The sequence below is a fragment of the Vulpes lagopus genome, chromosome 6 (genome assembly GCF_018345385.1).
Source record: "Vulpes lagopus strain Blue_001 chromosome 6, ASM1834538v1, whole genome shotgun sequence".
Classification (NCBI taxonomy): domain Eukaryota; kingdom Metazoa; phylum Chordata; class Mammalia; order Carnivora; family Canidae; genus Vulpes; species Vulpes lagopus.
This window is the reverse complement of record NC_054829.1, coordinates 19,023,862-19,095,950: the sequence shown is the minus strand read 5'-3', so window position 1 is coordinate 19,095,950 and position 72,089 is coordinate 19,023,862. Positions and strand designations below refer to the sequence as shown.

Genomic DNA, 72,089 nt, shown 5'->3' with positions numbered 1-72,089 from the left:
TTCTTACATTTAAGCACAACTCTTTTATGCAGGTACTATGCTGTATCCAGGTTTGCAGTTTTAAGGATCTTCTATTGTAGAAGGATTGATATAATATCCAGAAATAATGGTTTTATAGGATGGCTTACATAGATACTTTTAAGGAAGTACAACCCTCCTTTGAAATCCTAAGATGGAGGAAGAAACAGTTGTTTCCAATTAGAGGTTGGAGTGACTGAACTGTGCCTTGAGTAATGAGAAACACAGAAATAAATTAAAATGAGAGCGAGGTTTCTACCAGCATTAGAGCACTGTGGGCAAGGATGGGGACACAAAAAATGCTGTGTATTTTGAGAATGGCCCATTACAAACTGAATTCAAAACGCATAGAAAAGAGCCAGTATAACACTATATTGAACACCTGAAACTAATGTAACATTTTTTTTCCACTGTACTCAAAAAGGGGGGGGGGAAGGGCAGGCCGGTGTAGTGCACCATGGCTAGGTCTACTGCAGACTTAGAAGAACATATCTATGTCATAGGAAAAATTTCTTACGGGATGGAATATCACATAAGAAGTTGGAGTGCCCTTTGCTCATCCTGACCATATACAAGGCTGAAAGCCCATGCTATGAACAGAGAATTTTTTATCCCCTTTGTCAGAGCTGCATTGAACACTATCTTCCAGTACAACTGAGGATTTCCGAAGGCCTGGTGCTCTCTATCTACTCATTTGTGTCTTTATCTAGTTAACTCTTTGCACTGCTTTCCTCCTGATTTACAGTAAACTAAAGTGAAAATAACTTCTATTTGGGTCAAGATCATCATTTTCACCAATCTTTGGTCTGACCTATTTTAATCAGTAGGTGAGAAATAAAGATAAAAAGATGCACATTAGACAGTGGTCCCTGATCTGGCCACATTTTCTACTCATTATAACTGCCAGCTTATTTCCTGTACTCTTATTTCTATCTGCTACATTTAAATCTCAATTCTTAAAACTCTTTTTCGGTTCTCTCTCCCCTCGTCACCCCCCCCCCCCGCCATGTACAACATCAAGCCTTTTAAATTTTTCAGAAGAGTAGTAACACAGGTATAAGTACACTTTTTATAGTAATGAAAATATGTGTATCTAATTTGTCCCCCTTCCTCAGGGTAAAAATTCCAGAGTTTGAGTTGGCCCTTCCCTTCTTTACTCAAAAGCAAATGGATACCTGGTATGGGAGTGGGAGTGGGGATTGGCCTTATTATTTTTTATTATTTTTATTTTTAAAAACATTTTATTTATTTATTCATGAGAGACACAGAAAGAGAGAGAGAGAGAGAGAGAGAGAGAGAGAGAGAGAGAGGCAGAGAGACACAGGCAGAGGGAGAAGAGGCTTCTCACAGGGAGGCTGATGTGGGACTGGATCCCCCAACTAGGAATCAAGCCCTGAGCCTAAGGCAGAAGCTCAACTGGGATCTACCCAGGCCTCCTGGGATTGGTTTTAAACAGGCATAAGAAAAGGCTTTGAAGTAAAGAAGAAAGGAGAAGGAGAAGCAGGAGAAGGAGGAGGAGGAGGAGGAGGAGAAGGAGGAGAAGGAGGAGAAAGAAAAAGAAAAAAAAACATTTTCAAGTGATGGAAATAGTCTAAAACTGAATTATGATTTTTGGATTGTTGGAGGAGGGTATGAGAGAATGTGACGGCCCGTTGACGCACACGCTGGGCCAGGGCCAGGGCCAGGGCCAGGGCCATTGGGGGCTCTGCCTCACCCTCAACAGCGATGTGCTATTGAGACCATCTGCACAATCTACGTGGGGGTAAAGTAAGGCCTTCATAAAACTCCTAAGATTCCAGAGGGAGTGTGGAGATCTGCTCGTCTTGCAGGTGCCCAACACAAGCCTCGTGTGTAAGTTTCCTTTCTTATTAAACCTGCCACTTAGCAATCTGGAGTGACCTGCCTCTCTTTCTCGTGTCTCCCCTCGCCCTTCGAGAAAGGGGCCAGTTTCAGATGTCACCGGGGAAGCTCTGAGTTTGCAAACCAGCAGTGCCGATGATTGCATAATTATAAATTTACTAAAAATCATTTAACTGGGGGAATTTTATAGTATGAAAATGGCTCTTCAATAAAGCTGTTAAATTTTTAAAATTTCAGGAGTCCTAAAGTCATCTGAACCATCAGTGCAATAGTAATTATTCTTTGTTTCTTCTAATCAGAATTCCTTGTGATCTAGCTAAATATTCCAGAATCCCCAAGGTGGAATGTAGCTTAGCTCTCCACAGTGTCCCTACAGACAAAATGAATAAATTCAAAGTGTAGGCCAAGCAGCACTGGATCGAGGCTATAGGATCTCAGGAAAACATGATACCATGTAAATTAGGTAATATTTACTTGATTCCTGTTGGCTGGGAGGATTTGTATAAATTAGAATGAAATATTCCTTATGAGGTCAGCTTGTCATAATGTATTCTTTGAGGGAAGATTTTTAAACCATAAATTTTAAACTATAAACTATAGATTTAATTTTTTTAAAAAAATGTCATCCATCAAGTGAAGTTTTCCGTCTTGGTTTTGTTTTGTTTCTAGTTTAGTTTTGGTCTGTTGTATTTTATGAGGAGTTTATCCATTTTGTCTTCATTTAAAAGTTTTCAGCAAAAACCTATTTATCATATTGCTCTTTCTTTAGTTGTTGATCGTAGTTTTATGCTTCATTTAAAAATTATTTTTGATATTGTTCCTTTGGATATTCTCTAGTTGTTCTTGGTGAATATTGCCCACAATTTTATTAATATATCAAAGAACCAACTTCAACTTCTACTGAATATCTCTTTATCCTTGTTTTTATGGTCTCTAATTTTTGCTTATTAGTTTTTCTTTCCTTCTACCTTTGAGTTTCTTTGGTATTAATTCTTTAATTTTGCTACTTTACTTTTCTTTAATTAAAAAAAATATTTTATTTACTTCTTTGAAAGAGAGAGAGCATGAGGGGGGTAGAGGCAGAGGGAGAGGGAGAAGCAGATTCCCCACTGAGCAGGGAACTTGATAAAGGGCTGGGATTTGAGGACCATGGAAACATGACCTGAGCCAAAGGCAGCCAAAGGTTTAATTAACTGACTGAGCTACCCAGGTGCCCCTCTACTTAACTTTTCTGTTCAAAACTTCCCTTTTTTTTTTTAAGGATTTTATTTATTTATTTGAGAGACAGCACGTGAGCTAGGGGCAGAGGAAGAAGCAGACTCCCTGCTGAGCAAGGAGCCCTATGTGGGGATCTCAGGATCCTGAGATCATGACCTGAGCTGAAGGCAGATGCTTAAAAGACTGAGCTACCCAGGCGCCCCTCAAAACATTCCTTTAAATACCATTTTAAGTGTATTCCCTAAGCTTTGTTATGGAGTGTAGGAACTGGAGATTAGTTCTGGATATTTTCAAATTTTCTGTATCATATGATCTTTGATTCTTGGTTATTAAAAATGTGATTGTTAATTTCCATTCTTATATTTGCGTTTTAAAATTAATATTCTTTTAATTGATATTTAACTGCACCATGGTAAGAGAAGATAGTTTGTGGGATACAGACTTCAGGCAAGTGAGATTTGCTTAATGGTATAGTAAATATTTTTGTGGTCGTGTTTTACAAATAGCACGTGTGTTTGAAGAGAAAATGTACTAATTATTGGATGCATGATATTATATATATACACATATGTATTATATGCATATATACAATATACATGTATTATATTATATATACATAATATGATACATACCTATGTATTATCCATATCCATATCCATTTAAAGGAAGCTTTTTTAAAAAAGAAATATTTTATTTATTTATTCATGAGAGACACACAGAGAGAGGCAGAGAGATAGGCAGAGGGAGAAGCAGGCTCCCTGTGGGAAGCCCAATGCGGGACTCGATCCCAGCACCCCAAGATCACACCCTGAGCTGAAGGCAGATGCTCAACTACTGAGCTACCCAGGTGCCCCTAAATGAAGGTTTTAAATTGTGTTGCTTGTATATTTACAAATTTACTGCCTGTTTGATCTATTGATAGTTGAGAGACAAATTTAGAAAAATTTCCCATACTTATAGATTTTCCCCTTTTTACCCATAATGCTATAGATTTTTCTGCTTCATGTATTTCGAGGTCTCTCAATTTTATGCATACAAGTTTAGAATTTATTTATTTGAGACATCTCTCTCTCTCTTTTTTTTCCCTTGGGGAGCCTACTTGAAGGTTTATCAATTTTGTTCATCTTTTCAAAGAATCAGCTCTTAGTTTCATTGATATTTTCTAGAGTCTTTCTGGTCTTTATTTCATTTATTTCCAATTTGATCTTTGTTATTTCCTTCTTCTTACTAACTTTGGGTTTCATTTGTTCTTCATTTTCCTAGTTCCTTGAGGTGTAAAGTTAGGTTTATTTGTGATTTTTCTTATTTCTTAATGTTGGTATTTACCTCTATGAACTTCCCTCTTGGAACTGCTTTTGCTGCATCCTCTAAATTTTCCATTTAAATTGTATTTCCTTTTTCATTTGTCTCAAGGTATTTTGTTCATTTTTCTTTTGATTTCTTCATTGATTATTGGGTGTTCAGTAGCATGTTATTTAACCTCCACATATTTGTAAATTTTCCATTTTATTTTCATGTAATGGATTTCTAGTTTTATACTACCTGGTTAGAAAAATGATTGATATGATTTCAATAAAAATATTAGGACTAGTTTTGTGGCTTAAATATGATCTACCCTGGGGAATGTTCCTTACGCACTTGAGAAGAACGTATATTCTGTTACTTTTGGATGGAATGTTGCATATATTCATTAAATCCATATCGTCTAAGGTTTCATCAAAAGCTGACATTTCTATATTGATTTGGTGTCTGAATGATTTATCCATTGATGTAAATGGAGCATTAAAGTCTCCTACTATTATTATTATTGTAGTGCTGTCTAGTTCAACCTTTTGATATGTTAACACTTTATATGTTTATGTGCTTCTATATTGGTCATATAAATCATTACAAATGTTATATCCTTTTGTTGGATTGACCTCTTTTTAAAATTTTTAAATTGAAATTTTATTTTTTTATTGAAGTTTGATTTGCCAACATATAGTATAACACCCAGTACTCATCCTAACAAGTGCCCTCCTCAGTGCCTGTCACCCAAGTTATCCCATCCCCCTGCCTGCCTCCCCTTCCACTACCCTTTGTTCATTTCCCAGAGTTAGGAGTCTCTCATGTTTTGTCACTCTCTTAATTATTATGTAATGCCTTTCTTTGTTTCTTATTAGTCTTCATTTTAAAGTCTATTTTGTCTCATATAAGTATAGCTATCCAAGCTTTCTTTTGGTTTCCACTTGCGTAGAATATCTTTTTCCATTCCTTCACTTTTAGTCCGTGTGGGTCCTTGTATCTGAAGTGAGTCTCTTGTAGGCAGCAAATAGATGAATCTTGTTTTTTAATCCATTCAGTCACTCTGTATCATAATTGGAGAATTTAGTCTGTTTACATTTAAAGTAATTATTGATAGGTATGTACTTATTCTCATTTTGTTAATTGTTTACTGGCCATTTATAGCTCCTCTCTGTTCCTTTCCTGTTATCTTGCTTCTTTTTTGGGGGGGTTTGATGACGTTCTTTAGTGGTATGTTTAGATTCCTTTCTCATTATCTTTTGTGTATCTATTATAGGCTTTTGCTTTGTGGTTACCATGAGGCTTATATATAACAATTTATATCTATAAGTCCATTTGAACTATAACAGCTTAAGTTTCAACACATTCTAAGTCTACATTTTTACTCTGCCTCATACACATACATTTTATGATTATAATATCAAATTTATATATTTGCATATCCCTTAACTAATTATTGTAGGTATAGTTATTTTTATCACTTTTGTATTTTAACCTTCATGCTAGTTTTATAAGTGATGTTAAGTGATGTTACATTGTGTTGTTTTTATTTGTAGATTCCAACGTTTTATCAGTTTTAGGCAATTCTCATCCTTTATTCAAATATGGATATGGCTTAACTCATATTTTCTTTTTTAGGTCTCTGATTTGGCATAGTTTAAATTTATTTCTATTCTCAACATCTCAAACTTTTATATTTTCCATTCTCTCATATCTCTGGGTAAATCTATTTTCTAATTCACTAATTATTATTTTGAATATACCTACTCTGCACATTGAGTTTTAATTTCAAATCATTATATTTTCAATAAAACTTTAGATTTTTCTGTAATATATGACTGGTTTTTAAAATTTCAATACATATGTCATAAATCATTAGACCCATATAGCCTAAATCTAATAATTTTAGTGTCTGAGTCCTCTAGCCATCTGAATCGGTAGTGTTTTTTTGTTTGTCTGTTTGTTTTGGCTGACTCTCTGTCATAATGTCTTATCTGGTTGTGCATTTAAGTTTGGTTGTGCTAGTTTAAACTGAAAATGCTGAGGGTCTAAATTGAGAATCTGTCCTTCAGAGAGGAATTATATTTGCTTTTGCTGGCAGCCAGAAGACACTACTGGCTTGTGATCACTGTAGCCCCCACTGATAACCTTAAACTTGGTAGTAGAATCACAGTTCACCCTCTACTTATGCTTGGCACAAGGCCTAGTATTTGGTGTCAATGTGTAATTCTTGGGCACCATTGGTTTGCATTACCTCCCCTGCTCCAGTTTGAGCCCAGAATTCTTTTTTTTTAAAGATTTTATTTATTTATTCATGAGAGACACAGAGAGGCAGAGCATAGGCAGAGGGAGAAGCCGGCTTCCTGTGGGAAGCCTGATACGGGACTCAATCCCAGGACCCCAGGATCACAAGCTGAGCCAAAGGCAGATGCTCAACCACTGAGCCACCCAGGTGCCCCTGAACTCAGAATTCTTAATCACTCTTAATCAATCAATCAATTAATATTAATATTAATTAAAATTAAAATATTAATTAATTAAGAGAGTCATTAAGAATTCTGAGTAATTAATTAACTGATTAATTAATTATTTTGTGATGAATATTTCTCTTCTTAGTAGGTGAGAAATAGTTTAAGTATATATCTTATTTAGGAGAGAAGTCTTTTAGAGTGTCTGTCCTGCTATGTTATAGGAAGTAACAGTGCTATACTTATGGAACTTAAATCACCTTAGAATTTAAATTCTGGCATATACATATATACATCTTTTTTGGAAGGGGGAGTTAAAAGCTTTGGGGTACAGAATGGCATATCGTGACATGATGACTCACATGAGTCTTTTAGATTTGTAGTAAGATGCGTGCTATTTGCAAATAACCTAAATAGCAGCAACAACCCCTTCTCCCTTTTGATATCTAGATTTTTTTTGTACCTATAAGCTCACTTTGACCACATGGCAATTAACAGTACATATTCTTAAAAGGCATTGAACTTTTGCTTTATGATTTCCAGGGGATTGGATTAAAATGCAAATATCATTTGTGGCCTGATTGAGGAGAACATATTGGATGATTTATTACAACTTGCTTTTTCTTTAATGAGAATGATAGGATAAACAGCTGGTTTTAATCAAAGATAGACAAACCTCAGAATCTTAGATATAGTTTATTGAATAATAAACTAGGGTATGGCACTTCCTGAAAAAGATCTACCATGAAAAGTTAAATTTCTTTTTTAGGAGTTGATAGTATGATTAAAGATGCTTTATGGAGTTCAAGTTTGAGTTTTACAAAGGGCTTAAGTATTTCCAATGATATAATTCCTATAATGAATTGAATGGATCTACATTTTTGGTTAAACTCTGGGATGTTAGTATATAGTATACTATATAGTATCTATATATAGATATGTATATATTAATTAATCATATGCTATTAATATACTTGCTGCCATGAGTGCTTAATCATTATCCTAGGAAAATGAAGGTAAAACTAAAAGGAATTGGGGAGCTGGACAACTCATCTAACTTCTCCCACTTTGGTTACTTATGCCTAAGCCAGCTCAATCACTGTACACCATGAAGAATGGAATTCAGGTAACTCAGTACTATCATTGTTGCATTAAGAAAGCTCTAGGGCATACTACACATCAGTCACCAAAAATGGAACTCCTGGGAACTGTAGCAGTAGAGTTGCAGCAATTATAGAGCCTTGAAGAAGAGTAAAAAACTGGAAAAGCTAGAAAAATCTAGATAAAATTTGCTGTTCCCTGATGCCATGTCTATCACTTCAGTAGCTCCTTGTTATGTTTCAAATACAATTTTAATATATAAAATATTTTGTTGTCATCAACTTTATCAATTGATGTTCATATCTCTCTGTCCTTGGAATAATATATGGAAAAAAATTAAATAAGTAATTAAATAAAATAATTTTAGAAAAATGCACCATTATTAATACATATTATTACTTTAATAATTTACTAAGCATTTTTCAAATTACTTGCAACTAGTAATATATTAAAGCCTAAATGGGTCAAACTGTGAATCATGATGATAATTTCTTACCTGTTCTTTATTAGAATCATCTCAACACTCTACATGATTTTTGGTATAATAGAGTTTAAATAAATATGCCTTTGTGTTTATGGTTATTGTTTTCCTACCAGAAGTACACCTTGGAGCAACCACTGAGAATGCTCCATCTGCTTTAACTAAACATTTTATACTCAAGGGTCTTACAACTGGTTAATCACTTTACTTATATATCAATGCAATATAATGCTCTTAATTGTTATGGCTCAGTATAAATAAAAAGAGAAAAGATTCACTAAATAAGATTAGTCTTGAATTAAAATAAAGGCAGTAAATACAGAATTAGCAATTAGTTCTTGGCATGTTGCTGGCTGAATTCTCAGTTACTAGAGTTTAAAAAGGCACTTAGACATCAGAAAAGAATCTCTTCTTGAGCCTAGTTTCTTAATAAACACAGTGGACTAAAACAGGGGCTCTTACCTCTTTTTCACTGGAACATTGTTAACTGATTATGTTCACATGAATGTAGAGCTAGCTGGACTGAGTCACGTGGATCCTTCATGTAGACCAATGATGGCTGATGTTTCAAAAGAACATTCTTAAATATTTGTTCAATATTGATTTAGAGGAAAGGCATGTGGGTAAATTACAGAGGAGGACGACTTTTGGTGACATGGCATCAGATTGCCAACCTGATTCACATGACAGGACCCCTGCTGTGAACCAGGTCTGTGCTTCTTAGAAGAGAGTTGGTGATCCTATTTTTCTATTTCACCATGATACCCAGTGGTCTCAGGAGCCTTCCTCAATGACTTATCAGAGTATTTCTTCTAAGCACATAGGTTTCCAGAAAGGAATTCTGGTTTATAAAATTTTTTCCATCTCATTATGTTTCTGGGTTTCGGGGAGTTTAGAAGCCCTGTAATGTTTGTGGAAATCTACTATTATGTGGAAATAATACTAGATTTGACCAGTTGACCAGTGTTCAATCAGGATCCATGTCAAATCAAATTAGATTTCCATATGCCTATATGCTTGATGGTCAACTTAGCACCCTCACCTTCCCTTCGTTTAAGATCTCCTAAGCCAGAATCTTCCTCCCTGTATAGTTCTGAATTATATTCTGTTCATAAGAGGTTCTTGAAAGGAAGGCAAGAGAGAGAAACTATTATTCTTTAAAAGATGGGGTAGTCAGCATTGTAAGTGGGTGGGAGGTATGAGGTATGAGAATCACCCACCTTTACTGTTGCACAGTAAGTGTTGATCGGAACCGATCAGAGTTTCTTGAGATTTGTAGTGGTTTCTGGGTATGCTTTTGAAAAACATCTGCTTTGATGCCATGATATGAGATCATTAGTGATTATTTTTTTATAGCTCTTTCTTATGGCTTTTCCAACAGCTATAGAAGCTTTTCATTGCTTGTATTAAATTCTTTCATAAGTGTTTCACTTCATATATTTCACTTACTCAGCCTCTGAGAGGCTGTGAAATTGCTTCTAAAAGGAGACTTTAGGCAGGATAATGGATGAAAAACTTATATACAGCTTCCATTTTCCACTAGTCAATGATTTTCCCACAGGGCATCACTTACGTCCACACTTTTGGGTAGCTCACGTGCCTCAATACCAATATTAACCCCAGTGGCAGGAGGTGAAGGGTGTGCAGTGTGCGTACAAGATGTAACCTCATCAGGGTGCCTTGCATGGATTTAGTCAATTTGAACACAGAGTTGGTCACAACAGTGGTGGTTAGAGTAGGTGAAGCAGCCAAAGAACTCAGAAGCAGATGAAGCTAAAAGAATCTGATGTGAAGTATTAAATTTTTGCCAGATGAGATTTGGGATCAGTTGGTCCTGGGTTCAAATCTTGGTTTATACTAGCCATACAACTAGTTGATTTTGCTTGTCCTGTTTGCATTTTCTCAATATTGTCAATCATAGAACAATAATGGTACATTAATGTAACATTGTGGGGATCTTTCTAAAGATCTAGTGCAGTAAAGTATATAGTGTGTTTAACATGGAATTTGACACATAATAATGCTGAGTAAATGCTTCCTGATGTGATAATTATTATTTGTGGCTTTCCAGGGGGTTTAGGAAGAAATATGGGTAGCCCAGTGGGATCTGCTGCTCTTGCATGTATGGCTTATCCTCATTAAGGTGCTTCCCCAACCCCTGTGGAGAACATTCAAAGACATAACAAATGCTTTTTTGTCTTCTCTCCTTTCTCTCAGGGATTGCTTGTTTGAAGGATATCACTTCTTGAAAAGTAGCCTTATACTTCCAAAGGGATGGTAGAAAGGATGAAAACATGATTAAGCCTTGAAAAATCATTTTTCTGGACAAGTTTCACCTTTACTGAGATATAATAGAAACTAAGTACTAGAAACCAAGATCTTATGAACAAAAGCTCGTGTTGTTGGTTACACAGGTTTTAATTCGAAAAGCCTATAAAATGATTTAATCATATAAGGGAAACCACTAGCTAAGAAGGAAGCAAAGTGATAAAAGACTATAAAGATCTACATAGAAGATATTAAAATTGAGAGAAACACACACTTTAATGATCTTTTTTTCTTTTTCATCTGTAAAATTAAATTTGGGAGTTGGTAATAGTTACAACGTCCTCAATTTAGTTGCTGATCATTAGCCATGGGTATTTCACACCAGAGATTTGGTATATTAAAGCAAATTGAAATTGCACTAATCAATTAGCTCTGTTATACATTGCCTCTACGTAGAGTGTTAAACTGCAATGGGAATCTATAAATGTAAAGGAAAGCTGTTTATTGAACAATGGTAGGTTAAAATTAAAATAAAGAAAACAAATATAAAACAAAGAGTCAAGATTTGTGGGGGAGGGGGTATTTAAGCTCCCAAAAGAAAAAAACAGTCAATTTTCTTCTTCATATGCAGGTGAAAGCACACTTCCCATCACTTTATCTTTGCTAACCCCCCTTTAGAAAAAGGAAGACACATCTTGAAGTTCTCGAGGCTCTGCTCACTTGGGAGCCTGATAATCATCCATCATATTCTGAACACCAAAACAAAGTCTTCTCAGAACAAATGGAAATTCTCTTCTCACTAAACTTTACTAACAACAATTTCCTTTCAGAGAATGTCAGTTTTAGTAAAATCTTTTGGCATTCCTAACTTGGCACTTTGCAGCATCTGATATATCTGTGAAATCTGGGTAAAATCTTCAAAATAAAATAAGAGATAATTCCCTCTCCTAAGATTGTACTTGTCTGATCATTTGATTATGTTTCTACAACAAGTTGCAGTTGGCTTCTGTTGTCCTAGGTATATTCAATACTATACTCTGGCTCACACAGGCTCTATCCATGACACTCTGTAATTTAAAAGAAAATCACTCAAATTAGTCACTTGATGTCACAAAGAAAAAGCAAATTGTTGATTGTCTATGTTCTAATTTTTCAGCTGGTTGCTTTGATTTCATTTATCGACAGTCATGGTGTTTCATCCACTAAGGTCACCAGCTTCTCTTGATATTGAAGAGTTATGATCCGACAGCATAATTAAGGAGGGGATATAAGATCCTCATTTGAAACAGTTGAAAACAGTTGAAAGTGCTGCTTCCACCCATAACTTTCATGTTTTGAAAGAAAGGTCAATCTTACTGCATTTCACTCATTACTAATTTAGAGATTCTGCAGAAAGATTGATGTGAAATAGAATGTTTAAGGACTTGCATTCCCTCATTTGCCTTGTCCTGGAGTAAAAGGTGTGTTGACTATTGATTCTAGAGCATGAGATTTCTCCTTTGGCAGCTAGACCAAAGGAGATATAGGGTGGTAACCTGTAAACCTCCTCCTACTTTATGCATCATTATACTTTTTATTTTCATCTTTCCTTTTTTTGCTTTTTGTTATATGAGATCTTGATATAATGTCCCATGATATCTGGAATATGTGCAGGTAAACTTCATTACCAGACATTCATCACCAGAAGTTCATATTACTAACTTATCATGAACACTAGACAAATTTTCTGATTACTTGCCTTCCATTCCAAGTACTGTCAATCTTTGTGCTTTCGGTTTAGTTTTTCTGCTCTTTCTTTCCTTCTCACTTCTCTCCTCTTCATAGAGTCCATGCTTTATCCTGCTTTTACTGCACGGTCCAAGTATGAAAGATAACCCTTCTTGATTCCATTTTAGAATGGTGACACCTTACTGAATCCTTGTTAGATGTTAGGTCTTTTCGATTCTTTAAAGTGGACAAACTACAAATTTGGTAGATTTTTAAAATGCTCATTCTTCTGTGAAGTGATTCTATAAGGTTTCCAGAGATCCTTTCTCCTGTCCTCCATTAATGGGAAGGTTTTAAATGTATTTGCCTTGATGTGGGTAAGTGTATCTCTTCTGGCTGATGATTTATTACTTTTCCTCAGACTCAAGACATTCTTTTGGCTGAGGATACCTTCCTAATTCAGACAACTCTCTTGGACAGAATCAAATAATTACTTGTCAGTTCTCTGACTATACCTGAAAATTCTAGGAATAGAGCCTACACCCGAATCCCTAACTTCTTGTTCTCCCCTATTTTATTTCCATTATCAGAGCAGCCAGGTAGCCATGTTCTCTCTCCCTTTAAGTTTCTCACAAATGGCTATTGTAGCTCTGTAATACATAGAAAATAGACAAAGCTTTCCAGGGCATACCACTGAAGACTCTTTCCTAGGCTTTGAGAAGTTATAGCCCTCTCAGCTTCCTCTCCATGGCTGGGGTAGAAGTCACAGAACCTTATCAGCTTTCCCAAAGAACTGTAAGTTCATCTGTTACCTTTTCAGAATCTTTAAAGTGTGGATGTGAATGTTCAGGAAAGGCTTGGAAGCTGGGTTTAGACAGCCCTAAGTAAAGCATCTGTATTGGATAAAATGCAACTCACTTGACTAGAACCTCCTCAAGGGCAGGGATTGTATCAGGTATCTCTTGCATTCCACCTCATAAGTTTTTGGCATTTATTTTCATTCCAGCCATGGATGTGGCCTTCAGGTACATGCAGCACGTGTAAACACATTCCAAATCTCTTACAGCTGGCCCTGGATTTTCCCTGCTACTTCCATAAGGGGATGCCTCTGGGAATCTGCTTAGCCATGTGGCACATGTAGAAGAGAGCTAAGTATCCATGGGACAACCTCAGTAACTGGTGATTAATTAGAATTGCTCTTCTGTATCGCAGGTGGACAATTCTGAGGTTCTCAGACATGGCTTCTGAGAAGATCCTCAGTGAAATGGTGCTCTAGTTGCTCACTGAGATAATCAGTTCAATGATGCAATTTTATTTATTTAGTTTTTTAAAGATTTTATTTATTTATTCATGAGAGACACAAAGAGAGAGAGGCTGAGACAGACGGAGAAGCAGGCCCCATGCAGGGAGACTGACATGGGACTCAATCCCAGGTCTCCAGGATAACGCCCTGGGCTGAAGGCAGCGCTAAACCGCTGAGCCACCTGTGCTGCCCAAAGATGCAATCTTAAATTCACTTTCTCTCCTCCATGTGTTGTTGCTTTCCTAGGTCCCTACTCCAGTTGCTTGGGTTTATGTCCCAAATTTGACTTCATGCATTCAAGCCCTTATCTCAGATCCTTTTGAGGGAAACCTGGGCCAAGACCATAATTTTTGTTTCTCTGTTTACTAGAGAATTCTGAACAATTACAGTAGTATCTGGAACACAGTAAGCACTCAACAAAATTTTGTGGAATAAATGACTTAATGATGTCCAGAGGGTGGAAAGGTAAGTGCCATTCTTCCAGACTGCAGGGCTTAGGAAAGTTTACTCCTCTGTGGGTTGTGCCACATCGTAAGACTGATCGTTATGAATAGGTACTGTCACTGTCTTTCTGATGTATTATCTGAAACATGCTGCATGGCTCTTCTCAAAAAGAGGGAGTTGCCTCTGTACTCTAACGTCAGAATCTACAGGAAAATAATGTTTTACCAGGTGAATTATAGCAGTCTAACATAGAGTCCAGCATGATGCATTGTTCTTTGCTCATAAATAATGCAAACAGGATAGCAGGCAAAGATAAAGGCCAGTGATTTATTCCACATAACCTTTATGTAAACCTCATAAATTGTGCACAGTGGTGTCTGGGAGTGTGACAATGGCTGTGGTACCAGATTGTGATGATAATGGCAAGCATTTCATGTATTGAGAACAAGAACTGAAGAGGACACTCCTCACTTCTCTTGTACGTTCTCTTACCAGGGGAAAAAAAATGGAGGAAACAGTAATATTTCCAGAATAAAGCAGAAGATAAGAATTAACAACAATAAAAATTGATATGATGAGGAGACAGTACTACAAAATCACATTATATAAGATATCATCAGGAATCAATTCATTTGCACAGGTTTTATTGTTTCTTACCTGCAATGCTAGAGAAATTAACCCCCCATGCGTGCGTGCACACACACACACACACACACATTTATTTATTGCGCAATATCCTAATGACATAGAAAACGCTTATTCACATCCACCAGAATAGCTTTCCGAGAGTGGGATTTAAAACCATTTTAGGATTATTTATTTTCCGTTATCTTTATTAGCAAAGACACACATTGGCAAGGAGTTTTGGATAAGTATGTGGGTTGTAATAATTCAGTCTTCACTCTTGCACTCACCATGGGAAGTCACAATATATAGTAAAAGCAAGGCTCAGAGAAATCATAAATGTCTTAGGAGGAGGAGAAACCTTAAAAATAATGGATTGTTAAATAATTTAAAGAAATAAAGCTGGGCAGCCCCTGTGCCTCAGTGGTTTAGCGCCGCCTACAGCCCAGGGCGTGATCCTGGAGACCCTGGATGGAGTCCGGCGTCGGGATCCCTGCATGGAGCCTGCTTCTCCCTTTGCCTGTGTCTCTGCCTCTCTCTTTCTCTCTCTCTCCTCTCTGTGTATTCTCATGAATAAATAAATAAAATCTTTAAAAAAAAGAAAAGAAATAAAGCTGAATGAGAACTAGAACATGAATGATTCTAAAAGAGAGTGGGTCAAAGAGAAGAACAAAAAACAAAAACAAGAGAAAACACTTGCCTAGCATTAGTTTGGCATAGGAGTGGACTCCACTCTTCAAGTCCTGAGATAACATTGTGCATAAAGTCATATGTCACTATGAAATAGATAGGACTTATTCCACTGAAGTCATTCGATCTTTCACCTCAACTCTGCTTTACAATTTCCTCCCATGAAAATTCCTTTTGTGTTCTTTGAGGCTCCAAAATCCTTGAAGAAATCAAAGGGGATCATAGAGATGCATCATAAAGCTTCATTAGCTAAGTAAGATACTATTGTTAGTTATTTCTGTCATCATTTGGCAAAGATTAACTTCTAAATGTAAAGAAGAGATGCTGTCACTTCTTCTAAATTAAAGGGCTGACAAGTAAGTAAAGCAACCACAAAAAGCACTGCAGTTTTATCTGTTGCATTGACCTTAAAAGATTGTTCACACAGTGAGCATTGAGTGTTTTGTTTTCCCCTTTGATTGGTACCTGGAATCAGGTTTTGCTTTAGGCATTTTACTCTAACAAACATTATTTTGCTAACTAATTAAAAGAAAATTTGACTGCACCATTTAGAATGGGAAGCGTCAATATTAGAAATTCAATTTATAGCATTGGTCTTGTGCAATTAGAAAACAGCTACACAGTAGCTACCATTGATATCAAAACACAAGTCTTAAAGAAGTACAGCTTCTTTTCACCAGTATAGTCCTTGGTGAAAAAGAGAGCATTGCCACAGACTTGAAACTTGACTCTCTTTTAAGCTGACTTTTTAAAGGTATGTGCCCAAACAGCTTAGATAATACTCCTTATAAGTATACTGCAACTTGCTTATGAAGGAAATTTCCCAAAAGGAAGTAACATTAAGGAGATGATTACTTTCTTGAGGAATGAGATGTGTAATGAAGACGTGTCAGCAAATTCAGGTCTTCTATGCTGTGCTACTTTGGCTAGTCATTAAAAGCTGTATCCAGTGTTCTTAGCAACCCCCAGATTCAAATGAATAAATCCTTCTATCAGCAAGGGTATTGTGTGCCTACGTTGTGCTTGTTCCTATGATAGTGATGTGGGAAATGGCTAGCTCATATAACATATAGTCTGGATTCCAAAGAGAACAAACTTCTAGTGAGAGAGTTAAGAAAAACACAAGTCATATAATAAATGACATTTAACTATATGTCTCATCTGGACTAATGAAATGTCACTTTCTCTTCAATCTCCCTTTCAACCAATTTTCAAACTTCAGTGTTATTATGAACAATATGTTTGTGTCCCTCTAAAATTCATATGTTGAAACCCTAACCCCCAAAAGGATAGTATTAAGAGGTGGGGCCTTTGGGAAGTAATTAGGTCAAGAAGGTAGAGCCCTCATGATGGCAGTAGTGCCCTCTCCTATAAGAAGAGATACATGAAGGAGAGAGAGAAAGAGAAAGAGACAGAACAAAGGAACTTACTTTCTCTCTCTCTGCCATGCTAGACTATAGCAACCTCGTCTGAAAATCAGGAAGGGGGCCTTTACCAGACACTGAATCTTCTGGTACCTTGATCTTGGACTTCCCAGTGTCCAGAACTGAGAATTAAATCTTTTTTGTTAAGCCACTCAGTATATGGTATCATGATATAACGGTCCAAACTTGATGTAGCAGTCCAAAGACAAGTATTGCTCTTTCTGTCTAAAAAAGAAAAAAAAAGAAAAAAGAAAAAAGAAAAGAAAAGGAAAAAGAAAAAGAAAACCACAACACTTTTTTTCTTAAATGTTTTTAATAACCCTAATTTTGAGGTAAATGATAATATTAATAATATATGATAAGGTAAATAATTAGGGTGAGAGGCTCACAGCCTTGTGTTGGGAGACAGCTCTCCATAGGTGTCTCATTTTTCTGCACATCTTGTGAGCAGACTATCTTTATTCCAAACTATCTTTCCAAGAATGTTTGTGGAATGAGCAGCATTGGAAAGTGGAAATAGGGGTTTCTCTTCAGAGCCAACAGAAGGTTTGTTTACTAAATAATGCAATAAAGATAATAACTTCCTTTGGAGGCAAAAGGCAGGCATCTTACTCTCCGGTATAAAAGACTGGAGTTCCGTAAATTTAGGGTTATGTAATGCAATTGGTAATGCAACCCATTAGGAGAGTAAATGCTACATAGCCCTCTTTGTGCTGTCCTATTGGGATTTAGGCCTGGGGAGGCAGTAAAAATGCTGATCCTGTAGCTACTGCTATTACTGTGAGTAATAAAGTCCTTGTTTTTGGCCCAGAGCTCTCATGTCTTAACCCACTAACCAAGAAACAGTGCCAGGCTAGCTTATTAGCTCAGACCCTTCACAGTTCCTTGTACCTTGCTCCTCTTACTTTTCTTTGTTTTTTTGTTTTGTTTTGTTTTTTATGTTTCATTTGATTGCCCATTTATCTGATGAATGAAAGGACAAAATAGATGAGTGGATTCCTGGAAGAAAGATCACTGGAGTAGCAGAAAAATTACTTTCCAAGAGGCTGTCTGTGACAGGGAGGAGAGAGGATTTGGAAACCAGAAGAATACAGAAGGACATCATTTGAAATGTTTAACACTTACATTTGGGATTTTCCTCAACGTGGCCCGGATTTCTGGTCTTCATTGTCATTATTTACATATGTGAATTCTCAATTGTTTTCAAACAGACTTGATTTTACCAAAACTAATTCTAAATATAACTTCATTATTTTCTAATTTGTCTTTTCTTCCCTGCATTTACTCCTTCCCTTTCCCCAGCCCCTTGACCACCTCTGAGTGTACCTGGATATGGGATCACACAAAAACCTACTAGGGGAGCCTAAGCTTAATTCTACCAGTCCCAAAATTCCAAGTACTTTTTTTGATGGGTCAAATACCTCACACAAGTGCCTGTTCTCTCTTTCCCCTTCCTTTTGGTGGCATTGAGTTTAAAGTGTTTACTGCAGGCTTCTCCTGGTGACGGAGGTATGAATCTGCAGGTTATTGATATCGGTACACTATCTCCTGGTCTTGCTTTCTTTGCTGTCTGGTGGCTAGTTTGGTCTTCTCTCTAAACTGATCCCTCTTAAATTAAGCTGGTCCTGTCAGGTCTTTTGCAGATGTTTTGCTGGCACACAGCTCTTGAGTCTGTGTCCTAGTCATAGCCATCAATCTGAGAGTCCCTACACAGTGGCAACCTCTACAGAACCCTCCATGTACTATCACAGTGTCCAGGATCTTCTGGGTTTCTGAACGCTGTACTCAGATGCCAGGGATGCCGGAGCTCATAGTCAAGTTATTTACTTGGCAGCTTTTGTCCCATCATGCTCATTCTGTGCCCTGAGCTTGTCCCATGTTATAGTCAGAGGAATAATTATCACCTCTGATCAATTTTGGTCTACCAAAACTCATCTGGACATTTAATGTTCTTTTTCTACCTAACAGGCAAACCATTTTCCATCCCCCAACCACATAACATGGAGAAAAGCCACAGCCTCTCTAAGAAAGGGAGATACACATACACACACATACATACACCAGTCCCCCCAAACTCTAGAAGTATGCCTTTTATATGTTAATGATTATTAAGGCTACTTAATTATTTTATCTTCTCGAAGTTTAACTTTCAAGACTATTACTTCATTTAAAAATTAATCTTTTGATATTAAAGCCCTGAAATACTCTTCCTGTGTTTCTGCCCTAAAAGTTTTAATTTTCCACTTCTGTGTCCCTCCATCCTCACTCAACCACTCAAAACAGAGAAGTAATCCCAAATGACTAAAGACAAAGCCTCGTGCATTAAAATAGAAAAAGAAAGATAATACATTTCACAAAGTATTTCTCTCATTATAATTGTTTCTGTTTCCAAATCTCCCTGCAATGGCCCCTCAATGCCTTCCTCATGCTCTTTCCATTAACCTGTGAGGCTTCAATCGGGTTATCTTAATCTACGCAACATCCACGCATCATTTTAAAATCTGAATTCAGTTTCACTGCTTCTAGGAAGACTTATTATCCAGCTTATGTTTCTTTTATGCATTCAGTGTCAAACCCTGTTGCCCTGTAGTTTCAAAATCATTTTCTTTAGAGTATTAAATTTATAAGGATGTGTTTTGGGATCCACCTACAGAGAAGACCTAGGTTTCCTATCCTCATGTCAACCATATCATTTCTAACTTTATTGGTTCTGAATTTGGTAAGTTATTTTATTTGTGAAAGTAAAATAGTTCAAGGGTAAAAAAAAAATTTAAAAATTCTGGATGATTTAATCATTCATTTAATAATTAACAATAAGTAACCTTAAAATGATTAAGTAATCTTTGCATCTAACATATTCCCTTAAGTTGTATGTGCTTATTTTTATGTTAATTATAGTTTCTTTGAAAACGGTGCCTATGTTTTACCCTTCTATGTTTCCTCTATACCTTTTAATTTGTACACAAACATACAAGTCGATAAGTATTTGTTGTTCTGATTAGCATTGCTATGATCAAATTCTACAGTGACTCAGGAAATACAAACTTTGGACTATTCATGCAGAGCCTTATCGATCAGATGGACTCCTTCTAGGCCTTTAAGGATGGATAAGGTTTGAAAAGATAACCAAGAAGGGGAGCAAATTTTATGAAGTGTGACACTCTGAAAAAAGGTTTTGGAGCTGGAAAAAAAAATCAGTGGTCTCAGCTTTTGCATTTTATAACTAGCACCTGGTTGAGCTTCATCCCAGAGTCTACATGAATATTCTTTTTTTAAAAAAAGATTTATTTATTTATTTATTTATTCATGAGAGCCATGGAGAGAGAGAGAGAAGCAGAGACATACGGCAGAGCAGGTGGCAGCAACGTGTCCGCCCGTGCCCTTGTGAGGCTGGCATGCAGGATGGCCGGCCAGCCCAGCCACATGCCCCATGGAGGGAGCCCGAACAACCTCTGCCACACCCCAGGGCCAGCACACACCCCTGACCCAGAGACACCCAAACACCTTGTCTTTTCGTGGCTCATTGGCCGACTTCCAGATAGAGAAGAAGGTAGGCCGAGGACAGTTCAGCGAGGTGTACAAGGCCACCTGCCTGCTGGATAGGCTCTAAGGAAGGTGCATATTTGAGATGATGGATGCCAAAGCCAGACAAAACTGCGTCAAGGAGATCGGCCTCCTGAAGCAACTGAACCATCCCAACATCATCAAGTTTTTGGACTGGTTTATTGAGGACAACGAGCTGAACATTGTACTGGAGCTGGCTGATGCGGGTGACCTCTCACAGATGATCAAGTACTTTAGGAAGCAGGAGCGGCTCATCCTGGAGAGGACGGTGTGGAAGCACTTTGCACAGCTGTGTAGCGCCGTGGAACACATGCACTCTCGCTGGGTGATGCACCAAGACATCAAGCCTGCCAACATGCTCATCACAGCCACAGGGGTCGTGAAGCTTGGCGACCTTGGCCTGGGTTGCTTCTTTTGCTCTGAGACCACCGCAGCCCACTCCCTAGTGGGGACACCTTACTACATGTCACCAGAGAGGATTCATGAGAACGGCTACAACTTCAAGTCTGACATCTGGTCTCTAGGCTGTTTGCTGTATGAGATGGCAGGTCTCCAGAGCCCCTTCTATGGAGATGAAATGAACCTCTTCTCCCTCTGCCAGAAGATCAAGCAATGTGACTACCCACCTCTCCCTGGAGAACTTTACTCTGAGAAGTTACGAGAACTGGTCGTATGTGCATCTACCCCGACCCCAACCAGGGTAAGCATGTCTCTATCTGAGGGCTGAACTGTCACCAAGTAGATGGATGACACTTAGAGACCGGACATCGGATATGTGCAGCAGGTTGCCAAACAGATGCACATGTGGACTTCAAGCACCTGAGCGTGGGCGCAGCAGGCCTTATCAGAGCCGCACCACTCCGCCTTACTGGAGTTTTCTTTCCAAAGTGGCTGCCTGGTAGCCTAGACCAACTAATACCAGAGGGTTCAGCAGGTTCCTGGAGGGGGCCAGGCTTTGACACAGATGCTGAAGGCAGAGCAGCTGGGAGGAGGGGCACCAGTCACATGTTAACTGGTGGTCACATTCGAAAGTCCTTTCTTTAAACTGTCTGTGGACAATCTCAGCTGGGTTGTTACCAAGGGTGGGTGGTTCAGCGAGCCACTGACACACCCCTTATATCTGGATTGTAATGTGAATCTTTAGGATAATTCCTTCAGTGACCTGTCAAGGCTTCTAAGAACAGGAGAATTGCAGGAGACTGTGTGATTTATAGGGGGCCTTTCAAAATGGTTAGTAGCAAGTTCAATTTAGCTCTTAGAATCTTTTTTTTTTTTAAATCAAGCTGTGTGCTTGCTCTATTGTAAAAGGATAAAATGGAAATGATTTTTTAAAGTAGAGTGGAGATTTTCCTAATATTTGTATCCATGTTTATAACTTGATGAATGATGACGAGGAGAACCCAGCATCTGGCACAGAGTTTCAGAAGGCAGATAGTATTTTGAAAGCCATGTGTGTTTTCCATGCAGCCGCTCAGCCCTCTTCTCCGAACACCTGCTCTGTCCCAAGCATGTCAGGCACTCTGTCACCTGCTGGAATGCTGGCAGCTCATTTAACAATCAGTGTTAAGCATTCTCTTCTGTGGGAAGGAAGCATGGGATACAAAACATATAAATATAAAACGTGCCTTCAGGCTGTTCTCTGTGTAAATTCTGGTTCTGCAGCCACCTACCATGACCCTGGGCAACTCTCTAAGCCTTTCTTAGTTTCCTCATCTGTAAAATGGGACTAATAGTATCTACCTTCAGCGTTGCTGGCAGAATTGGAAATAAAATACGCAAGTGGCCAAGAACATTGTAGATGATCCAAAAATCATAGCCACTCACCCCTTCACAAAACTGAAGTCCATGGACCATGCAAGTCAAGAATTAACGTACAACTGTATTATGCATGAGAAACCAGAACTATATTCACTTATTTCTTACTCCCAAATAGGATTAACTGTGAAGACTAATTTATAAATGTGAACTTAAGGAAAACTCAAGCTCTGAAGGAAATAGTTTGCTTTTCAACTCAAGTTAATCCTCAAATGGTCTAAGTGTCATCCATCTACTTGGTGACAGTTCAGCCCTCAGATAGAGACATGCTTGCCCAGTGTTCTGGTCAGGTGCTCTGACTGCAGCCAGCCACTGACCAGGGGCCCAGGGGACAAAGGACTTGGGCTGGGCCACTGCTGTTTCCTTGTGTGAACTCTATTCTACTGTAACCCTGTCTGGTTTGAGACATTTTCTTCAGATGCAACCTCTGCTTTGTTCTTGTTCTCCACATTGGAAATAAAATGGGGGAAGAGAGGTCAAAAAAAAAAAAAAAGAGAGAGAGAGAGACATAGGCAGAGGGAGAAGCAGGCTCCCTCAAGGGAGCCTGATGCAGGACTCAATCCCAGGACCCCAGGATCATGACCTGAGCCAAAGGCAGACACTCAACCACTGAGCCACCCAGGTGCCCCTAAATGAATATTCTAATAAGAAGAAAGAGGTATATACAGTAAGTAGATTAAAACACAAGCCACATGTCTTATAGAATGAACTGTCTTAAGTATTTGCTATTTAACGAACAAACATGCTATTTTGTTCCAGATGGTTATGCATGGATGAACTAATGTTCCTGAAATTAACAAAATCACCTTTTCGTTGTATAAAAAAAAAATGACAGTGTATATTTTTAATAGTGCTAAGCACCCAGAATGATACCTTTAAAAAACATAACACTTTAGAACAGAAAGAATCTTTGGAAATACAGTTCAGTCCCTTATTTAAATAGATGCCGGAAGCCTAGGCTCAGAGAACTAAGGTCACATGACTGGCAAACAGCAATGCAGGGACTCAGCTTGGATCTTTTGACCCTCCAAATCTATACTCTTGTTCCTCTTAAGGAAATCTGCCTCGGCAATGGAGATGAATTATGAAATAAAATGAGAGAGTTCAGCGTTTTGAAACACATGATACCCTAAACACACTACAACAACGCTGCTGTCCTCAGGAAATTAAAAAGCAATTTAGAGAAATGAAATGGGTCAAATGAGCTGTCATTGAAACAAAAGGCTTCAGATCAACCAGTAAATCAGTAACTGCTTCCTGTGCTTGAGATTTTCAACCCCTCAGGGTGGGAGGTAAACCACCAAATAAATTTAAAAGGATTTTCACTGAGCATTTCTTGTGAAACTCTGAAGACATTTATATTATACACTCTACACCCTTAATTTCCGGTGCAAAAACAGAATGGCATTCAGTGGTCTTGTTTTAAGAGGGTTATTTTCCACTGTATTTTTAAAATACCATAAAGTGCTTTAGCAGGAGGAGGTCTAATTCTCTCAGCAAAATTGAGAGGCTCAGATATTTGTATAATGAACATTACAATTTCTTTGCTCTGCCTCATCTTATTGATGATTGCTTTCTTTTCCTCTCAGGATTCCAGGGAAGAAAAAGATGTAGTAGTTTCGTTTTAACTTGTGCTTCATATGCAATTTTAATGACAGTTTTACATACATTACTCAAACCCTAGTACACTTAGAGGTCAAATCAGCATTTAAACAGACATTCTAAATGGAAATGAGTGTCCAGTCATTTATTCATGATTGGTTTGATAGAACAGCAACTCTCCAAATCATCTCAGAGTGCTAGAAGTCTGGAAAATCAAGAGCAAGCATTGATTTCTTCGCCCACTTGATTTTAGCAATTGGACTTCAACTGCATGAAAACTCAAGACGGAAAGGCCTTTTGTGCTATTTTAGTTGGTGTCCTCTGCACTGATCAATGTGAGTTGCTCATGTCTATGGATATTATTTTGACTTTGGCTGACCATGTCTCCAATTCAGTTGTGGGTTCCTGAAGAGGTTATTTTGAATCTTTCCTGAGCCCAGTTAAGTGCTATAAACCTTGAATTCAAAAGTAGTCAACCTTGAATTTCCAAGAGCTGATGGTAATGGTGAGATTCCTGTTGAATCTGTGCTTTCTGATTTCCAAAGTTCACTTTGTGTCATATCTAAATAAGGAAGCATTGCACAATTACCCACCCCTATGCTGAGCAGATCTTAGATCATGATGATGGATCAGAGTGTAATGAATCATCAATTGTCAGAGGAATGTGGTAGACACAAATATGGCCCCGAGAGATGTCCACATTCTATTCCCCAGAACCTGTGAATATGTGATGATATGGAAGAAAGAATTAAGATTACAATTGGAATTAAGGTTAATAATCAGCTGATCTTAAGCAGGGAGATTTTCCTGGATTATCTAAGTAGACCCAGTATAATCACAGAGGTCTTTAAAAGATGGAAGGGGGAGGCAGAAGAGCCAGTGTTGGAGGGAGGCACATAGAGAAATACTTGGCCAGTCACTGCTGATTTGGAAGAAGGAAGAAGGGGCTGCAACCCAAGGAAAGCAGATACTCCAGAAGCTGGAAAAGGCAAAAAAAAAAAAAAAAAAAAGATGCTCATAGAGCTTCCAGAAGGAAGGTAGCCTCCTTTTGGCACCTTGATTTTAGCCCAATGAGATCCTTTTCAGACTTTGACTCCAGAACTATAAAATAATACATTTTATTGTTTTAAGCCACTAAGTTTGTAGTAATTAGTTACAGCAACAATTGAATACAGGATATTTGGACTCCATTTACCTGGACTGACTTTATTGATTGGTTTGTGTGTGTCTGTGTGCACGCACCATAAGGTGATCTTTTATTTTGACTGTGAATAATATTCTGTGAATATATCACAATGTATTTATCTACTTTTTTGTTTATGGAGACGTGATGCTGTCCATGGTTTGCTATTTACAAACACCCCTATAACAATCTCCTGTACTTGCTTCCTTGTGCTTTTTACCTGAGTGTTTGCCTTGGGTATAAACTTGGACATAGAATTACTGGGATATATGTAATGCCATTTTCAATGCAAATAGATATCGATTAATTGCTATATGAAATACCTGGACAAATTTACACAATGACCAACAGTATAGAAGTTTGAATTTCTTCACATTCTTGCCAAAACTAAGTGTAGACTTTTTACCGATTTGATGTTATGATTTTATATTATGAGTTAATATAGGTATTATCAATTACATAAAAACTGAGCTAACTTCTGGTAGACAGTGATATTTTTGAAGCTTCACTTAGAATTCTCCAATGGCTTCTCATTGCTTCCAGGATAAGATGTAAGATAGCTAACATGATGTATATACTTGACACAACCTATATCTCTAGCCTCACTTCTGTCTACACTCTATCTTGCACACTATGGTTGTTATACTTGTATACTTGTATACTTGTATATGGCTTGTACTTCTGTGCACATACAATGCTGGTTGACAGATTTAAAACTGTCTTCATCTTACCTTCTACCTTAAGGATAGAAGATACATCACTTCTACCCTTCTTGGCTTACCCCATTTTTTTAGTCTAAAACTCTTGTAAGAATATGTGGTCACACACACAAAAAAACTCTTAATGACCTTCTTTTGGGTTCTGTGACCTTCTTCTGATTCTCATCACAATGCATTATTATGTTAAAACATTTTTAAAAATAGATAATTTAATCACATGATTCAAATATCCAAAGTATAGAAAGATGTAAAGTAAAAAATTCTCCCCCCATAATTGTGTCTCAACACCTCAGTTTCCTTTTCTTTTGGAGATAACAATTATTAAGTTTATGCTTAACCTTCCAATACTATATATAGTATTGGCTTGTGTGTGTGTGTGTGTGTGTGTGTGTGTGTATATACACAAATAAATAATTGAAAAAATCTATCTTTCTGGGAATAGAACCTAATGACCTAGAAAATACAAATCTGAGTTGGCTGATTATGAGAAGATCCAAGGGAAAGCAAAAGAAATAGCAGCAAGTACAGAGGCCTTGTAGCAGTAGAAGGGGATATGGCATGTTCCACAACAGTAAGGAAGCCAGGAGTAGATGGAGTCAATAAAAATAAAAAAATAAGTCCAGATCATTAATACAGTTCTACCTTCACTAATGAAAATTTTAATGTATTCCAGAATCCAACCTTTTTCATTTTAATAAAGTAATTATTATATATATATATACTTTCATATTTATATTAGTTCTATGAAAGCAGTTGATTTTTTATTAATAATTTTATGTGTATGCTTCACTGTTTCATGTTCTTCATTTTTCTGTGTGTTTATGTGTGTAATTCTAATGTTTAGGCAAGGTTGCATTCCTTTAAAATGATAAATTTGTATAACAAACTTAAAGCTTTGGGGCATCCCTGGGTGGCTTAGAGGTTTAGTGCCCGCCTTCAGGCCAGGGCGTGATCCTGGAGACCCGGGATCGAGTCCCACATCAGGCTCCCTGCATGGAGCCTGCTTCTTCCTCTGCCTGTGTCTCTGCCTCTCTCTCTCTCTCTCTCTCTCTGTCTCTCATGAATAAATAAATAAAATCTTAAAAAAAAAAAAACAAAAAAAACCCAAACTTAAAGCTTTTAATAAAAATTAATCTCTGTTCTATGAGAGATGATACAATTAGCATAGTTCTTCTCTCCTTCCCCTCCCCTCTCTCTTCTCTCCTTAAATTTTAGTCAGTTTAAAAGTCTTTTTTAATTATTGTCATTGTAGAGGTAAATGCTCTTATGCTTCTATTATTTGATCTGTCAGCTTTAAATGATATCCTCGACTCTCAGAGATTCACCATTCAGTGCTCCACATCCCTGCCTGTCCTGCTGCTCTGGGGCCCCCCTGTCATTCTTGGATGCTATACTTTGTCCTCTAGTAATTTCCCCAGGACTCATGGGAGCAATTTTTACTAAGTTTTCATTTATTCAACAGTTTGCCTGTAGTTGTTTATAGACAAAAAATCATCTGATTTGATATAATTTCCTTGGTTTATATTTTCTTTATTTAAGTTAACTTTATATTTTGGTTAACAATCCTATAAGTTTGAATGATCCTGCAGTTTTTCCCATCCCCTCATGCTTTCATCTATTTTTCTGTCTGTGGAAAGGATTTTGTACTTTTCAGTCCCTAAATCTTGGTATCCACTATTCTGGGTCAATTTCTCTAGCAAAGATGTGCCTTTTCAGATTCAAGTTTACTTTTATTTCAGAAAACATTTCTTGAATTAGGACTATTTTTTTTCCAGTAACTTGTTTCCTTCTCTGGAGACTCTACATAGGTGTATGCTGGATTTCCCTTTGTTTGCTTCTCTATCATTTTCTTGCTCATTTAGGTTTATTCTTTTGTGTCTTTTGTAAATTTGTTGTATTTTTCTCCTCTCTGCCTTGGTGTTTTCTTCAGTGTTCTGTTTTGTTTTGTTTCACTTTTATGTTTTTCCCATTTTTTTATCTTTCCTACTGTGTTGATTTTACTTTTTGTCTCCTTCTTTTCAAAGATCTATCATCTTTTATTTCATCTCTGTCACTTTCCTCACCATTTATTTCCTGAGGACTTTGATTTTTACTTTGTGATATTATTCCAGAGGGGCAATAGACATTCAGCTTTTCAAATTCCTGATAAAATGTTTGCTCACAGTGTTCGGCTGATGCATGGGTTTGTTGCCAATAAATTTGCTGCCCTTTGGGTTTTGTATCATTTTGGGTTTAATGGCAGCTAAAATTGATAAATGTTTGACATGTGCTACTGCTAAAACATGTTTCGGTTGTCTCCTGTTTATGTAGTTGATTTTTTAAAATCTGAATATGTATGTTTACACTTTTTTTTTCCAGATTTATCTTTCGGCTATAGCTTGCCAAACTTTGAGCTTAGCTATTTAACTTCACCCCCCTAACTGATAAGCATCATCTTCCATGTGGAGGGTATTTAGAAATATATTATCTAGAATGAAACAGAAGAATTCTGTGATGATTCACTAGATCTCTCGACTAGGCTGACATCTCTAAAATTCCTTATCCATTTAGGTTTAATGGTTCCACAAGTTACGAAGTTCTTTAATTGTCATTTTACTCACCAGTCTCTTCAACTCTTCCAAAAGTACTTGAATCTTCATTCTGCCAGTAGTGCAATTAGTTCTTTCAGTAGAAAAGCCTCTCATTTGATTATAGTTGACTAGTTAACTAAATTTGACTCTGAAATTGCTGTATCAGAGGGCACAAATGGAGATTACTGGACTAATTCTTATCAAATAACAAAAATGATGAATTTATCATCATCATCATCATCATCTTATTATTATTTATTATATTATTAGTTAGCATCTACTGATTATTTACCATCTGACTTGTAACTACACAAATCATTTTATATAAAATATTTCATTTAATTTTTATAGTAATCTCAATATAGTAGAAACTGTGACTCCCATTCATACATGGGAAATCTGACATGCAGAAAGTTCAATAACTCAGTTACACAGCCTGTAACCAGTAGGACCAGCATTTATACCAAGGTGAGTCTGATGCTAGATCACCCTTGTAAAGCCACTACTCTATACTACCTTTTTCTATTAGCTCAGTAATCTTAGTTCTGTCCTCTAATTTTTCTAGAAGTTTGCTCTTCATCTCTAAAATAAGGAGATTAAAATAGATGACTCTCCTCTCCAGGATCTTTTCCATGTCTAATACTCTAGGAGAGACATTATTTTTTCTGCATTTTATATGAAACACATTTGCTTTTCTCATGTAAAGTTTCCAAGAATCCACTCCCAACATTACTCTGGAAGTGATGCTGCCTTTCCTATTTCTCAAGGGATTATACCCAAGTTGCTTTTGAGGGGATGCCAAGTCAGGATTTGATATGTGACAAATAGTCTCACCCTGCAAAAGGAAGCTCCCATCCTAAGTGAGTAAATAGTGCAAGCATATTCCTCAGAGTGCATGCCCTTAGCATGTTCTTATGTAAGAGTAACCTACTTCCTTGGGGGAATCACTAACCTTCTATCAGTTTCCTTTCAATCATTCATCCCCTTGTGCTAAATTTATGGGTAAGTCCATACAGCTAGAGACAACTAAAAACAAGTTCAAGGCCATTTTGCAATCCCAGCCAGTCCTCCTTATACAAATGGCCCAAGAGTCACAACTGACAGGCAGTCCTAAATTAATCCTATTTGGGCTGATTCTCTGTGGTTATAGATTTCTATGCCTCTGGCTTGCTGCTTAGCAGCACCAGCTCAGGTTACCAATGCTGATGCCTCCTTGGTGTGTCATTGTCAGATCCACTTCAGATCAAACATGCAAAGCGTTTGGTCTCATTTTACCCAGCTTTTTTCCCCAAAGAGCAACTCAGAAAGTGATTTCTGTAGAGGAAAAGACTTTGACTCATCTTCCTGTGCCTTGTGAGTTCTGTACTTCATGAAAGTTTACGGGTGGGATGATGATTCAAACCAAATTCAAACTTGATGTTCAATATTTCAAATTCCTGGATAGTGTTCTCTTTGCTATGACTTTCTGCCTCTTTTATTTCTATCTTTAGATCAACCAGTTTCTTTAGAAAGATAAGATATTAAGGGTTCCAGAATAGGCACTGGGTTCTAGAAAATGTAGCAGCCTCCGTGGATGTGTCTGACCCAGGAGAATCTCCTCTATCCTAAGGTGTAGGGAAGCTCTTAGTCTTCTATCTCTTCCCCCCTTTGATTACCATATTTCTTACCTTTATCTTAAGTCTTTCAAAGAAATCTGGAAATGCACTTTGTATTCATAGTCCTAGACTTGGTACCTCATTATAGAGGAAAGCCCACTATTATGAACTGTGTGTGTGTAGATCCTCCCAAACTTCACATGTTGAAATCCTAACCTCTAATGTGATGGCATCAGGAGTGGGGCTTTTGGGAGGAGATGAGGTCATGTAGGTGGAGTCATCATGAATGGGATTAGTGCCCTTAAAGAAGAGATGTGAGAGAAATGATCTCTCTCTCTACCTTGTGGGGATGTAGTAAGAAGATGGCTCTGTGCAGACCAGGAGGTGGGCCTTTACCAAACACAGGATCTGCCAGCACTTTGATCTTGGACTTCTCATACTCCAACACTGAGAGAAATAAGTGTTTGATATTTAAGCCTCCCACCCTATAGTAAATTGTTATAGTAGCTTGAACTGACTAAGATATCCACTTAGCGTTTCTAGCTAAGTTCCAGCCCAATCTCTCTTCTTAGGACCTTGGGCAACTGACTACACCCCTTGAATTTTTTTTTCAAATATACCTCCCACCACAGTGATTTTGATCATTTTTAAAGTCCTTACCAACTTAAAATTGCTGCGATTATACTTATTATAAAGAACTACCATCTTAGTTTTAGTGGCATAATAATCTGAATAATGAAAACCTTAGTTTCTAAGTAACTGCCTGTCATTCAGACTTTTTTCCCAAATGTAGCAATTCTGGATAGATAGCTAATTTTCCATTCTTGTTATTCTTACTTTGGAGAACTCCCCTAGGTGGAAAATAGGATGAATACAGATTTAGAAGTTTTAAATCTTTATTTTAAAACTGTTTAGTCTTTTATTGTCTTCTGCAGATAAAGCTTTGGTCAGAGGGTCTTAGGTGAGTTGTATCATTTGCAAGAACAATTCAAGGCTTTTTCACATAAGATATTGATCAATTACCCAAATAAAAGTTATGTGTACATTTTTCTATTAAAAAGACTCAAGGATTACATATCTATCCTGTGAGTGGAAAAAAAAAAAAAAAACCCAGCCAGTTCCCTACAATAAAACAATAGTGTACACACATAGAAACCAGGAAAAACAGTAAGAGAAGAAAATGGGGAAAGAGAAAGAAGAAATTTAGAGAAAAAAGAAATAAAAAAAAATCCCAATGCAAAATTCTCCTGAGCTACTGTCACAGCACATCAGCAACTGATTGTCAGATATTCTATCCTTGGACATAACTCATGCTGCTTTGTAACCTAAGGCTGCAGCTCTCACATTCAGGGAGTGGTCTTCCTTTCTGTTACCAAGCCCATCACTTAAGCATCTTTCCCTTAGTTGTGCAAGCAGGACTTCTTTCCCCAGTCCTGGACTTTACAGAAACCTATTCTAGCTTCCCTCGGCTGAAATCAGAAAAGCAGAAGACCAAGAGGCTGTCCTCACTATTGACAGTACCTCCTCCTTCTAGACTGTACTCTGAGTACCCAGTATTCCATCCATGCCACATGGCAATGAGTCAGCTTTTAGAGCCTGTAGAAGCCTACTCCTTGATCCTTTCTGCCTGAAAATAGACCAAGCCACCAGTTTACTTACCCTCTTGCCTAAGGGGTTTCTTTTGAAGAAGGTAGAATGCAGCAAGACCCTCAGTATGAAGACCTAAGCTGGGCCACACGAGGGTTTGAAGACAGCTTTCACTGTAGCATCACAGTCCAAGGATAGTAAATTCAAACCTGGCTTTCCTAGTTATATGACAGTATATTTGTAAGATCAGAGAATGGAACGTATTTTACTTAATGGCCTGATAGTTCTATTTGTAACTTTTAGATATTTAGATATAAGATATATCAACTTCCATTTGTACCCTTGCCCTGGGTCCTGCAGGTGTTGGGGTGACCTATCTATAAGTACTCTTGTTGTCATGTGCCTAGTTTTTGCCTTGTAGCAGCAGAGTTGGCAAAAGGCTCAGGTCTGAGTTTGTCACTGCAAAACTCAGAGTCTGTCAGAGGAGCAAGGCCTACAGTTCTCCTCACTTCATGACTGGAATCAGCACCATTTAGGGTTGAACTGATTCAGTCTGCTTGGCAGCCTCCTAGGTCAGTAGTCACTTCCAGAGCAGGCCCATTTCTCTAACCTACTCTTTTTTTTTTTTTTTTTTTTGTGAATTGCAGTTTGTTCTTACATGAAAAGGTAAAATGAATTGTAGTTAATATTTGTTACACACTAATAAACCAGGTACTGTACTAGGCCATTTATATACTTTCTCCATTCACCACTTAAGCCTTACAACAAAGCAGGTAATATCTCTATTAGGGGAGGAAACTGAAGTTTAGAGAAGATGAGAAGAAATTGGCTGAGGAACTCAAGATTCTTTATCTTACCATCACTGCCACAAAAAGGTCTTTCAACCTAAAACTCTGTCACTGCTCTGCTACCTTTCAAAGACAACCCAACAAATCTCACTCACACATGTCTGTTGAAGTCTCAAATCAGAAATGTGTTGGGATCCCTGGGTGGCGCAGCGGTTTAGCGCCTGCCTTTGGCCCAGGGCGCGATCCTGGAGACCCGGGATCGAGTCCCACGTCGGGCTCCCGGTGCATGGAGCCTGCTTCTCCCTCTGCCTGTGTCTCTGCTTCTCTCTCTCTCACTGTGTGCCTATCATAAATAAATAAAATTAAAAAAAAAATTTTTTTTAAAAATAAAAAAAAAATAAAATAAAATAAAAAAAAAGAAATGTGTTGACCCTGATCCTCATCCTTTGGTTTAGCCCCTTGCATGGTGACTGCTTTCTGGGTGTGGGAGCTTCCCCGTGGATGCTTTGGACTTGGAACAAATGTTGGAAAGAGTTAAAGTTTTGGTATAAAAATAAGAGCTAGTGTCAGCAACTGAAGCTTCCCAGCCAGGGTAGTTACTCAAGTTCCTGATGAGGACTGGGATTTCAGCAAGGGGCATTGGTAGGAAACTAAGCCCCATAAAATGCCCCCTTCATTCATATACCTCCATGGCCAGCCCCAGGCTAATGCCCCACAGGAAGACAGAAATTCTCATGAAGGAACAATGTGGCAGAAGACTCACAAATGGCCTATACAAAGTGACAGAGAGTCAGTGAGGGTACATCTTGGAAGATGCCCAGGCAATCACAGCAAAGGCTGGACTCTGCCCCCAAATTCAAGAGCTGCCCTTAACGCGTACAGGGTCAGTCAGGGCCCGAGTGGGACTGAGGTTTACGGCAGTTTACATGTAGTTGAAAGGAGTTACAGAGATCAGGAATGGACAAACTAACCTTTTACTCTGCAGAGTCTATACATTTATTCAACTTAATTTAATAAGATTTTATTGAGCATCTACTACCAGTAGGGAGCTATTTAAAGATTGTGCAGAACTGTAGTAAATAATACAGGATGGCCACTGTTTCCCAAGTCACCACTACCTGTAATGAAGTAGAGACCAATGGCCGTCTATAACTCTAATAAATTTTTCATATTAATTATCATAGTATTCTAATGATAAACCATTACAGAAGTATAAAATGCAGTGAAAGGAAAGGGGAAAGAAGAGTTAACTTCAGTGTCTGTGGGAGAGATTGCTACCAATTTGTTAAATCTCACTGGTCCAGATATTATTCCTTTTCTGCTTAGGGCTATCTACTGAATTGCCTAGAAGGATCATAGTAATTGTACAGTACATACTGTTTTTTTTTTAATTTATTTGTTTCTTTGCTTTCAGTTAAAGAAGTGATAACTAAGCTCCTCCATTTTTCTTACATGAACCAATCTAGCATTTTCCCCTTAAAAGCAAAAGAGGTGGTTTGTGGGTATGTTTCTTCCTTTTTATTTTTAGACAGTACCTCATGGTTTAATTTTAACCATGAGTTGCTGGTTTTCTAGCTTAAGGAAAGAGCCATTTCCCTAACATTATAAACCTGATTATGAATCCTATTAACCTTTTAAATTATGTTTTCCAGTTGATGAGACAGATTTCCAGACAATGGAATTCCTGGGTAATTACTTTATCTACGTAAGTATGATTTTTTGGTCAGAGCACAAACAAAGAAAAATTAATAGAAGCGGAAAGTAATGCATGGAAAATCCTATGCCCCAACCCCCCATCCTAGAACAGCAACTTCCGGAAGTTTCTGCAATAAGGTGGTTAGAAAGCAGTTTATGGAGAAATGATACGGTAAGCCTGTCATTTGCAGGCTCCCTACATCTATCAGGTAAAGTGATTAAACCTGTATCCATCATTCAGCATAATTAATCAGTAAGACACAGCAGCCCACGTTCGTGTGTTGATTAATCTGTAGTTCAGTTACATACATTTCAGGTTTCAAGTTCACACGAGAAATACATCCATCAGTGCTGCCACATGCACTGGTGTGCTCTGTTGCAATTATAAAATCAGTAGATAATTTTTAAAGAAGAGTGGAAAGAGGTTTTTTCCTAACTGGAAGCAAGGTACAGGGCTCTTTGAAGACTGCTAAACAGAAAACAAAAATCCAGTAAAATATGTTTCTTATTTATTTATTTATTTACTCATTCATTCATTCATTCATTCATTCTTTTAAATGAGGCAAAGCAATTCTCTGGTTCATAAAATAGATCTCTTAACTGAGTATAAGAGACTTCGATGTAAGGGCCAAATCAGTCATGCAACAAATGTTTATGGGACACCTAACGCACCCTGGGGATATAACAATGTCCTCCAAGCTCCTTTTTCCCAGCAAGCAGTCTAGAGTTCAAAGGCCAACAGTGTTAGGCAGGGAGATTTGTCACCTTGGACACCTTGTCATCAGCACCAGTTTATTTTACAAGCCAGATCTTTTTTAAAGAGTTAGCTAACAAGGTGTCTTAATAATGGTTTAGATACATGAAATAACTTGAAATGTCTCTGTAAAATTTTTAATTTTGCTTATGCAAGACCCAAATGTGTTTTGATAGTGGCAAAAAACATACTGGTTACTGGCTCAATTCAATCATTTCACAAATGAGCAGAGCTCAGGGGGAGTTACTCACTCAAGTTCACCCAGCTGGTGATTAGCAACATTCAAATGCAAATTAATGCACTTCTCTGGATTTCTGCTCCTACTGTCATTGCTACCTTTAGACAAAAGTTTTTGAAAAATAAATCCTGAAGTGATTTGGTATAGCCTTTAATTTAAAAAATTAGATATTTTGATATATATATATATATATATATATATGTAATTTTTAACAATTTTTTTCTTATAAGGATTGTTTTAGCAATTCATATGATATAGAGTTGTGCTCCTTCCATAATTTTTTCTCCATGCATCATAATGTATACAAATACATAGACGTACAACATGAATATGATTTCAAAGTAAGTGATTGTGTTCTGTGTGTTGTTTAGCTTGTAAGGGTCTCCTTAAAGATTCTACTTCTAATCCTTTTCTTTACATCCTATTATAATCAGTCACCTATGGGATGAGGCCGAGGTCTCATGGTAGACATTAGTGTATGACTAACCTGCCAGTTTTATGTTAAACAAAAAAGAAGCTCCTTTCTCTGGGCTGCTATTATAACTGCTGTCTAGTGACCTTGAGTGAGTTAGTTCTTCAGTCTGAACTTAAATATCCTCAGATAAATCCTCTGGATATCCAGAAATAGGGGTGGTAGTTGAAGGAAGAGACTAGAGAGAGAAGGAATGTGGAAGAGTGGGCACGCTGGCATTTCTGAGAAATTCACAGTGGAGTTTTTCTTAGCAACTTAGAATATGTGCTTATGCGTAATCATCCTTCTGAATACATTTCAGGCAATGAATATTGGTGGCAAAAACCGTCAGAAAAGGGGCCTCCATTGGCTTCACCCAGAAATGTATACACAGCTATGTCCCAGCTCAGAAATGAGAAAGGGTTTTGTATAAACAAATACTGAGTCAGGTTTTCTGATATTTTCTATAGCCAGTGGGTACTACTATCTAACAGCTAGGTAAATTTAAAGAGAAGTTGATATTCTGGATGAGAATTGAAATGGGTCATGTTGCTTGAGTTCCTCCCATGACGTAAAATAAATCAGGGGAGTTTAACTGCTTAAGTGTTTCAGGAAGTCTGACCACTTTAAATTAGAGCTTTTGCTGACTGAAGGATATTTGTGATGACATTAGTTTTCCTTTTAAATTTTGGCTTTTGAAGCCTGATAAAGTCACCTCCACAGAGTCCACTTTTTGAATTAGCTTCTCTTGATAATCACATAAATTAGGCTGCAAAGTCTTAACTTTTAAAAAATTACAAAATCTATAAAATAGATTTTAAAAGAGCAGAATGGAAAAAAACCTACACACAACAAAAACAGACCCTAATGTTTTTCTCCTTGCAATATTCTTTGTGTTTTTAAGAAACCTTAATCTAGTATCTATTCCCTGCCTCTTTTCTGCTAAACATCTCAATCTAATAAGCAAATATCTCATTTGAGGATAGCACCAAATCAAATCTCTAAGCTTCTCATGAAGCTCTCACACTGCACTGTCTGGGTCAATAAAATTATCTTTCTCATTTACATGTTTTTAAAAAGCTAAGCATTTTACTATTGTTATTTTTTTTAAGATAGCATTTATTTTTTCATTTGAGAGAGAGACAGTGTGAGTGGGGTGGGAGGTGGGAAGAGCAGAGGGAGAGAGACAAGCAGACTTCACTCTGAGTGCAGATCCTAATGTTGGGCTGGATCCCAGGACCCTGAGATCATGACCCAAGCAGAAATCAAGAGTTGGACGCTCAATAGACTGAGACACCCAGGGGTCCCCAAAGCTAAGCATTTTAATAAATGTTCTTGTGAAGAAAATAGAGGTACCTAAAATTATTAGCAACTTTATAGCTTAATAACCAAAGAGACCAACAGAAGGTAACCCAAACAAATCCTGTATTTGAATAGCATTTCAGTGTTTACAAGCACTTTTTATACATTTCAATTCACTTCATTTATAACAACCAATAAAACAGTGCTGTCCTTCACCTACCCTGTCAATTGGCACATTGTATTTTGCTATAATATTGAAAAACGGTATTGATATTTCATATTTAAAAGATTGACAGTTATTTTACAGGAAAATAGGCGGCCTATGTTTTGTAACAGCATACACTGGAAAAACCATCTGGTTATCCAAACTGAAGGGATAATGGTATCCTTAAAGTTCCTTTAAATTGAGAGTAGAAGAGCTCATGAGATAATTCATAGCCTGGGGTCCCTTCCTTTGGACATCGGATGTTTACCAGGCGGGGGAAAATGGTGCTGCCATAGGTGGCTTCTGTGAAAAGAGCAAAGTGCCGTGATTCTGAGAGTGTGCCTACAATTATAAGGGACAACTACCAACATGAGCCCTAGGGGTTTTTCTTAATCTATTCTGGAATTGGCAAACTTCGATTAGATTTTGAACCAATTGGATGCAATTTGTAGTTACTTGATTTGAAAAATAATCTGTGACTTTGCTGAGGTTTTCTCAAGAATGTCTCGTCACTCTGGGGAGTCTGTTAACCATATTAAACATAGATCTATCTTGATAAGTGAAACTGAAGGCAAACACACACACAACAATTTGGGTTCTAGACTGATGGAACCTAGGGTTCTAGGTGAATTTTAAGTAAGTGAATGCCTTTTTTACTGATGCGATTAGCTGCAGGTAGGTGTATGTGATCGTGATAAAGGCAAGGCGCAGGGGCATGAATTGCAACCGAGCTAAGTTGAATCCACAACTTGTTCATTTATTACATGCTCTGGTTTTGATTGGGGTTGTCATTGAATCTATTGGGGAGAACGGATATCTTACTAAAATGAAGTTTTCTGGCCTAAGAATAAAATATATCTCTTTATTTGTTGGGTTTCTTTGATTTCTTTCAGCAATATTTTATAGTTTTCAGGGGACAAATCTTAGATATTTTACCAAAATAATCCTTAAGTATTTTGTATTTTTATGCTGTTTTAAATTAATTCTATTTAAGTTAAATTTTATTTTCCAATTGTTTGTGGTTAGTGTAGAGATATACAACTGGCTTTGTGTATCATTCTTGTTTTCTTGCTAACTTGTGTCCTTACTAAATTTACGTATTCTTTCTAGTAGCTTCTTTGTAGGTTCTTTAAAACTTTCTATATAGCCAATTATATCATCTGCAAGTAAATTCAATTTATTTTTTTCTTTATAATCTCAAAAGCTTATATTTCTTGTTCTTGTGTTGTTGCACTGGCTAGAATCTACAGTACAATGTTAAAAGTAGTGAAAGCAGAAATCCTTCACTTTTTCCTAATCTTGAGGAGAAGCATTCAGATTTGAATATGATGTGGGGTATAGGTTTTTTATCTAGATATAAACATTCTCTTTTACTTTTTAGTATGTTGAGATTCTTCTCATCAGAAATATGTTGGATTTTGTCAGATTCTTTTTGGCACATATTGTAATGATCATTTGATTTTTCATTTTTAGTTGATTAATATTTTGTTTAGAATTTCTTCATTTATGTTTATGTAAGATATGCACCTATGTCTTTCTTTCCTTGTAATTTCTTTCTCTTGTTTTGGTATCAAAGTAATGCTGGCATCATGAATGAATTGAACTGTAGTTTTTTTCAAATTTCTGAAAGTTTGTGTAAATTTTGGATTTGTTTTAGTAGGCAATTGGCTGGAGTTTGTGCTGCAACTTTCTCTCTTAGGTGGCAATTTTTGTTTCATTTCATACCTTTTGTCTGTTTTACAACTGTGTAATTCAGACACCAGCCAAAGAGGTGCATAGGTAGAATTTGGAAATCTTCTCTTGGTGTCTTTCCCTTCTGGGATTTCTTCTCTATAACTAGTGGCCATGGTTTTCCCGGATTCAGTCTTCCATTTTCCCCAGACCAGAAGGACTGCAGTATTATACTGCTTCAGATATTTTAGTGACTGGATAAAAGCCATGAAAATAGGAACTCATTTCTTATAAATCCCCGAGTCTAATTATAGACTTTACCTAAATATGTCTGATTCTCCAGTACCTGGCAAGTATATTTTATATTACGTCTGGAGCTTATAGATAGATGTCATATGCATGGGGTATAATACAGCAGAATTTTATTCAGCTACTACTGGATGCAGAGGTCTTTGAGTTTGTTCTTTATATATTTTCTCTGACCTTTCTCTCAATTTTCAACTCTCAATTTTTAGCCATTGTTTCCCTTACTGTGTCTGCCTCCAACAACCTCATTGCTACTTCAGTATGGTACTTGTAATTTCATATGAGCTTAGAAACTAAGATTCCTGACATAGTAGAATTTATTCTAAATTAGAAGAGAGTAGATCATCTCAGACACATTCTTATATCCATAAGGATTATGACTTTAATCACATAAATTTTGTGTAACAGAGTTTGGTTGCTTTCAATTTTTTATTTAATCACTTCTGGGTTCATATTTTTGTCAAATCTTTTAAATTAGAAAATCCCATTATATTAAATTTGAAAAAAGCAAGATGTTTTTCTTATACATGTATAGACTCTCACATAGAGTCACTAACATGCTTTTAAAAATTTGAGCCAACTTACCCAGAATCTTTCAACTGCTGAGAGAAATGTGTGCAAAATTTAAAATCCTCATGGATTTCTATTTATTAATTAGAGAAGGAACATAGTGGTTTGTATATGTTGGTTAGGCTGAGTCTACAGGTTGAAAACTAAAATTCTTTTTCAATTGTTGATAACCCAAGGTGGGTTTTTGATGCAGGATTTATTGCTAATCTTGCAACAGTATTTTTTATAAAATGAAGCATTTCTATTTCCTTTTTTTAAAGTTGTCCCTTGGATGCCCTTGTAACTGAAAGACTTAATAGGTTTTATGCTGTGAATTATTTTCACCAATACTTGAGTACATGGCATAATATGTACTAGAAGTGCTGAGTATATTGTTTGAATTGATACAATTCATTACTAAAACTTTGCTCAGTTTCTCAGTTTTTCTGTTCATATTTGATTTCAGAACATTCTGTATTTTTTTCCAACTGAGCTAAACATGAAGATTTTGGATCAATGCTCTATGCACTTTTGAACTTTGACATCCGATCCTAAGAAATGAATGTTCTTTTTATTCCCATGCATAAGAGTATATATTTTTTTTGGTAAGTGCTTTTATTTCAGTCTTGTTTAAGCAGCTGATCCATGTGTATGGAATAAGGTAATATCTCCATTTAACCACACATATTTTTATATTTCTCAAGTCAGTTATTTTCCATTCTGTCTAATCAGGCTAAATTTAGAAAGTAGAGAAGCCAAATCTCCATTTCCCTTTTGAATTTCCATTAGTTAGTTGGATGTGACTCAAATAAGAAGATTTTTTCTTTTCTTGCTTGTCTCAAAAATAACTGGCCCCTAAAGACCAAACAGGAGAAATGTATTTGGAATATGAAAACAAATGCAGTCAAGTTTTGATTGAATTTAAGGGATCTTTCACACATTAGGATATAACATTGTTATCAAAGAAATAACTAACAGAGCTAGGAGGATTACATGTGGCTAAAGTGAGTGAAAGCCATCCTTTAATTCTCAAATGGATTAGAAATATTATGGCAAAAAATTGTTTGACGGTGACCAAAAAGGATTTAAATAATAGCAATAAATGCTAACTTAAAGAAAATGTAGAATATTACAGAGGTCTACAAATGACTGTCTCCAGTGAGAAATAATAGGAACCTTGGGGGAAAGATTTCAAGAAGCATATTTTCATCCAGATGCCAGACAAAATTTTCCAATAGAGCCAAACATCTTTACTTCTTATTCCTGAGTCATTACAATAATTAGAATATGCTATAGTGATGACTGTGGATATCTACAAAGGGAACAGTGTTTTTTAACCACGAAGCAGTGGTTCATGGCCTCAACCTATGTGAGTTGTGGCAAAACAATTAAATGACCACAAATTACAGTCACTAGCAACTGAGATCAAAAATCATATTTGTGACTTACACAGGAACAATGCCTGGCAGTCATATCAAGATTCCTAAGCCATCCATTTGTTTTTGTTTTGCTTTGTTTTTCAGCATGGTTATTCTTAGCAGACAAAATCAAATTATGTGTTCATTATGGAAGATGGCAAGTGTATAAAACCCCTTAAAGGAGGAAAGGGACTGAAGGACTAAGTGAGCACAGGAACTTTTAGAGGATTTATGATGGCTTAAGCATCTGAATGGGAAGATCCGATGGCATTCTGGTCTGTCCACAGAGAAAATGGTGGGGCGCCTGGATAGGCTCAGTTGGGTGACTGACTCCTGATCTCATGGGTCTAGGATCAAGCCCTGCGTAGGCTCCCCAAGGATTGAGGAGTCTACTTGAGATTTTCTCCCTTACCTTCTGCCCCTCCCCTCCCTGTGTGCACATACACATGCATTCTCTCTCTCTCTCTCAAATTAATGAATAAATCTTTTTTAAAGAAAGATGGGAAATGGTGGCAACTACAAAATCACAAATTAATCTTTTCTTCATGGAATTGGCAAACATTGTAAAAGCTGATTAAGCTGCAGCTAAGGATGGCAAGAGTCCTATAATCCTGGAAGAAGACAATCTTAGCTAATTAGAGCAGAAGCAGCCAAGGGCTGGCAATAAGCAGAGGGGGCAGTGTTTTAGAGAAATGTTCTACCTCTCAGGATTCCTGGCAGCCTTCCTATGAGTGAAAGGAAGGATCACAGAATTATGTTCAGTATAGGCCTGGTGGAATTATGTTCAGTATAGGCCATCACATTTGACTCGTCATTATATGATTCACCACCACTATTTACTCTTTTTAATTTTTTATTTATTATATAGTTTTGTCATTGTTGATTTGTTTACTGCCTTTAAGGAAAAAGTGTCAGCTTCTCTCTGTAGAGGCAGGTAGAGAGGTCCCTTTGGAGGAGGTCTTAATTGTCCTAGAAAGGTCATGTAGCCCTTTGGTTATTTGCAAATGTAGCATTCATTGCTTTAGGAAATAAGTTGATAGGACTTTATATACTTTATTCTTAGCTTTGTTTCTTCTTACTGTTGTTTTCTTCTTTCTTTTTTCTTGACCCAATTAGTAATGGTATGTCACCCAAACTCCTAAGGCATTGATAATTAAAATACTCATCATATTGTAAGATGAAATTATGCCCATGTACTAATGGCTCTTTGGGAATGAAAAATCAACACGGAGCTTGAAACATTTACATTTAAATATCTACATGTTAATAAAATCCAACATGTTAAGGGTCATTTTCTTGTTAGATACATTTCTTATGTTTACCTTATAGGCAAGAACGACCCCCCAATGCCTCTCCATCACCTCCCTTCCAAATGTGAGTGGAATCCATGAAAATGACATTATCACCCCCAAGATTATTTGTTAAATCATGTGGCAAAAGGGGGATATCCGGGTGGACCTAATTTAGTTACATGAGCCCTTTAAAATAAAAAGACTGTTTTTTAGCAGGTGATAGAAAGGGAAGACACATTCAAAGCATAAGAATTTGGCACACCATAGCTGGCTTGTGGTTACAAGGGGGACACATGAGACAAAAAATGCAGGAGGCCTCTGGAAGCTCAAGTGGCTCCCTGCTGATGGGCAACAAGAAACTAAAGACCTATCAGTCCTACTAATGCAAGATTGCTGACAACAACCTGAATGAGCTTGGAAGTAGATTGATCTAGAGATCCTGGGTCCAAGCTTGGCCTGACTGACACCTTGATTTTGGCCTGTGACACCATAAACAAAGAGCCCAGTCAGATCCACCTGGGTCTGTGACCCACAGAAGTACAAGACAATAAATGGGTGTTGTTATGAGGCACCGAGTTTGTGGTAACTAGCTACAGAGCAATAGAAAGCTAATAGAGTCTACTCTATGCTCTGTGTGAAGTGTTGAAATCACAGATGGATAGATCACTGTCACTTTTGAGATGCAGAGTAACCCAGACAGATGTGGAAGCATCAAATATAATAATAATGTGTTGAACACAATGATAGAAATTGGCTGTAAAATACTATGGAAATGCAGATAAATGGTACAGATTTTTGTCTAGAAAAACAAGAGACTTTTCAAGAGACTGTGATTGTTAGATTCTACAACAAAAACAATAACATGTAACAGAGATAAACAATATGACCAGGCAAAAGTGACACAGATTCTTAATTTGTGAATATTCACAACCTTGCAAAACCAACTGAAAGTACAAAGAAGATCAGTTTCAATTTTATAAGAAATTAGCTGGTGTAAGTGTGAGTGTACCTTAGTGTTTGGAGAAATGGTTCTATCTCAGAATATTCATTTTATCATGTTGCAGAGAGATTTCCTCCAAGCACATTCTGATTAAGCAGTACTGATCATCAATGAGCAACTTAACTGAATTTCTATGATGTATTTAATAGCTTCCTTAGCTCAGGAAAGTAAGCTTTAAAGCCTTGAAAACGGCTCTATGAGGTAAGACTAAATTCAGCTGGGGGTGACTAAAATCTCAAATAACAATAACTCAAAACCTCAAAGAAGGCAGGCATTTATTTCTCTGTCATGTAAAAGTCTTGAGGTTGGCAGTTGAGTGGGAGTGGTCATGGTGGGTTCATGGTGTCAGGGATCTGGCTTCTGTGACTCTGAAGCATGCATGCTTTACACCAAGGTTGTCTCAAGATCCATTTGTCTTTTAGAACTCCAGGATTTATATTATATTCCATTCAGTTGGAAAGAATAAGGATGATTATGGTAACTCTCCTTTCACATCTCAGTAAAGTTATTACCCGGAAATTACACATATCACTTCCATTTATAACTTCCTAATCAGATCTTTTTCACAAAGTCACTAGCTATGAGGAAGGCTAAGAACTGTTGCTGTATTCCAAATGGCCATTACTAAAAGTCAGAGATTCTATTACTGTATGTTATGCATGTTATACACCTTGTAGGGGTAACAACTAAAAGTAAGCACTATATATTTTCCTTAAGTTTTTTTTTTTTTTAAATTTTTTTTTTAAATTTTTATTTATTTATGATAGTCATACAGAGAGAGAGACACAGGCAGAGGGAGAAGCAGGCTCCATGCACCGGGAGCCTGATGTGGGATTCGATCCTGGGTCTCCAGGATCGCGCCCTGGGCCAAAGGCAGGCGCCAAACCGCTGCGCCACCCAGGGATCCCTTTCCTTAAGTTTTAAATTTAGGTTTACTTTAAGAAAAGCTGAGTTATATTTAACATCATAGTGGTGTTTTAGGGTGCTATCAAGACACCATTTCCTGAAGTTCTTAACTTCAGGTGATAGTAGGTCATTTAGCAATGAAATTGGAAGAAAGTGTAGGTGTATAAAGAACTACACTTAAAAATAGACTAAATGATAGTCATTCATTTTTAAAAGGAGAACATAAAATATACACTTTTCTGGGATATAGTGTTATTTCTTCATCTTCAAGCACTGACATTCAGAAAAAAAATAGTTTAAAATCTTAAGGTGCATTACTAACATAATAATTAGAATGCATACTATTAAGAAGACTATGGACGAGAGTTTATAAAGAGTTTATATAGCTCACAGAAAAAATTTGAATTTAGCAAGTCTAACTTGACTGAAGATGGCAAAGACTCTTTCATAGAAGTCTGAGTGAGCATGGTATATAAACAAGTAGATTTTTTTCAGGTATTTTCTTTCTTTCCTTCTTTCTTTCTTTCTTTCTTTCTTTCTTTCTTTCTTTCTTTCTTTCCTTTCTTTCTTTCTTCTTTCTTTTTTCTTTTTTTCTTCTCTACATCATCAGAAAGGTGTTATTTCTTTTAAGGGAAAACAAACTGTATCCAAGGCCTTAACCTAAAGACATAAACCAAAATAGCCATTATTCCTTATTTAGAACTTGAAGAGTGTAAGAGTATATGTTATTAAATAGCAACTTGGATGAGTGATGGTCAAGTCTTCCCCAGAAAAGAAGTGGGTTAGAAGTAAAAAGCTACCCCATGATGGTCTTGAATATAGCAACTTATAGAACTACAATGCATGTGAAAATTAGCAACTTAACAGTCACTGGGGAGAGCAGAATGGATATGGAGCTCCTCAGAAAGTTTAATCCTCAGAGAATTGTTGCTACTTGATCTGTTTGGCAGGTTCATGATCTTGTCTTTATTGATAAAGTTTGTCTTTATTTAATCTGACTCAGAGCTCACTGATGAGGAAAGCTCTATCCCCAGGACATTTCTCTCTCTCTCTCTCCCTCTCTCTCTCTCCTCTCTTCTCTCTTCCTCTCTCTCTCTCTCATACACACACAAACACACAGAGACAAAATCAGTAGTAATTGTTTAACACTGTAAATGTCTGAAATGGCCAAGGCAATTGAGGAAAATAAAAAGATGGCTAAAATTCTTCAAAGGAAAAATCTGAGGAATGAGAAACAAAAGGCAGAGTTGATAGAATTATAGTAAAACAAACATGGTTCAGCAATATGCTAGCTATAATACCATACTTTAAGCTTAAGGGAAAAATGAGTTTGAACATACAAGGATGGAGGTGTGTCTGAGTGGCTTAGTTAAATGTCCTACTCTTGATTTTGGTTCAGGTCATCCCAGGGTTATGAGATTGAGCCTCATGTTGGGCTCCACTCAGCATGGAGCCTGCTTAATATTCTTTCTCCCTGGCCCTAACCATCTCCCCCCACCCTTGCACATGTGTGCTCTTTCTCTCTTGCTTAAAAAAAAAGTACAAAGATGGGAAAAGATATACTACAAAAACAATAAACAAAGAGAACAAAAGTAGCTTACTAATATTAGATTTAAAAGATGTTAAGGTAAAAACTATTCTTGGAGATTAAAAAAATGACATTTATGACAAAGAGGGTCAATCCATCAAAGAGACATAGCATTATAAATGTATATGCACCTAAGAATGAAGCCCCAAAATACATGAAGCAAAAAGTGACAAAAATTAGGGAAAATAGAAAATTCAACAATCACAGTTGTAGAATTCAATACCCTATTTCCAACAATAGACGGAGCAACCAAGGAAAAGACCAACAAGGAAATAAAAGATGTGAACAACACTGCAAGCCAATTAGACTTAATGGACATACATTAATTGACATTAAGTCAATTAATTGACATTAAGTCAATTAATAATAATTGATTATTATTAATCATAATTAATTGACATTAAGTCAATACATAGAACACTCCATCCAAAATAGAATATACATTTTCCTCAAGTACACGTGGAACACTTTCCAAGATGAAACATATATTATGCCAAAGAATAAGCCAGAATAAATTTTAAAAACATGAAATCATACAAAGTGTGTTTTCTGACTACAATGGGCTGAATTTAGAAATTAAAAACAAAATTAACTTTCTAAATTCATAAATATGTGGAAATTAACACACTTGTAAATAACCTAGGTAATAAGAGGTCAAAGGAGAAATGTATGTAAAGGGTAAATAGGAAATACTTTGATATGAAAGAAAATGGCAATACAAGACATCAAAAGTTATGGAATGCAGCTAAATAAGTGCTTAGAGAGAGCTTTAAAGCTCTAAGTGCTTATATTAAAAAGTTAGAAAAAAGTAAGACTTCAAATCAATGACATAATATTAAGAAACGTGAAAAAAAATAGATGCTAAACCCAAAGTAAAATGAAGGAAGGAAATAAGAAAGGTTAGAGTAGAAATAAATGAAGTAGAGAATAGAAAAAAAGGTAAACAAAACCCAAATTTGTTTCTTTGAAAGGATAAACAAAATTGACAAGCCTAGATTGGCCAAGAAAAAAAAAAAAAGCAGAAGTTTCGAGTTACTAAATCAGGAATTAAAAAAATTCCCATCAGGAGGATCGCCCGTGGCTCAGCGGTTTAGCACCCAGGGCATGATCCTGGAGAGGATCCAGTCCCGCATCGGGCTCCCTGCGTGGAGCCTGCTTTCCCCTCTGCCTGTGTCTCTGCCTTTCTCTTTCTCTCTCTCTGTGTCTCTCATGAATAAATAAGTAAAATCTTAAAAAAAAAATCCCATCATTACTGACCTTACGGAAATACATATGATTATAAGAGAATACTATGAACAACTGAATATCAACAAGTTAGGTAATTTAGATGAAAGGGACACAACTCCAGAAAAACACAAACACTAAAATTTAAGAATAGGAAATCTGAATAGCCCTAAAACGAATTTAAAAAGCAGCACATTAACACCTTCCTATAAGGAAAAGCTTAGAATTCACTGATGACTTCTGCCAAATACTTAAGTAATGACAGTCCTTCACAAACTCTTCCAAAAAATATCTAATGTCCAAAGATATTACAGAAAAAAGAAAAAGATCAATACTCCTTAGAACTATCAACACAAAATCCTCAACAAAATGCTAGTAAACTGAATTCTACAGCATACAAAAAGGATTATAAACAATCACCAAGTGGGATTTATCCAGGGATAAATGCTAGATTATTTTAACATGTGAAAACCAATCAACATAATATACCATGTTAGTAGAATAAAAGGCACAAGCTATATGATATTCTCAATAAATGTAGAAAAATAATTTGATAAAACCAAACACTATTTCATGACAGAAACACTCGTTGACCTAGGATTGAAAGAGAACTTCCAGGAAAACCCACAACTAATATCATAATTAATGGTAAAAGATTGAATATTTTCTCTACACCAGATCAGAAACAAGACAAGATGCCTGCTCTTGCTACTTGTAAACACTGCACTGCATATTCTAACAGGCAATTAGACACGAAAAATAAGTAAATAACATACAGATTGGAAATGGACAATTAAAACTATATTTATCTCAGAGGCCAATTAGGCACAGGAAAGAAAGAAAGAAAGAAAGAAAGAAAGAAAGAAAGAAAGAAAGAAAGAAAGAAAGAAAGAAAGAAAGAAAAGACAAGACATCTAGATTGGAAATGAGAATCATCTATTCTCAAATGATGATTTTTCTATGTAGAAAATCCTCAAGAATCCGTGAAAACTACCATAATTAATAAAAAAAAATCTCAACAAGGTTTCAGGATACAAGATCAATATACAAAAATGTTTAGTGTTTCTATACACCATGAACATTCTGAAAATGGAATGAAGAAAACAATTTTATTTACAACAGCATCAAATGGAATAAAATATATGAATAAATTAAACAGAAGTCACCAACTACCCATGAACATTCTGAAAATGGAATGAAGAAAACAATTTTATTTACAACAGCATCAAATGGAATAAAATATATGAATAAATTAAACAGAAGTCTGTGATACTTTCACATTAAAATCCATAAAACATTGTTGAATGAAATTTAACAAGAAGTAAATGAATGGAAAGATATTCCATGTTCATAGAGTAGAAGATAATATCTCAAACATGGAGTTATTCCCCATATTGATCTACAGATTCAAAGCACTCTCTTTTTTGCAGAATTTCAAAAGCTGATCTTCAAATTCATATGGAAATGCAAGAGACATAAATAGGTGTAATGGGTAACACATTGATATTTTATAAATAGAAACAATCATATTTTGGAGAAAATTCCTCCACCCTGATCTTTTTCCAACTTGAGGAGCCTCTAAGGTTGAGTCTATTGTTCAAGGGACAATAACTATGAAAGGACCGTGCTCTGCCTCCTTTCCCCACTGGATACAAACCATGGGTTTGGTTCAGGAACAAAACAGCAAGGGCTGGCATAAAATAGAACAGCAATATTTTAAATTAGGACCCAGGGGCCACTGGAGCATGTTTACAAAACTTCTGCCCCAGGAGGGCTTCCTGAGATGAATTGACATGCCTTTCTCAACGTGGGAGAAAGCAGCGTAGTATTTTGATTTTTAAAATGTCTCCTCATGCTCTGCAGTTCCTCTTAGCAGCCCAGTGGGAGAAACACAGGCTGCTACCTCTGAATTTATCCGACAGAAATGAATAATGCTCATTCAGAGAAATGACCTGCATTTTGTCAATGCCATGCTCTGCACAGCCTCCTCTCCATGGGACAGCCAGACAGCATGCGGTGCCACGGTGCACGAGGTTAGCAGCTGGAAAAGAAATCATGGTAAGCCAAGGCTGAGTTGCAATCCAGGGAGGAGAGATGGATATAAAGATTCACAGGCCTGGAGAAACGTAAGGGAAACAAGTACACTAATAGGCACTGACCTGATGCTGTTCATTACAGGTCAATTTCTGAGGTTAGCATCTGGCTTTATCCTCCACTCCTGGTTGTTAAAGCCAGATGTGACTTAGTTGTGGAGAAGAGAAGTTGCTGTGGTTGAGAGAATGGACTTTGGGGGAGAGACACCTTGACCTGGGTTCTACCTCTGGAACTTGTAGAAGCGAAGTAACCTGGCCAACATCCCACAGTTACTGTGATACAGTGTCATCAACTGTAGGATGCTGAAACAGTAGAGTTGTTTCCATAGGATTGCTGTAAGGATTATATTATCTAAGGAAGGTAATGTGTTTTTTTTTTACAAGTGACAGTTATTAATATTAGCTGTTATTAAACATGCAGCTGATTTTTACCGTCTGTCATTATTTTAGCCAGCCTTCATAGATTTCCAGACTCTTGAGCCCAATTCTCTTAAACAAATAAGAGATGGGGTTGTCAGAGCTGTAAAGAATTATTTATCAGAAGTTATCCCAGACCTAGACTATGACTACCATTCCAAACCCCTAATTTTTGAAGAAAATGGATTTTAATGGGTTGTACAGGATGAAAGAATATGCACTTCCTCGATGAGAAAGGAGAATAACAATACTCAGACTAGTCTGACCTACTGATTTTGTAAAGAGGTCAAATGACTATGCATTGGCAGAAGGGCAATTAGACACTACCAAATAGGTTGGTAGTGCTTATTATATATTATTTGTTTTCTTTTAAAGATATGGAAAGTAGAGACCAAGGTTTATGAGTTGGCTGTCAGTAGGGCTTGCAAGAAAGATGGAATAGCCCTCATTGGGTACCCAGAAGGCTGTAGCCCCTGGAGGGGCAGGGTCATACAACAAAAATCCAGGATGGGAACAGGATGGACAGCACTTCCACTGTTAGAGGGTGTGCCACCTGTGGGAAGCAGTGTCCTGGGCCCAACCAGTAGAGTGGGAAGAAAGGGGAGCACATGATCCAGAAGAATCCATCTCTCTTTACCAATACTCCATGTAAGGTTTGCTGCGCTTTGCTCATTTCTGAATCCCAGAAGCTGGCACACTACCAGGCAAAAAGCATGCCAAAGTGAAGAGATACCAAGCGATCCATGGAATGGAGATGTTAAAGGGGGAAACAAAGAAGCTCGACTCAGATCAGAAGACCAGGAGAAGCAAAGACAAGAACCAGGGCTGCCTTATTTGTAACTCAGCCTTTTCCTCCCCTGGCATAGCCCAGTTGCACTACCTGGGGAAGACCCATTCAAAGAACTTAAAGCTGAAGCAACAGTGCACTAAGGTGGAGGCCTTGAACCTGAATAGAGGTGATAGACTAAGACAAGTTCTGCAGCCTCTGCCGTGTGATTTTCAACCACCCTGTTGTGTCTCCACAACGTTATGTGGGCAAGAAAATAGGAAATAGGAAACCGAGCTCAAACCCAAGGCACATGATGGGCAGCTGGCAGACTGTGCTGTCCCTGACTCATCAGCAGGGAAAGGCTACCCCTGCAAGATGTGTAAGATGGTGCGGAATTCCATAGAACAGTGTCAAGTTCATGTGAGTGACTTTAAATACAAGAACCAGTCACCAACCCAAGGGCATCACACCTAGGCCAGATTCCAATGCAAGGGCAGCCCTTTTAGAAAGAATCAACCACCTTGAAAGACTAGAGGTGTTTCTGTCCAGCACCTGAGGTTGAACCAGCTGCTTCCCATGAGCATGGGCTGCCCTTGGCTCCCTTTTCCTCCTTTCTTATAGCTGTAGGACTCATAGACCGTAAGGCAGGAGTGGGTCATAGATAGCATCTGATTGGTCCAGAGCCATCCTGGCTCTTCCCCTTTGGGATGGGCCCTGTAGGTCAGGACAAGGGAAAGGGGTGGATCTCAAGAGGAGTTGTGGCCCGCAGGGTGGTAGTTTGGAGGATGGCTTTCCCCATTCCCTAGCCCCTTGGGGCCATATGTCAGAGCCCCAGGTCTGAGATTACTCTGAAGGTCAGTTTTGAACCAGTTTGCAGTTAAAGAACTGAATTCTACTTGGGCTCTAGGTAGCTCCAGTGGAACCTGAAGCTTTCACACCACACCTTGGCCTAAGTGAGAAAGGGCAGATGGAAGTCGTTGCCCCATCAAAGCCACTTCCAGATATTGGCCAATTATACAGCTCTTTGCCCACTGTGAGGTCTCCTCCTGGAGCAATGGCACAGCCCTGACAGAGCAGCGCTATCATTTCTGCCCCTTCTCCACCACTCCTGAATGGTTCTAAAGATCAATCAGCAGCTGGAGAAAAGCTGGAGCTGGAGAAGGCCTCAGTACTGTGTGGATCATGGAAAGCTCCAAGATGGGTTTTTTCCTCTCCTCCATCAGAGGTGCTCTGACCCAGGATCATGTGGAGAAGTTCCCACATCCAAGTCCCCTCAATGGTTCTGTGCCCTTAAAGACAAACTGCTTCATGCCAGCCAGCTCAGAGTTTATTGGTGCTCCTTGGTTCTCCTAGCCCTCTTCTTTTCCTTGTGCAACAGGCCACCTACCCAGGTTGCTGTGGTGCTAGCCCTCTCCTATCATCCACAGGAGATGCCTGGGTACCATGGAATAGGATAGGGCCCCCAGGGATAGGAAGGAGGGCTGGTGTAGGTTTCTGCAGTGAGAAAACAGATGTCCCCCACCCAAACTAAGATTTATCCAACTCTGCTGTGTTTTATGACCTGGGACTTTACTGAGAGTGGATTATTCCTTGTAGCTTTCAATCAGGAATTTTAAGGAGTGTCACCATCATAGGATCCTCTTCACTGAATCAGCCCCTAGCTGCTCTTGTGGCATCTCCCCCCGTCATTGCTTTTCTCTTTGTCTGTGAAATGCTTTTATGTATTGTGTATGGGTGTGTATAACATATGCTTATGCTCTATATCTTGGTCACTGAAGCATCTAAATAAAGATTTTCTTTCATAAGCCAGACTGCAACTTAACAAACCTAGGGTTTAGGGTGATATTGCCATTAGCTATGTGTGCCTTGACCGCTCATCCTCACCCTTCTTAGACTCCCAGGGCTCTAAATACTGATCTTAGGAGATGGGATAAACATCTAAATTACCTGGCAACTTTGCCCAGGAAGGCTTCCCAGGTGTTCTAAACTTAATACAACCTCATCTACTCATCTACCTCCCTCTGTCATGGCGGGCTTTATGGAGGTCTTTATGTTTAAATTGAGACTCTACCTTATTTGAGAGGATCATTCTTGCTGTCAGGTGGAGAAGAAATGGAGGGGAGCAGGGAAAGAGACAGATAGGGAAGCCAAAATGGAGACTGTGTCCAATATGGCTCTCTTCAAGCTCGTCCCTTCAGGGCAGAGACATAGCCTCTTGCATCTCTACTTTTTTAATATGGAGAGGTATGTCATGAAGTGTTTGTTGAATGAATGAATGAATGAATGAATGGGAGTATATATGGAAAGATGGCCTTTTCCCACACAATGCTTACACAGCACTAGGTTTGTCCCATGGAGTTATAGGTCTAGAGATGCTTACAAGAAGCTTTACTATGATCCAGAAATGAGCTAGGGAAGAAATGAATGTGATGGCCTCAGGAGCCCTTTGTTCAGCCTTTGTTTCAGACAGTCAGATCTGAGGAAGATACTCAGGCAGTCTCAGTTCCCATTCTTCACTCAGCAAACTGTATTTGGCACCTGCTCTTGACCAGCTGGGAAGGCCCTACCTGGCCCCCATGATGGGTTCTCAACTCTCAACTTCCAAAGCCAGGACTGTCTCAGCAATTTCCCTGGAGTCCTTCTACCTTATAAAGGATGTCAGAATCAGCCTCATCTATCAGGCAAGGAAGTGAAGGGCAGAAGGGTGGGTGGGCTGCAATATCATGAGCCCTTGGCCCATAAGACCTCTTACTCTGGATTCAAGAGTCTCTGCTAGCCATGTGCCCAGTCCTGTTGGCAAGAGGGCACAGGGATGAATGTTTTCTTGTCCTTGGGGAGCTCATGAACTATTAAGGATCATTGTAAAAATGATCAGAGGCTTATACTGGGTACAATGGGAATGCAGAAGATGAAAGCAGTAACTCAGCTAAAGGTATGAAAAAGCTGGAGAAGTTGGGAAGCTTACATTTGATCTGCATAATAACCCTTTGAGTTAGTGAAAGCTCAAATTAATTAATGATATTCCAATTTATAGAAAGAATTCACAGAAGTATAGTATTTTGCCTAAGGTCCTGATACTGAGAAGCAACAAAATGGACAGCAGAATCCATTTCTCTAGATTCCTAGTCCAGAACCTTTTCAAACAAGGACCAGAATCTTTCCCACATGACCTCTGGGCCTGCCTCACCCACCTTCTGGCAGGGCCATAGTGTCATGAGCAAGCAGCCACAAAACAGTTTGGACAATGGTTATTTTATATTCCAAGCCCTGCCCCCCTACTTCTCATGGTTTTACCCAAGATTCCCAGTGTCTTAGATGTCAGTTATAACTATAAGAAACTGACATCAAAGCTGTTAGCTAAAAAAGGAAATTTATCAATTCATCTAATGAAAAGCTTTGGTACAGGGATGGCTAGATCCAGGTTCTGACACAGTGTCATCAGGCTGAATTTAATCTTACTTTGCTTCTCTCTCTGTTCCCTGTTTCTCAGGCCTGTTACTTCTCCAAAGGTACCAGGATGGCCATTGGCAGCTCCAGGGTTGTATCCTGATAGATACACAATTACAGTGGGCAGAGCATCTTTTCCTACTAGTTCCAACAAAAATTCTGGGATTGACTCATTAGCCAACTTGGTCCCATCCTGATTCCTAATCAATCACTGCAACCAGAGGAAATAGTGCCCTGATTTGGGGCAAAGGAAATAGTAAGTTCCACCTAAAACACATTGACTGGAAGAGAAAAGCAGAAAGTATAGGGCTCCTTCTAGACTAAGGGAGAAGAATGGATGTGGGTGGCAAAGATTAATGTTGTGAGCCATATCCAGAAATTGTCTTTGTTTGAATACCACATTTTCCCTAACTATCTGAGATACATTTAGTAGTGTACTCGAACTTTTAGTGTACAGTTTGATGAGTCCTTACATATGTGTGTAATAGGCAGTCACCCTCCACATCAAGATATAGATCACTGCCAGCTCCCCAGAAGTTTCCCTTGTTCCTCTTCCTTGTCAGTATCCCCCAGAAGGAAATGCTGATTTGGCCTTTGTCACCATATATTAGTTTTGCTTGCTCTTGAATTTTGTAAAAATGAAGTCACATCCTCTTTTGCTCAATATTGTCTATGAGATTCATCCATGTTTTCATGCGAGTCCGAAGTTCATTTTCCTCATGCTGTGAGGTAGTAATCCATTATGTGAATGCATCACAATTTAGCCATTCTGTTGATGAATTGTCCAACTGGGTTATTACTCATTTTGAACTATTATAAATAAATCTCTTGTGAAAAACTTAAAAAAGAGAGATATGGAAAGTCAGGTCAATGAGGTTATGCTACTCTCCATATCACACATAGTTTTTCAGTGGTCCATCTTGAAGCAAGGTCTTCTGATACTTTTACTTGAGGCTGCATAGGAGTAAGGAGATAAATATTGAATACTGACTATGGTAGCCTCCATAGGAAAGTAGAACCTTAAGAAAACCCCATGGTGATAAGTGGAGGAAGACTAGGAAAGCTCTTTTTTTCATCTACCCAATAAAAGCAAGAGTTCTCATTGTTTCATCTTACTATCTGCCAGTGTGTGTGTAGTACAGCTGGATAAAGCCATCCTGGAGAGAACTTGCTCTCTACTTGTTCCAAAGGAAGATATAAATTGAGCCATTGGGGAAGAAATGAAGCCATCAGACACAATTGTGATGGCTTTTTAATGAGATTGTTTGTACTAGGCCAGCAGGTAACCTTGGTGCTGAGTCAAACCCAAGAAAGAGATCATGAGAGATCAAGGGAGGAGGGAAAGAGAGGCGGAGCAGGAGCTGGGAGCTGGCAGCTGGCCAGCAAGCTACAGAAAAGGAACTAAATTATGCATCTTATTTAGTACATTTATTAAAAGAACATTTCTAGGCAAACATCCCAAAACAAATGTGACTATCAGTTAAGCGCCCTGCAGTCCTGAGCAGATTTAGTGCATGACAATTTTCTCATAATGGCTTTGTGGTGTTTGCTGAGTTTCATCTCTTTATAGCATTTTATGAATTGTCATTCCATGGGGATTTTAAATGGGCTGAATTTGCCCTTCATTTGTGGTTGTTCAACAAAGTCAAAAATGGATAAACGCAGAGTGAACATGGTGTAGGAATCAGAAGAACATACTCAGGTTCAAATGATAGTCAACCGAAGTTTCCGATTGACATTTACCAACAGTCAGAGCAATACTTACTCCTACTGTTTGCTAATTTATAAAATTTTTGAACATTTCTTTTTTTACTGGAGCGTGAACTTGAGAGCCTGGGGAGACAAAGGTGACAAGGTTTCTAATATTACAGAGTATCATTTTAGGAAGAGAAAAACGCATAAAAGGTTAAGGCAGAATTATATAGATGGAAGTATCACACAGTGTTAGGTATAAAGGATAGTGATTCTTTCACTTGGAAAGTGATGGTAGAGCGAGAGAGGTTTTCAGAAAGGAAATGATGATTCTTGACTGAGAAATAGATGTATCAAAGGCATTTAGGCAAGGCATGGATTATCTTGGTGGTTTGGAGAAATGGAAGCAGCTCAGAATAATCAGAACATAAAGGGGAGAAAAGGTGACTGAATACAGCCAGAGTATAGTGGTAAGATGGCACCAGAGGATGAATAAATTTATATAGTATTTATATAAGGAGTTTGACATTTTTCAGGAAAATAGAATACCATTCCAATATTATAAAGTAGGAGAATAACACAGTCTTTGGTGCACTAAAAATAATAATTTGGTAAGTAATGTGAAAGATGAGTTGAAATGTAAAACTAAGAGTAGTGATCCAAATTAGATTTAGTTCCATAGCCAAGGTAAGCAACGATACAGCTTGAATTAAGGCAGTAGCATTGTGGCTAAAGAGGAAAAAAAAAAAGAGCTATGTTAGACCGAAGGCAATATCATCTGCAATATTTGATGACATATTGAATATGAGTGGTAGATAAGGAGAAGTGAAAAATCTAGAATGAGTCTCAAATTTCTAAGTTGGGTAGCTGGGTAATTTCATCATATTAAAAGGATTGTGGGGGCACTTGGGTGGCTCAGTGAGTTGAGCATCTGACTCTTGATTTCAGCTCAGGTCATGACCTCAGGGTCTGAAGATGGAGCCCCATATCTGTCTCTGTGCTCAGCACGGAGTGTGCTTAATATTCTCTCTCTCCCTCTCTCACTGCCCCTGCCTCCACTCTCTCTATCTCAAATAAATCAAATCTTAAGAAAAAAAAAGGATTGTGAGCCTCAGCTGGTGAAGCACAATAGCACAATAGACCAATTAAATATAATATATATGTTAAAAAAAGTACACTGGGGACGTCTGGGTGGCTCAGTGGTTGAGCACCTGCCCCTGGCTCAGGGCATGATCCGCTGTCTCAGGATCGAGTCCCACATCAGGCTCCCTGCCTGGAGCCTGCTTCTCCCTCCGCCTACATCTCTGCCTTTCTCTCTCTGTGTCTTTCATGAATAAATAAATAAATAACCTAAAAAAAAGTACACTGTAGGGAAGTACAACAAACATTAACAGTAATCATAAGTGATGCAAGTATAGATTATACTATTTGTTTCATTAGATTGTATAGTATTTTCCAAATTAAAAAAGTTAAACACGAATTATTTTAGAACAGGAAAAAAATGTCAGAAAGTTTCTTTAACCACTGCAAATATAAAAAGAAGTGCCTACAAAACATTTTTCCTTTGGCCTTAACTTTGATAATATAGTCTTATCAACTAGAAAAACATAACTCCAGGTATGTGTTGAAATATATGGATTCTATTTTGGATAGTAGTACAGTTCCTCCTTTTTTTCTAGTTTTGTACACTTATGCAGTACTTTCCAAACTTTATTCACCTGAAAAGCAAATTCCATGGTAGGAAAAAACACTTAAGAGTTACTCTATTTAGAGTGGTTATAAAGGAGGTTTCCTAAGGTAGAAAGCAGACTCCACTTATTTTCATGGCTCATGATACCTACTGGATGTGTGAGTTGGAATAGTCTTTTGGAGCTTCTTGCATCATGGTTTGGTAAGAATTTCAGAAATGCTTCAGGAGTGAGGGACACTGTCAAAAGAGTTTATATTCACAAAGTTTCTTGGATAGTATTCATCTCCATCAATCTTTCACTTCCACATTGAATATATTTATCCACATAGGCCTGGAGGCCTTTTGCCAGTTTTGGTGTTCTCTAGTATTCTTTAGAATGGCAGTTATTGATTGATATCTTATGTGTGATTTGTTAGTGGATGCTCCAAAACACTAAATTTCAAGGCATTTATCTACCTTCCCTTGGATGTGGGTTGAATTTTTTTTTCTGGATGGAATTTTTATTTTCAAAAGTTCTGAACATTAATAAGAATCCTTAGCACTGGACTTTAGACAACATTTACTGTTATCTGAAGACACCTCTAGGTGGAAAAAAAATAAACAACTGACATTTAATATGTTCTTATTTCAAAGAGTCTATTGACTTTTCTTTTACACCACTCATTTGTGAACTTATATCACCCTATTGGGTTTTGATTAGAAATTCACCTTGTGTTTATGTTTATCTTTCATCCTTAGTATGGCTTTTATCTGTAAGTAAAGTAATCCATTCTCTAGAATACTGCAATGTGAGTTACTAAATACTTGAAGCAGAACTGAAAATTTGACTAGATCGCACTATTGCATTCCTTTTGATGCTTTAATCCTTTTTCATGTTGATGCCAGTTTCCTTTAGTTAAGAGAGGCCCAATCCTCTCTGTTCTTTCACCACTCCAGGAAAGTAAGTAGAAGAATCATTAGTGGACCTAAATCCCCACTGAAGCACTTAAAAGATTCAGATATGTGCTGTAAATCATAAAGTGGCCCTTTCCATCTTGTCTCCTTCCCCTAGAAACTCAGCTACTTTTTTGCCTTGGTTCAATGCCTATTTCAATGTTGGGATTCCCGAGTTCTCCTGGGACTCAGAGATTGTAGAATGTGATCACACTCTAGGGGCACATGGTCAGATAAAACTACCCACTTACACATTTGCTGAGGAGAATTAGAAGGAAAGATGCACTTTGAGAATGCATTTTACCCAGGAGAATCATAACAATAAGCCATAGCCAGCAATAGATGACTTCAGGATGAAACATCCATCTCTGTAGAAGGCATTTCAATGTGATGAGGACAGTAGCTAAGAGACCAATTGAACTTTTGAAACAGTGAAGAGCATGCATCTGGGCCTTCTATTCCGTATTCTTATTTTATTATCTCCCCTCCCCCAAATTAAAGCAGAGGACACATATTTTATTTTATTTCAAAGAGATTGAGACCTAGGCCAAAATAATTTCTTTTGAGTCATGTGAGAAAATGAGCAGAGGAAACAGAGCAAAAAGCATCCCCTTATATCTCACTCAAACAGCACATTCCAGTAACATCTTGAAGATTCAGGAGGTTCTTCTTTGCCTATAAGTGGTATTGAACTTCTATTTTGATCGATGGCTTGACATCTCCCAATTGTAGATCAAGAAGATAAGCACTTTGGCATAAAGTGGAAATTGCCTACATGGTAAAAATGGAACACAACTTAGATTTGAGAAGCTTGGCTTTTGAATTTTGTTCTGCTGCTTACTGGCTGTGTGTTCCTAGCCAATTTGCTTAGCCTTATTAAGAAATAATATAAGCATATACAAAATGGGATGATAGAGATAATGACTTCATGAAGTTTGAATAACGTATTTAAAAATATGTTAAAACTGAAGATAAAATTTTTTACCCTAGGATTTAAGATATGACATAGTTAAGTAACATTAGTCAGCATGAGGCTTGGCATGGTTTTGGTTATAACATCATGAAGAAAATGTGATCTTAATAAGTCAAACTCAGTAAACCCCAATTTTCCAACTTCAAGTAATCTGAGACTGTATTACCTCTGTTTGTCTAAATGATGACTTGTTATTGATATTTTAACAGAGCTTTGAACTGTTAGAGTGCCTTAAAAGATTCCTCAGAGATATCTAGTCCATGACTAGTACCAGTGGATTGTGATTCTTAAGCTGTTTCTGCTATGGTTGGAACAAAACATCTCCAGACGTGCCCCACCCCCACATGCCCCATGAAAATCGTTACTCATTCAAAACAGTTTCAATGTTTACAGACGTGTCTCATCTAAATGCACTTTTCTCAAAACTTCTCCAGACAGAAATTTCAATTAAGATGTTGAAATAGTAAATTAATGAGTGTTCAGCTCTTGCCTATGGTATGGCTAGCACAGTTGTATGCAAAACTTTCCTTGTTCACCTGGCTGAATTCCACTGAGTCATGGGAGGGAAAAGGTAGAAGATACTTGTGTCTTTGGATGGAGAAAACATCTGGTTAAATGTAAAATATATGGACTGTGTAATAAAGATATAATTATAAGCATATCAAAGAATCTGTTAAGAATTGCTGAATTTGCACGGCAAAATTTAACATCTGCACCCTGGAGGACAGTGAATATCCCTTGACTTGGCTATCATTTTTATAGCATTTCCTCTACTTCTTGGTGATTTACTAGGGCAATCCCCTAGTTCCCATATTTTTTTTGCTAACTCAAACTACACGTCTCACACATTCCAACTTGCACCTCAACAAGCCTTTGTAAGCCTTCACCTTCTGGCCACAACATTCCTATGAATATCTCCCCAGAGTGCTCTTAAGAGAGTGCTTGTGTGTAATGAATGGCATGTGATTTCCATTAAATAATCCAAGGAGATTGTGGATCATTATGTACATAAACTTTCATTAATCCTTTCACCGTATGACTGTAGTGGCACTTGAGAAAAGTGAAGATTTTCCCTCCTACTTTAGAAGATAAGAAAAGATAAAGCATAGAATCCCAGGACGAGGAAGACAGAATGACTGAGAATTTCACTTCTAGTTTACACTTGGTACGACACTACTCGTGAAGACTTATCTGGAATCTAATAGCTTCTATGGCTTTAGACCTTAATTAAGCAAATTAGGCAGGTTCATAAGGAGTGGCTTCTCAAGTTTCTACAAGTCTGTTTTCATTTCCCATGGGCAGAGTATTTCTTTTTCCTTCTCTCAACAAGGCATATCTCCGTAGTATTGGTTTGTCAGTCAGGCAGGGCTCTATTAGAAAACAGATGATAATGCCTCAAACTGGGTCTTTTGGTGAAAGTTTACTGAAGGGACCATTTAAAAAGACGTTGACAGCATATGGAGAAGCAATACTGGATGAGCAGTACTCAGGAGAGAGTAACAGGGCAACACATACACTACATGTGAAGGCATAGTTAGCCAGCTGAGAGAGAGACAGAGAGAGACAGAGAGAGACAGAGATATTGCTCTATGCATGGAGGAGAAGCCCCATGGGAGTGGATGCTGAAAAGAGAGAGAGAAGAGCTAGGGTAATATATGCCCTGGATTCACTCTCCTCTCTCTCCCTCCAACTCCTACAGGTGCCGTCCATCAGCAGAATCAACCAGAAGCCAGTGACAAGTAGGTCATCAGCTTCCCAGGGCAGAGCAGTATGAAGAAATGGAAAGTGGAGGTGAAGAGACAAATGCAAGACATTCAGCGCCTCAGGTGAGTGTACTTGGATCTTCACAGACGCTGCCAACCAGGTTCGGGGCACTGGCAGTTCTTGATTACAGGACTCTGGAGATCCTTAATCATGAGCTCATCACCAGAGCTGATAGTTTGGCTTGTATGAACTACTCTTTGGAGTCAAAAAGGAAGATGTTTGAGCTAGAGCTCAGTATTTATTGTGCAGTGACTGTTTTATGGTAGCATGCTGGTTATTCTGAGAGACTCCCCTCCCTCCCCAGACTCATTCTCTGTGGGGGTCTGCCCTGCTTCAGGTCTTGGAGGCTGACCTCTGATTGCATCTCAGGACTCCTTGATCTCTAGCTTCTGGCTCAGGTTTGACATGGGAAGCTCTGGGGCCATGCATATGAGTTTTATTTACTTGTTTGTTTCTTTTGTACAAACTAGTAAACCCAAGAGGTTAGGGATTGTGTTTCTCTGCCTTTGTTTCTTTTACAAAGCCCAGCAGAATAAGGCCATGTATATTACAATGAGTAAGTATTAAATAATTGATTGGCTGGAGGTTCATAAATAAGTCTGAGCTTACATCCCAAAGCAAATTCCAAAGTCAGTTATGAATGGTGCTATAGGGAGAAATTTATTTTCTACTGTTTTTCATTTATTCAACAAATTTTAGTTGACACCCCTACCTACTCAGCTCTGTTCCTAGTACTAGGAACTGCAGGTACAGTGGTGAATGATGTGGACAGATCACCTGCCTTGTGCTTTTCTCTCAGTGCCTAACACTTAAAGAATGACATGGTGATGAGAACTCGGACTTTGGAGCCCAGCAGTGGTGGGTCCTGGTTCAATGCCTGGTTTTTGCATGGTGCTGGCAAACCTACATAATTTTCTGAAACTTGGTTTTCTCATCTATAAAAATGGAGGTATTAATATTTTAGAAGTTTTTATTTGTGGGTATTAAATGAAATAAGCCAAGTAAATCACTTGTGACAGTGCTGGGTACATAGTAAGAGGTCAATCAATTCCTGTAATAATTCCTAGTGAACTGCATGGTGACAGGAGGGGTGGGGGGGTGATCAAAGGGCATGAGAAGGTGTTGGCGACACTGATCCAGGAGCACTGGCCTTAGGGCTGAGTGATTCCAAGGGTCAAGAAGTCATTTGGAAGAAGATTATACCAAGAGAAGGGACAAACAGAAAAGCTTCTTGACCCGAAAGAAAGACCTCTGTCTCAAAGTGCAGGACAATATTGAGTATGTCATGATATTTGCCACAAGATTTGCCTATCAGCCCAACCTTCATGGACTCATGTCTGAATCCTGTGGTGTCTGTGGGTGGGGGGAGGAAGGTGCTACCTCTCTGAGAGAATGAAACTCAAAGGACAGAGAGAGACATCCTTCTTAATTACCACACTTTCCAGTTTGGAGACTTCAGAGGCACACTGGAACCCAGGGGGAGAAGATGGGATACAGTAAATTGCAGAGACAGCTGTGACATTTGGTGAAAATTCTAGCAGAACTGTCAGTCACCATTGGTTGGAGGAAGCAATGGTTGTGACCCAAGGGTAGTAAACACCAGTCACTCAGATCAGGTAGCTGACTGGCCTATAGATGCAGAAAAGCCTGTAGAGATGTACAGAAATGTCCAAAGGGGAGGAAAATACTGGAAGATTGACATCAGGACAAGGCAAGATAGGCCCATTCCATTTTGCCGTTGGTGGTGGCTCCTGGTCATTTAAAACAAGGTTTTTTTTTTTTTTTTTTTTTTAGGATTTTATTTATTTGTTCATGAGAGATGCACAGAGAGAGACAGAGACACAGGGAGAGGGAGAAGCAGGTTCCCTGCAAGGAGCCTGATGTGGGACTCGATCCTGGACCCCAAGATCATGCCCTGAGCCAGAGGCAGATGCTCAACCGTTGAGCCACCCAGGCATCCCTAAAACAAGGGTTTTTTAATGCCAAAACATGGTTTCAAAAGTTGTAGAGTATAAGTAATATTTTTGAAATATTAATAGGAATGAAGAAATAATTCTGGTATCCATGCTTGATTTTTATAAAAGGCAAGAATTCATCATGTGTGATGATGTACAGTATTGGGATCCAGTTTTCAAGCATCTTTTTTTCCTTCAATCCTGTTAGTACCTCTCTCTGATTGAAGTAAATTTTCATTCAGAAGTGACGTTAAGATTTCAACTTGGGGATACTTGGTGAATATGAAACACGTACAAAGAGGACCTCCTCCCATTCTCTCCCTCTCCTGCTCCAGGGCCAAAAATGGGCCCTGGTTGTGGTGCTACAAGAGACAGTGGGAGGAAGAGTGACCATGGACACAGGTGATCATTGTGCTTACCCAGAGACCATGTTGGCCTGTGTCATTGTACATCACACATGTGGTAGCCAGTGACATAGGAAATATTCGGTAGCTCTACTATCTTGGCTCCCATATACTTCCCATCCAAGCGTTGGGTCCCCCCCCCCCCATTCTCCTGAAACCTTTTCATTAGTGCCATAAGTGACCCATTCATTGGCAAGCCAATGACATATCCTACTTGACCAGTTTAGTAAACTTTTTGGAGTTCTTTTATTAGGCATCCTGGATGTTTTTCTTTATCTATAACCACTGATTTTTCTATTTCTTTTGTTCTACCTCCTTTTTTGGTATCTCACCATAAGTCTTCATTCCCCAGAAATCCATCCTGGGTTCTATATTGTCCCAAATCTCTGCTATTTCCCTAAGGCACAGCATTTAAATCAATGGTTATTACTCCTTTTCATGTGACACACAAATCCACATTATATTTCCAAACCCAAATTTTCTCCTGAGCCCCATGCTCACATACCCAATTATCTCTGCCTAATGTTTTATTTTTTGTTTTTGTTTTTGTTCTACTGGAATGTAGCATACTCTATAAATACTGAACTTGTATTTTCACTCTCCTTCATACACATGAAGGCACTTTGGGGTCTTTGCTCTCATATCATACGGTAAGTTACAATCATAGTAACTCTATTTCACAATATCTTTCAAAGAAGGCAGTCTCGTGGCTCTTGTCTAACTTTTGAAATGTTGCACAGGCGTCTGTCTTGTTCCTCTCGACACTCATCATAGCATCAGTAGAATAATCTTCTAGTAAATAAGTATGATCCTGGATTTTTCCAGCTTCAAAACCATTATTAATTGTTGACTCAGAGCTGCCTTCAAAATTACAGTGCACCTCCTTGCATGGGGACATAAGGGCTTTGGCATGTTGTTCCCTCTAGCTATAGTGCCCTGATGACTTTTATTCATCTAAAAAAATGCCCAAATGTTCTTTAGCAGACAGATCAATTGCCAAATTTTGATGAAAACTTTCTAGACTATTCCATAAATGATTGTTTTATTATTTTATTCTCCCACACATTTCTTTATAACATCACTTTAAAATTTCCTAGAGTGGGGTGCCTGAGTGGCTCAGCCAGCTAGTGTCTGCCTTCAGCTCAAGTCATGATCTCAGGGTCCTGGGATTGAGCCCTGCATCAGGCTCCCTGCTCAGTGGGGAGTCTGCTTCTCCCTCTCCCTCTGCCTCTTCTCCCTACTTGTGTTCTCTCTCAGTCTCTCTCTCTTTCTCTCAAATAAATAAAATCTTTAAAAGTAAAATAAAACAAAATTTCTCAGAGTATTACTTGTTGGTGTTTAGTTTTGAATTGCCTGTTTGTCTGAGCTTACCACAATGCCTGGTCCTTCAAAGAGGCTCAGGATGCAGTTGAATAATGGTAGATAAATGAATGAAAAATAGTGAAATGCAAGTTCTGGTAGTAATTTACTGCTTCTCTGCCAGTTTTATGGACTGATGGGCTTGGCATGTGACACTCCATAGCTTTAGATTCACCTAACAGAAAATGTAGGAAACAAGGATTTATAAGGAAACAACTCTCACCTTTGCAGGGGCAAGAGATGGAATTTATCAAGGAGGCAGCATGATGTAGTAAATTTTTGCATTGGGCGGGAAGTGTGCCCAATTCGGGCTGTCAACAGTGGTTTAGTCCATAACCCCAGAATTTAGGGTCACCTCTCACTTAGATCCTCGATCCCCTTTGACCAGGTGGATGCTGCTCATTTTCATGATATTTCTGATTTGATTGAAATGTTAAGAACGATTGAGTAATCACTTTGTTATGTCTTCCATTTATAATAACGAGTAGAGGCAGTTGATCTGAACTATAAATTGTCATCTCTTTGTGATTTTAGTTTGCTTTCCAAAGACAATATGCTCTTAAAAAGAAAGGCATTCCTGTGTACACACAAGCACTCTAAGCTAACTAGGTTTTTGTGGATGGATGACAAATGATTGTAAACAAAGGCAGTTCCCTCCACGGTAACCTTGACCCATGAAGGCCAAGAAATGCATTGTTCATTTAAATGAAATTCATTTCACTGTCATATTAGTTATGCTTGAAAGTTTTATATCCAGCAGAGATTTTCAGGGACATGCTGTTCCTGGAACAGTGAACATGCTAATGCAGATAGATATTAGAACTGTAGAACAAACTTAAACCAGCATAGAAAATTTAATGCAAGGAGAGGATGGAGGGAGGATGGGAGACTGGGGAGAAAAGAGAGAGAAAGAAGAAAGAGGGGAGAAAGAGGGATGGAAGGTGAGAGAGAGAGATTTTCACACTGATTTTTTTTTTTAAGAATAGTTTTAGGATGTCAACCTTTATGGAAGAGTGTATTACTTTTTATTTTGGCTAAATATCATTCCTTGTCCTGTGAGAGTATCATACATCCACATCCTGTCAAGCACTATGAAAGGTTTTACCCTGCTTACATACTGGTTGCTCTGCATAATTTCATGAATGCTGGCAGAAGACACAAGATTCTGGGGTCAGAGACAGAGGACCTTTTTACTCACAGCACATCAAGCAGTGTGAGCTTCATGTTCAGAAGTCTGACTATCCACCCCTGCCAAATTCAACAGAGGCAACAAGGAAGGTGTCCTAGGTTGATGGTGCACACACAGTGGGCTCACATTCTAGATAAGGGGCTCTGAGGTTAACAAGCCCCAATACTATAAGGGACTGCAGGCAAATCACCCAATTTTTACCTGGAGGGAGACATCTCTACTACCCTGGATAGCAAACAAATCTGCCCTCTACCCTAGAGGGAGACACTCTGTCTTGCAAGACTATTTACTAGACAATTATCCTCAAAAAGATAGTCCTTCCCTATACACAGGTTTTCACAATTGTCTTTTCCGAAAGCTTTAAAGCTTCAAAATTGTAAAACTTCAATCAATAAAGTTTTAATGCATACTAATTTGAAGATAAGAGTAGTGTATATCATGTGATGCCTTTCAGTTTATAAAATACCTTCCTATGCATTATTGTGCTCAATCATGTAAGGTCAATGATAATGAAGCTAAATTCAGCCCAGGTTTGTAGGTAATGATCCATGTTGGGAGGAAGAGGGCCTACAATTATTATGACAATCATATATATTAAGGAGGTACAGCTGGCAATAGAGGTTGTGGGAGTTATAATAAATTGTGTGTGTGTGCGTGTGTTCCTTACCAGGTCATTGTAAAACAAATGTTATAAATTATCTACATACTCACACGGTTCACTTTCTAGCACTGTCTTAATTAGCATTATTAAAACTGCATCACAAGAGGGTAAGGATGTAGGTGTAACTTAGAAATTAAAAATAGATGTACTGGATTTAAAAACATAAATATAAAACATCAGAAATAAGTAAGGTTAAAAAACCCCTGAAATCCTGTCTCTACAGATGAAATTCTAGAATGAACTGCAAACTGGAAGCATTTCATAGAGATACTGCTAAGCAGTTCATAGTTATCCTTGAGATTTCCCCTTTCTTGCAATAGAATCATAATCATAAATCAAAAATGCAGAGATCATTAGCATTGGAAGGGCCCTAAAGAATCCAAAGCCCAGTGAATATCAAACATTAGTGTGTGCCATGGGAATCAATTGAAAATCATTGCAATCAGTAAGCTCAGGACCTCATTAATTGAGCATTTTATTTGTTAGATCTGGTAATTCTGACACAAACCACAACCACTGTTCTAATGCCATTTTATTGACAAAGAAAACCTTCACTTAGAAAATCGTCAGTCATTATTTGTTTCTATCCATTTCTGTTACTACTATCCTAATCTCAACTTTTGTTACCTTGCAATCCAAAACAGTGCCTGGAATTATGGGCTATTGGATAAATATTTGTTAAATTAATGAGTGTTTATCTTTTGCTCTGACATCATTCTCTATGCTGATAATGATTACATCTCCAACCAAACTATTACATGCTGTTGATTAATATTACTTAAAGAACTTTTAAAAATATAAGGTAACTAATTAAATAAATAAAATCATTTTATTTTTTATTTTTTTTTAATTTTTTATTTATTTATGATAGTCAGAGAGAGAGAGAGAGAGAGAGGCAGAGACACAGGCAGAGGGAGAAGCAGGCTCCATGCACCGGGAGCCCGACGTGGGATTCGATCCCGGGTCTCCAGGATCGCGCCCTGGGCCAAAGGCAGGCGCTAAACCGCTGCGCCACCCAGGGATCCCATAAAATCATTTAAAAAAAGGATGCCTGGGTGGCTCAGTGGTTTGAGTGTGTCTGCCTTTGGCTCAAGTAGTGATCCCAGTGTCCTGGGATCTCGTCCCACATCAGGGCCACTGCATGTAGCCTGCTTGTCCCTCTGCCTATCTCTCTGCCTCTCTGTGCATGTGTCTCTCATGAGTAAGTAAACAAGATCTTTAAAAAAAAGGAGGCACCTGGGCGGCTCTTGATTTTAGCTCAGGTCCTGATCTCAGGATCTTGAGATGGAGCCCTGCATTGAGCTCTGCACTTACTCCACACTCAGAGCAGAGTCTGCTTATCCCTCTCCCTTTCCCAACTTACACACTCTCTCTTTTAAATAAATAAATAAATAAATAAATAAATAAATAAATAAATAAATAAATCTCTTTAAAAAATTAAGTACGGAAGGTATTATTTATCTATTTGACAGGTGAGAAAACTGAGGCAAGGGGTGGTAAGCGACCTTCATTTCTTTTACAGGGCACAACAAAAGAGCTGTTGCGTAAATTAAGAAAGAGCATGTTCATGAAGATATGATTCATTCACACTTTGTATAATTTAGATATATCACAATTGCTATGCATCAAATATGCTGTAACTGAGGCATAAGGGAAGACAGGGGAGTGGGAGGTCATATATTGTGGTGAAGTACACAGAAATTAGAGCTTGCCTGTTGGGTTTAAGTTCCACATCTAACTTTAGTGTGATCTTTAGTCATATGAATTCAATATGTTTATTAATCTCTCTAAACCACATTTTTCTTATCCATAAAATCATGATAATATCATACTTCAGGGTTATTATCAGGATTAAATGGAGATTAAGTATAAAAACGTAATAGATCATCTGGCAAATAGTAGCTAGTCAATAATTTTTTAAAAATTATTAAACTCATCATCATCATCACCATCATCACCGCTATCACTAATATAGGAATATTTTAGGAGGTCAGAGTTTGCCTAGTGCAGGGTCAACGAATGACACTGTGTTTATTAATAGGACCGTGAGCCCTAATGAGGGGCTACAGTTTTGACTAAAAATTAGGAAAAGAGCTATTACTCAGGTTTTTATATAGAAAAGAATAGAGGGACAAGTTCAAGTTACCTAAGAATATTTGAACAAATGGTTTCCTTTCTGCAATGTAGTTTCTTATAGGCCTAGACTTGGTTCTCTTGCCCAGGAGTATCTCAAAGGTATGAGGGAACACCTGGCAATAGTTGTTCTTAAGTCCATACATGTAAATATCTGTCCTTTTTAAAAAGTATATAAACGTAGTATGTGTACACAGACTCTGAGAGTCTTAGAGTTGGAAATCAGAATATGTCTCTTTTTCATGTGAGTATAATTGCATGCCATGCAGTATAGAACTTTAGAAAATATTATATTGGTAAGCTCTAATTAGATTAGCCTTATATCATCTTGAATTGGTTTTTGTGGTTGTTGTTGCTCCTGGCCCTTCCTGCCATTTCCTTTGATACAAATACACAAATTAAGAGGCATTGGTAAAATTGTAAAATTGTTTACTGAGGTTGTAAATAGGTAGTGCTGCTGTCTATAAAGCTTCGTTGGCATTAGAAGGATCTCGCCATTTATCTAGTGCATTGCATGGCTGCCCAGGTAAGGTCTCTAATCAGATGTTGTCAGAAAGGTTCAGGGCTCAGGAAAAGAGATGGCCCCTTCTTGTTGCCTAACTATACATCTGAGCTATCCTCTATAGAGACTATGGAAAAGAATATCAAAACATTTTAACCAATTGTATAAGTAGTAACTTAAATTTGGAAAGCACATTCCTTTGGAACTATGTACTGTCCTACCTCAGCAATAGCAGTTAATATTTGTCAATAGGGCTTCCTATGTGCTGGGGACTGTAGTAGATTCCTTCCAGGGGTTAGTTCGTTTAATATTTATGGAAATACATAACATGGATAGTGATAATATTCCCATTTTATAGATAAGGATATTGAGGCACAGGGAGGTTGAGCAGTTTGCCCAGGATCATCCCCCTAATGAAAGACAGAGTCAGATTTTGAACTTAGGCCATTTATCCTCAGAGCCCTAGTTTTAAATATTTAATCTACACAGTCTTTTCATTCATATCAACTATGTGCAATTGATAAAATATCATTAGTTTTTTTTATATTCTTTCTTCAGGGATCCCTGGGTGGCACAGCGGTTTGGCGCCTGCCTTTGGCCCAGGGCGTGATCCTGGAGGCCCCGGGATCGAGTCCCACATCGGGCTCCCGGTGCATGGAGCCTGCTTCTCCCTCTGCCTGTGTCTCTGCCTCTCTCTCTCTCTCTCTGTATGTGATGTCATAAATAAATAAAAATTTATAAATAAATAAATTAATTAATTAATTAAAAAAAAGACTATATTCTTTCTACATTTCACTTAGGAAGAAAAGTATTGATGGATCAGTTTCTTACAACATCGTGTTGGTGAGGATAGGTTGACTCTCTTGTGACAATAAATAAATAAATAAACAAATAAATAATAATCTCCATGATCTCAGTGGCTTGTCAGAAAAATGTGGTTTCTTTTTAAGATTTTATTTATATATTGTTTGACTGAGAGAGACACAGAAGCAGGCCAAGGGAGACACAGGCTTCCTACAGAGCAGGGGGCCCAGTGTGGGGCTCAATCCTAGGACTCTGAGATCATGATCTGAGCCAAAGGCATATGCTTAACCAACTGAACCACCCAGGTGCCCTAAGCCTATCGGGCCCTGAATTGGTCAGGAATCAAACCGGGAGCTCCTTCATGGCAGGCAAGAATTCTATCACTGAACCACCAATTTATTTCTGACTCATAAGTTAGGTGGTTCTTCTTGACTGTTCAAAAATTATGGCTCAGGGTCTGAGCTACTTCTGCCTTATAATTCCACTGTGCAAGCTAAGCTGTTTGTTTCCAGTGCACAGATATGAGAGGGATACTAAGGACACATACCGACTTCTGTCTCTTTTTTTTTGTTGTTCCTATTCCCACTGATGAAATGTCAGTCACACAGTAGCAGACTAACTCCAAGAAGGCTGGAAATACAGTCTTCCTTTGTGAAGGGGAGACGCTGTGGCGAGTACATTGTATGTTTCTCCATCAGCATCAGACCACAGGTCTCTCTCAGTACTTTAATTCATTTTCTTCAAGCGTACTTCATTGTACAGAAGAAAATCATAGAAGAATGTGAGATTTCTTGAGGTACTGTTCAATGAAATTTTGAAACCGATAGACTTCTTTTTTTAAAAAAAATTATTTATTTATTTATTCATGAGAGACACAGAGAGAGAGGCAGAGAAACAGGCAGAGGGAGAAGAAGCAGGCTCCCTGCGGGGAGCCCGATGTGGGACTCAATCCCAGGACCTTGGGATAATGACCTGAGCTAAAGGTAGACGCTCAACCATTGAGCCATCCAGGTGCCCCAAAACCAATAGACTTCTTGAATTATGTTGGACCATAAATGGATATGGCAGTTCATCCACATAAGTCATAGAATGCCAAGGATTCACAATAATATCCTATGTATTAAAACTTCTGTGTCTATTTTAGAGGTGAAGATGGGAAATCATCTAATTAAAGACTTGGTTAGGAAAGGAGCGCTTTGGTTTTTTTTTGGTTTTAGTTTTTATTTAACTCGAAACGTGTGTGTGTGTGTGTGTGTGTGTGTGTGTGTGTGTGTGTTATATGTGAGTACCCTCATCTCACTAGTGGTTAACTGAGGCTGGCAAGTGCACTATTTTTTCATTTATCCCAAATAATTTTCTTCTATGAAGACAGTTGTGGTTATTGGAGCATGCAGGGGGACGGGTGTTGGAAGACAAGCCATTTATGAAGAAACCTTTTCTTCCTAACCATCCTTCCTCCCCACCTGCACTACAAATCACATAGGATTTACCATTCCCTTCTTCCTACTGCCCATATCCTGCTCATTCTTCTATCTGGGCACTGCATAGTTTCTGCAGGAATTGATGGATAAATTAAGGCAGCAAGAAAAGCTTCTAGGACAGTGTAGGTAGCTTTATACATGTAAGTATGGATAATGATGCTAGATTCATAGATTTTGGAGTCATTGTTTTGTCTGTGATGGTTGAAGGCATGTGTGTGGGTGAACCTAGGCAAGAGCAGTTTGCATGTATGCATGGACCATGCACGTATACCTGGATGGCACACAACAAGTTCATGATGAAGTATAGACTGGTCTAGGTTTCTCCTGAAAACGAAGCAGCTGAAATGAAGAAGTAAAGCTATATAAAAATGACAATTTGAAGGAAGAATAATTTATGAATGTTAACACAGAGTGACACAAGAACAGACAGCTATTTAAATTAAAAAACATCTATCTGCATTGAGGAAAAACAATCTTAGGAAATTAGTAAGATTGCGTTCTCCTCCACAGCAATACTGAACTATCGAGACAGATTTTATGAATTCTATTTTCTTTGGGAATCTGTCTTCCTTAAAAAGAGAAAAAAACAATTGAGAGTCTTTTTCTTGCTTGAAATTCATCTTTGTTGCTTTTCATTATAAATTTTTTTTTTCTCCAGTGTTGCGCCAGAAATGCAGACACTTGAATGTATCGCCTCTGCCTAGGAGACCTAATTTTTCAATTTACATAAAAAAATAACCTGCCAAAACTAATTACTTCTCTTCAAAATCTAAATACATTATTTCTCCTCTTTTTCCAGTCTGTCTTGTTTTAATTATTTTCACATCAGTTGTCATTTTAGAAGCTGGTTTAGACTAAAAAGGGATAATCGGATGTGTCTTGCTGTTTTAATTTGGCTAATTAAGATTGCA

General features: G+C 37.9%; 2 pseudogenes; both read left to right on the top strand.

Annotated features, from left to right (window-relative positions):
- Window positions 1-20,271: 20,271 nt before the first annotated feature.
- LOC121493726 lies at window positions 20,272-21,277 on the top strand (annotated as a pseudogene).
- A 27,582-nt stretch (window positions 21,278-48,859) lies between these two features.
- Window positions 48,860-50,724, top strand: LOC121492500 (annotated as a pseudogene).
- The last annotated feature ends 21,365 nt before the right edge of the window (window positions 50,725-72,089 follow it).